The sequence below is a fragment of the Tinamus guttatus genome, unplaced genomic scaffold (genome assembly GCF_059628265.1).
Source record: "Tinamus guttatus ecotype Peru unplaced genomic scaffold, ASM5962826v1 Tinamus_guttatus_pri_ptg000140l, whole genome shotgun sequence".
In the NCBI taxonomy this organism is placed as follows: domain Eukaryota; kingdom Metazoa; phylum Chordata; class Aves; order Tinamiformes; family Tinamidae; genus Tinamus; species Tinamus guttatus.
This window is the reverse complement of record NW_028288674.1, coordinates 365,762-425,430: the sequence shown is the minus strand read 5'-3', so window position 1 is coordinate 425,430 and position 59,669 is coordinate 365,762. Positions and strand designations below refer to the sequence as shown.

At 44.9% G+C, this 59,669-nt stretch overlaps 1 protein-coding gene across 1 annotated transcript; it reads right to left on the bottom strand.

Moving 5' to 3' along the window:
- Positions 1-14,640: 14,640 nt before the first annotated feature.
- On the bottom strand, positions 14,641-56,609 carry HERC3 (HECT and RLD domain containing E3 ubiquitin protein ligase 3). The gene is made up of 24 exons (XM_088521955.1): positions 56,328-56,609; positions 41,587-41,746; positions 40,222-40,298; positions 39,400-39,621; positions 37,622-37,713; positions 36,859-36,989; positions 36,101-36,261; positions 35,549-35,625; positions 34,699-34,823; positions 34,133-34,192; positions 31,650-31,761; positions 30,141-30,330; positions 28,276-28,439; positions 27,567-27,680; positions 26,189-26,212; positions 26,013-26,102; positions 24,271-24,441; positions 23,505-23,648; positions 21,978-22,144; positions 20,731-20,797; positions 20,175-20,257; positions 16,846-17,029; positions 16,038-16,140; positions 14,641-15,030 (listed from the first exon to the last, which is right to left on the bottom strand). Exons 1-24 carry the CDS (start codon positions 56,551-56,553, stop codon positions 14,822-14,824), a joined length of 3,153 nt encoding a protein of 1,050 aa, XP_088378081.1. The 5' UTR covers positions 56,554-56,609; the 3' UTR covers positions 14,641-14,821.
- Positions 56,610-59,669: the final 3,060 nt, after the last annotated feature.

Below are 59,669 nucleotides of genomic sequence, written 5' to 3'. Positions count from 1 at the left end.
CGGCCGAGAGCTGGTGCTGGGTGACGCTGCGGGGGTTGCACCGGTGCCTGTCGCGGCTGGGGCTCCTTCCTCACCTCCCTGCCTGGGGAGAGGAAAGGAGGCAAAGTCAAACAGCAGCAGCAAATCAAAACACAGCATCAAACAAAGAACTAAAGAAAGGGAAAAAAAAGAGAATTCAGAAAACAGCATAAAAGTTAACAAAATTGAGGTAAAAAATAAACAAAAATAAATCACAAAAAGTACAATCAAAAAATAACATCAAAAATAAATCACAAAAACAGAAGTCAAATAAGACCAAAGAAGTCAAATAAGGAAGATACCACAATATAGTGAAGTCAAAAACATCAAATCACAGAAGTGATGTAGAAAAGCATCAGAGATTCACAAGAATGAAGTCAGAAACCAGTATCGAAAATGATCAAAAACAAAGGCAAAAAAGCATCAGAAATTTACAAAAAGGCAAAATAAAAAACTAGCATCAAGAAAAGAAACACGGAATAAATAAAGGAATAAAAAAAATCAAAACAGTGAAGACAAATACAGCATTAAAAAAAGAAGTCAAAAAAATTGCATCACAAAAGTAAGGTCAAAAACAGCATAGAAAAAAAAACAGAAAATGAAGACAAAGTGCAGCAGCAAATCACAAAAGAAATGAGGTTAAAAAGGCATCAAATGATCACAAGAAAGTGAAGGCAACAAAAAGCCATCAAAAACATTACAGAAACGATTAGTCAAAAATAGTGTTCAGCAATCACAAAAAGTGAGGTTCAAAACAGCATAAACCAAAGTAAAAAAAAAAAAAAAAAAAAAGTTAAACACCACCACACACCAAAAAAGTCATAAAAAAAAGAGAAATAAAATCACCAAAAAGTGAGGTTAAAAAATAGCATCAACCCCGCCCCCAAATGGTGGAATAAAAAAGAGCATCAACAAAAAATATATAAAAAGTAAAAAACACATCAGCAAAAGCATCACACAAAAGTGAAGTCAAAAACCAACACTAAAAAACAAAAAAAGTCAAAAAATCATTAATGACAAAAAAGTGAATTCAAAAGAACAGAAAAGAGCAATGTAAAATTCCCCCAAAAGTTTTAAAAGTACATAAACACAAGAAGAAAGAAGCCAGAAGCTGGCATCAAAAAAGTGAAGTTAAAGAACACCAGAATAAATAAATAAAAAAAAAAAGCCAAGAACAGCATAAAAAAAACACTAAAAAGTGAAATCAAAAAGTAAAAAAGAACAAAGAATCAGAAAAGAACATCAATAAAAATTTATTAATAAAAAGGCAAGAAAAGAGTATCAATTAAGACTTCATTTTCTTGCCGATGACTCAGACTATCAATAAATAAACAAATAAAAATAAATAAAAAGTCAAGTTAAATAGCAGCATCAAACTAAAACCATCCCCCCAAAAATGAGGTCAAAAAAGGTGCTTATAAAAAACAAGGTGATGTCTGAAGCCACCCTCAAAACTCACCCCATTCACAGAGAGGCGAATCCAGAGGACGGCATCACAGAAGGGTCCCAGGGAAGGGCTCGCGGCGCCAGCCCCGCACGGAGCGGCAGAGCCGGCGCTGCCGGCAGCCCCTGCTGCGCTCGCCCTCAAGGGCAGCTCCCACCAGCCGCCTCCCGCGCCGCCGTCCCCGGCACTCGCTCCTCCACGGCTCCAGAGCCGGGCGCTTCCCGCTGTCCGTGGCGCCCACGCGGCATCACCTGCATGTGGGGACACAGAGCTCGGTGAGCACTTGGGGGCAGGAGGCTGCAGGGAGATCCCACCGCACGCGCCACGCACCAGGAGCCGGCTCTGCCCGACGCTGCCCGGCACCCGCAGCGCTCCAAGCGAGCGGCTCCAGCTCCCCCTCGGCGGTAGCGTGTGAGGGACTCGTGCGCAGAGCAGGGGCTTTGTCCCCATGTCCCCTCACCTGGCTGCAGGCCCCACACAGCCCTGGTTCAGTCGCTTTCCTGGTGCCTCTGCGCAGCAGCTTGGCCGCCAGCCCCTGCTCAGACAGCTCTGGGGAGAGCAGAGCCCTGGTCGGTTCTTCCTGGCTGCAGAGACGCACTTGAGGGACAAACACCCACGGGGCTCAGCGTCCCGGCCACGGCCAGCGCCCCGTCAGGCCGGCCTGTCCAAGCCTGACTCTGAGCAGGGGCCGGTTTGGCCTCTCCAACCCAGGGGTCTTGCACTCCTCTCCAGCGGCTGATGGAGATGCCGTTATGTAGCCAAAAGTCCAGTGGGAGCCAGCCACAGAGCTGGCCCTCGTGTCATCCCGAGGCACAAAGTCTGTGTCTCAGCTGAGCAGGACTCTGGGGGACGGCAAGTAAAACCCACCTGGGCGCTCGCTGGCCTTTCTCCCCCCAGGAGCCGTCCCCGTCCTGTCCAGCTTCGCTCCTCCTCGGTCAGTCACAAACACACTCCAGGCCAGAGGCAGTTGTCATCCACACATCCCTGCCTGGAAGATGCGAGGAAGAGAGCGAGATGAGCGCGCGCCGGGGGAATCAAACATCCCGGGTTACAAACCCCTGCGGTTCACGTCCGTGTTGGGATAGAGGTTACGAACCTGACCCAGGAGCAGCCCGGTGTGGCCTGGGACAGCAGCTGTTTCCTCTGACACGCTGGCGCGCAGGGAGCCTCTGCACTCACCACCGGCCCCGGTGGCCAAGGGGCTTCCTCTGCCGGACCTGGCTCGACGGTCGCTCTCGGCAAAGCCCCCAGGGCGCAGAGCAGAGGCCGCCGCAGCGCCTGGCGCAGCCCGGCACCAGGGGACCCCACCGCACACCCGAGCGGCAGCCGGAGCCGCGACCCAAGCGAGGAGCCCGACTCGCACGCTGGGAGCCCAGCACAAGCGGGAGCCCCGTCCTGGCCGCGCAGGCCGCTCCGGGCAGCGCCGCCGCCTCCCGCTCCTAGGCGGGAATTCCTCCCTGCAGCGGCTCTTCCTGCTGGGCGTGCGGCAGCTGAGCAGCAGGAGGGGAGGGAAGGAGGGCACCAACGCGACTGCTGCTGACCACAGCCGTGCCATAAAGCTCCCCACGCCCTCACTAGCAGATGTCCAGGGCAAGCAGAGGGCCGGCAAACAGCTGCCTGGAAATATCAGCTAACGCACAGGAGAAACCCTGAGGAAGCAGCACCCTGCTCCATCAGACCCCCAGCGACGCCAGGAGCTCCCGCAGAAGGCGACGTCGGAGCCCAAGCGGCGCCAGGAGCCGCCGCGCTCGTTCCCTCTTCCCTGGGCAGCACCGAGGGAGGCGCCGCCAGCTCTGGGGACCCCCCACTGCAGGTCCCGGGCTTGGCCTCAGCCCCTCCAGGTATCTCGTGGCAAGCAAAGGAGACCCATTCCTCAGGGAACTGCCAACAGCTGAAGGAAACACCCAGCACCAGCACCAACACCTCAACAAACCAAGGCAATAGCCACAGGTGGATCCCGTTTCCAGATGCCCCCTTCTCCCACTGGGTCTCCAGGTGTCTCCCATCACTGAGCACAAGCTTGGGAATTGGCAGCACCTCTGCTTCTCTCAGGTGGAGGCCTCTAGGAAATCACCACAGCAAATCTGTATTTCTGTCCATGCTTTAGAAGGCCAAGGGAAAAAAAAATACAGGGTTTCCAGTAGCATTTCCCATCTCGAGGCACCCTGGACACAACAGGAACAGGCCAACCGCGATGTGCGGGACCGTCCACAGGAGAGGACGAATGAGCCCAGAGCCCCCCGCCACCCCACAGAGCAGCACCCGCTTCCCAAGCAGCTGCCCGGGCTGCAGGCCAGGCTGGGGGATCCCCCCAAAGTGCTCTGAGCCCCAGAAAAGTCCCTGCAAACCAGCTCCCTGGGAACCCCCCAAACCGACCCCCAGGGACTCCTAAAGTGCCCCCAAGCCCCAGGGAGTCCCCCCCAAAGCACCTTCCTCCCCCATGTGGCCCCCAAACTGAGCACTAGCCCCAGGGCAGCTCCCCCCAAAGCCTCCTCAGCCCTGGAAGGGGCCCCTCCAAACCACTCTCCGGGGGTTACTCCCCCCAAAGTGCCCCCTATTGCCAGGGAGGGCCCCCCAAATGGCCACCAGGAGCCCCCACCAACTGCCTCCCCAGGGAGTCATCCCCCCTCAAGGACCACCCAAGCCACAAGGAGTGCCCCAAGGCGGCCTCCAGCCCACCCCAGAGAGCCCCCAAAGCACCTTCCCTGCACCAGGGAGCCCCCAAACCACCCCTCCATGTCACCCCACACCCCGACTCACCTTCCAGCACCAAAAAGACACCCCCCAATCACCTCACCCAGAGATCAACCCCCAAAACTGCCTCCTAGCCCCAGAGAGACCCCTCAGAGCGTCCTCCTCTCCCCCAAGGACCCCCCCAAACCGCTCCCACAGGGGGACCATCCCCACCCAAAGCACCCCCCAAGCAGCTCCCCGGGAAGCGCCCAAACCGCCCCAGCCCCTAGGATGACCCCCCGCCGAAGCCTCCTCTCCCTCTAGGAGAGAGACTGTCCCAGTCACGGGGTGGCTCTCCCAAAGCGCCCCTTAACCCCAGGAGCCCTCAAGGAGCCCCCCAGAGCCCCCAAAGCGCCCCCAGCCCCAGGAGCCCCCCAAGAGCCCCCGCCAGAGCCCCCCAAGCGCCCCCAGCCCCGGGGCGCCCCCGGCACCTGCGCCCGCCGCTCCGCGCGCTGGCGCCGCCTGGCGGCCGCGGCCGACACTGCCCGGCCCCGCCCCCCGCGCCCCTTGAAGCCTCGGCCCGCCGCGCACCTGCCGCCCCTCAGCGCCGGGCGGGGCCGCAGGGGCGGGGCCAAGGCCGCAGACGCCAGTCAGCGCAGGACACGTCACTCAGATACCGCCAATCAGAAGACGAGGCAAGAAGCCGTTATGGTAATTAGAGGCCTCGTGCGGTCGCGGTGCTCGTTATGGGGGTTCAGGGTCTGTGGGTGTTGACAGTTATAACGGTCCTAACGGTTTCTCTGGGCCTGTGTCATTCTGGCTTATGTGGGCAATGTTTTTCTCATCCCTAGTAGGTTTTTTTCTGCTTAATAACATATGCTGTTAAAGTATTCTATTTCAAGTAATTTTTTTGGTAGATGTTTGGGGTTGTTTAGAATTCTGTGTAGTGTTGTTTGGGGGTTTTATTTGTTTGTTTTTGAGGTGTGGGTTCAGAACTGTAGTAAGCTTTTGTATTGTTATAAAGTAGTTTTCTTAAGTGCAAGTTCCAGGTTGTTCTTTAGGGCATTCCCTTTTTTTTTTTTTTTTTTTTTTTTTTTTTTTTTTTTTTTTTTTTTTTTTTTAATTCAGGTGCTGAGGAATCTCCCTGGGATGGTCCTGTACTGATCTTCTGGGATTGTGCTGGACTCAGTGAGGTTACTGTTCCCGCCTTGGCTGCAGTCAGAGTTAGGCTCCTTGTGCCTTTAGTTCCGTGCAGCAGCCCAGCTCTGTTTGCTCCCTGGTCTAGTGTGCATAGCAGTAGTTACAAGAGTCACTCTCAGAACTACTTGGCTTTCGGGGGAGGCCACACAAAAACCCATAAGGTGTTTCCAGGCCAGTACACATGGAAAACGCTGGGAGGCCGCACATAACCCTGTAGGGCCCCCCGGCCCGCTGCACACAGAGGCCCTGGGAGGTGGCACAAAAACCCGTAGCGCCCTGACAGCCCCATGTGCACAAAGGACCCAGGAGGCTGAAAGGAGAGCACATGGGGCCCCACCAGCCCAGTGCACACATGGAGGCCCCACAAGGCTGCACCAAAGCCTGTAGGTTCCCTCCCTACCAACCCAGTGTGCATGGAGGCCCAAGGCAGCCGCATGAAAGCCCGAAGGGGAGTTCCCGACCAGTGCGCAAGGAGGCCCGGGAGGCTGCATGAATGTTTGTAGTGTCCCCCCGGCCCAGTGCGCACGGAGGTCCTTGGATGAAATTCTATAGGGACCTCCCAGCTCAGTGAGCTGGGAGGCCACAAGAAAGCCCATAGGGCCCTACTGTCCCAGTGCGCACAAAGGCCATGGGAGGCTGCATGAAAACGCGTAGGACGCCCCCAGCTCAGTGCACACTGGAAAGCCCTGGGAGGCTGCACTTAAGTCCATAGGTTCCGCCCCTGGCCCAGTGCACACAGACGCCCTGGTAGGACGAATGAAAGCCTGTAGGGGCCCCTGGACTCTGTGTGCACGGAGGCCCCGAGAGGCCGCACGAAAGCCTGTACAGCCGCCTGGCTCAGTGCACACAGAAGCCCTTGGAGGCTGCATCAAAGTCCACAGGGACCCTCCAGCCCCATACGCACGGAGGTCCCGGGAGGCCGCACAAAAGCCTGTAGGGCCCCGTGGGCCCAGTGTGCACAGGGGCCCTGGAAGGCCGAACGAAAACCCTTAGGACGCCTCCAGCCCAGTGGGCATGGAAAACCCAGGGGAGTGCATGAAAGCCCATAGGGCCCCCCCAGCCCAGTGAGCACAGACGGGGAGGCGGCACAAAAGCCCCTAGCACCCCCCTGGCCTCGTGCACACGGAGGCCCCTGGTGGTCAGATGAAAGCACATAAGGCCCCCCAGGCCCTGTGTGCATGGAGGCCCTGGGGGGCCGCACAAAACCCTGCAGAGCTCTCCTGGCCCAATGCACATGGAGGCCACATGAAAGCCCGTAGGGCTCCCCAGGGCCAGTGTGTGCACAGAGCCTTTTGGAGGCCGCATGAAAGGCCATAGTCAGGGGTTCCTGAATCCTGGGGCTTGGGGACAGGCTCAGGAGAAGGGCCAGGTCTGGGCTTTAGAATGGGCAGCAAAATCCAGGCTTTGGGGGCTCAGGCTCCTTTCTGGGCTCCCACCAGCCTCTGAGCTGCTTTGGAGCTGCCTTTTGGGGCTCCAAAAGAGCCTGGGAGGTAGTGTCAGAGCTAAGAAAGGGAGGCTGGGCCCTGTGTTTTGGGTCTCAGAAACAAGAGGCGCAGTCCTGTGTTTTGGGGCTCTGAGATGGAGGGGGCAACTTCTGCCCTGGTGGACCTGAAAAAAGCTTCAAGGGTTGCTCAGCAAGGGTGCTCCATCCTGCCTTGGGGAGCTCCAGGAGGGCTCCAGGGGCTGCTTGGGGCTCTCTCTCCTTCCCTGAGCTCCTAAACAGCACCTGGAACTTTTCCTGAGGCCCCGAGCTGCAGGATGGAGCCTGTTCCCTAGTGCTGCCTTCCTGGGCCTGCCTCACCAGGCTTAGGGGGTGGCTTTGGGCTCCCCAGTGGAGACTATGGGCTGTTATTTGTGGGCGCCGCAATGGCAGGGAAGCCCCATGCACCAGGCCGAACCTTCGCACGTGACACAGGCTATGCAGCGAAAGGCACCTTGAGGACCCTCCCTTCCAGTATGTGTGCAACTACCGGACTCTTTACTGTACCAAGGAGGGACTGTTAATGAACCAATTATTCAATTAACTGTTCAGGGGCTAATCATTCAATGTGGATGAACTATTAAAGATGATGTCAAGAGGCAAGTTGTGACAGTGATTTACAATCTTGGCAAGTGGGAACATTGTGGGTGCAACAGTGGAAGGGGAGAGAGACAAGTCCAGCAGACACCATCAGGTCAGTCCAACATTTTATTCAAGGTTCAGCCAATGCTTCCAGCTCAGAGCTGTTGCAGGATTAGTCATCAGGGAGGCAACACACATTCAATATTCATAAGGTAACTGCTCAATCAGGACAAGCAGGTAGCAGGGAGGTGACACAGGGAAACCCAGGAGTCACCATCACCCAATACTTACGACTCTCATAATGTTTATAATATAAACAAATTTAACTAGGGAAGTTTTTGTTATCTTACAGTTACACACAAAAGTTATGCTACAGTCACACGAATGCTTGAAGTGACACAAAGTGGCTGTGGATCCCCCACGCGCCAGGCTCAACGCACACGAGCCCCGCGGCGCCCCCCACACACCCGGTTCCCCCTGCCCCGAGCCCCCTCGCTCGTTACTCACCGGCTCCAGCGCTCAGGAGGCTCCAGCGCTGCGCGGGGCTCCGCGACGGCCGCGGGGCGCGAGCGGGGACAGGGCTGAGCCCCGGCCCGGCCGGGACCGCGCTCGGTGCCGCTGCCCGGAGCCGCGAGCGCTGCCCGGCCGGGGCCGCCGCCGCCCGGCCCCAGCCCCGGCCCCGCTGCACTCGCCGTCCCCGCGCGGGGCTCGGGCCGCCCCGGCGGGACCCGGGGGCACCGGCTGCTCCCGGCTGCCGCTGCCGGGAAGGAGCCCCGCACGGGGACGGCTACGGCCCGGGGCCTCGCTCCGAGCGGCAGCTCCGGCGCTACCCCTGGCTCGGAGCTTCTGCCCGTCCGTGCCGGCCTCGCTGCTCCCGACTCGCTCCCGGCAGACCCGCAGCTCCGTTGCCTCCTGCTACTCTCGTACTCGTCCCGGCTCCATTTGCCGCTGCGGTTCCGGGCCCGGCGCCGCCCGCACCTGCCGCCCCTGAGCGCCACTCGCCCGCGCACGACGGCGCCGCCTGGCGGTCGCTTGGGGAACCGACGCTGCAGCGCCCACGGGGCCCCGACGGCGCCGCCTGGCGGCCGCTCCCAGCCCCGCGGCCTCGTCAGCCCCTGCGGGCCCCGCTGGCGCGGCCAGTGCCCCCGGGCAGGGCGCGCCTCGCGCCTCCCAACAAAGCCCCGCGGCCCAGGGCGAGTGTCACCCGCGAGAGACACGGGCAGGGCCTGCGCCGCTGCCGCCTGCCCTTTGACATCACCCAGCTCCAAGGAGCGGCAGTGCCCGAGATGCCAGGAAAAGGCACCCAAGAAGACGAGAACGTTGTGTTCTGCATCAGAAAGACACCGGGGGGGATGCACAGGGACAGGTCACCTCAGTCACGCGTGGTCCCAACACTCCCTGTGCGCCTTAGTGGGGGACAGGGACCCAGGGCCCCAGCACTCATGTGCCTGTGCGACCTGCCCCCAAGGCACCGCAGCACAACAGCCGCTGGGGCCCCTGCAGGGGGGTCTAGGGTGCAGGATGGGACGCAGCAGGGAGCCTGGACGTCCCTTTGGGCAAGCCTGAAGTCTGAGTGCAGGGTAGAGCAGTCACCCAACTGCATCATTTTCCTCCTCAGGGCAAAGGAAACCGGCCCAGCTCGCCCCACTCCCTCAGCAACAATGTCCTGGTTTTCCTTCTCGCTTGCTGCTCTCAGACATGGGACAGCATCAGCCCGCACCCCGGGCTGTGCTGGGAACCCTGGATCATGTTTGCTCTCCCAGAGGACATGGAGCCAGCCCAGTGCACGGAGAGACAGGGCGGAACAGCCCAGGAAGCAACAGGCTGAGCTGCATGGAGCTCGGAGTGACAGTGCCCAGCCAGATCCGAGGCCGCAGCCTCTCTGCCCCAGCGCTAGTGCAGGGAGCGGCACGGGGCGCTCTGCCCAGCTGCCTTGCTCCCCGCGACAGCATCAGGGGAGTGACAAAGCCTGCAGGGAAGGAGCAGGGCAGACGCCCGGTGCCTGCCCTGTCTGGCTCCAGCAGTGCAGTTTGGGGCTCAGTCTGAGGGAGCTCAGTCGTGAACAGAAAGGTGAGGCCGTGCACTCACAAACATCACTCACAGCGGGAGACAACTGTTTTCCTCAGACGTGTATAAAAGCACCAGCAGAGTTTTCCTCATCTTTTCCTTTTTTTTCTTATTTTTTTTGGAGTCTTACAGAAGCTTTTACAAAGCAGAAGAACATTTTAATACCACATTAAACTTCTGTTCCATCAGGCACATTGCTGTGCACTAAGTTCTCCTGCTTCACTCTCCCACCTCTCACCTGGGAGGCACCCCCACTCTCCCGCAGGATATTAATATTCCCCACAGGGCAGTCCTAGCTGCTCCCAGCCCCGGTTCCCCCAGGCAGCTCCGCCTGGCTGTTCAGGAGATGCTCCCCAAAGATGCTGCTGGCACCTCCTTCCTCTTCTGCAGCCTCCCACACTTCCTGGCTGGGAAGCAAACTCCCAAAAGCAGCGACAGCAGGACAGCAGCAAAGGCTCTCCTAAGGGGAGCGCCGCTCTGCGACAAGGAGGTCGCAACAACTGCTTCTTCCATCTCCAAGAGCAGCAACTTCATGTTGCTGCCCTTCCTGAGCTGCACAGACCAAGGAGTCATCCAGCATGCACCCTCCATCGCTGCCGACCGAGACCCTGCGGCCGCATCCCCAGCGGGGAGCGAGAGGTCACTGAGCGCTGCGCTCTCGGGGCTGATTACGTAGATGACTTGAAGGTACCACAGATGTCCCATTCCACCTGGAAGAAAGAGAACACATGGACATGGGAAATTTTACCAACAGCTGTTGGATAAAGTTTTTGTTTGTTTGTTTTAAGGTAAAGTTAGATAGATGTGGTTGTATTTTTTGGACCAGCTTTTTGACTTGTGCACTTACAGAAGCATTGAGATCACTTGTGTCAACAACGCCGTCAGTATTTATCACCCAGCCTGGTATTCGCCCTTCCTGGCTATCTTTGGTCGCTGTAATAAATCCTTCAGAAACAGTAAGGAGCTGCGTTTAAAGAACTGCTTGTCTAAATGCTTTGAGGAAGTACTTTTTCAAAAAAGCTTAAAACCAGGGCAATTCTTCATCTCCATGTTCTATACCGGAGTGTTTGCTGCTTGTTGTAATTAAATCAAATTTGTCTTTTCTAGGCAATGTCCGAGCCCAGAGCCTATATAATTCATGGAGCACCTAGGGCAACCTGGGCAGTGAGGTTAATTTTCGGCTACCCACATCCCTTGCCACATACCTTATGCAGAGCATCCGCCTTGAGGGCAGATCCATCAGCTCCAGGCATGCTGCTCACCAACCAAAAGGCCGATAATTTCAAAACAAAGGGGCATCAAAAGGGATCTCGTGGAAGTGCTGATCAGTTACTTGTGGTTGGTTTTGGCCCTGGAAGGCAGAGAGGCTTCAGGAGCAGCAACGCGCTACCAGTAACACGTCTACAGCATGCAGACCAAGGGCAGCGTTAGTGCCAGGACAAAGCAGAATGCCCCTCTGGCTGAAGACACCCCTAAAAGATGTCCCCTCCCTCCCAGAACCCCCTTGCTGATGCTAATCCGAATAGGGACTAAACCTCCCTAGTCTTAAAACTGCTTCCTCCATTTTCCAGACAAACTTTAACCCTTTTGTAGGCTAAACCTGGCACATCTTTCCAGAAGGAAGCCAGAAGGCACCTCTCCAGACCCTACCTATTACTGCAAAGCCCCACTGCAAATGGTGGCACCAGGTGTCCTAGAACAGCCTCAGTCCCACGTGTATGCGCATTCCTCCTTACCCCCACGTGGACATGAACATTTGTGGCCTACAGCACAGAGAATATTTATAACCTGCACGATTTTTAATCCCCTCATCCTTGTTTAGCACTCACCATTTCAGTAGGAGGCTTCCCAAACACGGGAGAATATCTGCACATGGACATGTATGGATGTAGATAGACAGGTACATGTGTGCATATATACATTGTGTATATACACCTGCACAATATATATCTATATGCACACAACATATATTTGCATACATATATCTATGCATTTTCCTTGCATATTTATATTACATATGCACATGTAAGTGCATAATTGTGTACATATTATACACACCATTAACCATTTAACCATTGAATGGTTAAAATATACATTATATTTATATATACACCTACTTATATATAAAATATACACATATATAGTTTGCATATATACTTATGCACATATGCCATAGACATGCATATATGTGTGTATATATGTATATAAATATACATACACATTACACACTATATTGTGCACTATGTTTAAGTATGCACCTAGACATGCATATGTACACATACGTATGCAGATATACGTGTATGTGTAAAGCTGTACTCTGTATAAGTGTATATGCACAATATATACCAACATATTTGCATACACCTGCTCTCTACCATATCCATTTATACTGTACATTCGATACATGTCTATGCATACACATATGCATATGAACATTTATACAGAACATACATGGCTGCATGTGTACAAAAATGCTGTATTTGCATACAAATGTGTATCTGCATACATTTGTATTTTTAGACAATACAAAGGTGTGTTTAAAACCATACATACCCTCCATACAAACACACGAAATGTACACACATATATATACCTTTATATACCTCTGCTATCTATACAATGCATACCTATGTGTAGCTACATCTAAGCGCGCGCACACATGCACTTACGCACAATATGCACTGGGTATGGGTGTGCACGCACACACACACACACACATATATATATATACTGCATCGTGTGTATGTACATATGCACGTTCACACAGGTGCCAATGTATTTGTAAGTGTGTGCATATGATATATATTCTGGGATATATTCTATAAAAGTATGCATAATTACATTTGGGTTTGTGCATGTATTGTCTCACACCTTCGTGGTGTATATTGCACATGTGTATGTGTACCTATGTATATACAGTAACACAGTATATATAATCTAAAGACATCACACACCCTGAAAGGCCCAAAGTGACAAACTCCCCACTTTGTCCCCAACAATCAAGTTTTCATTTATTTATTTTCTGCACTTCCAAGCTTGCTCATATAACACAAAAAAGCTTAATTGCATATTTTAATATAATATACATAGACTCTATTTGCATATTACAAACATAATATCTGTTACATTATAAATAACTTTAATTACAAATTACAAACTGAAAACTCACGTAACCCAGAAGAGCAGATGTACACGTTCCCTCCTTACCAGCCACCCCTGACCGCCGGGTATCCACAAGTGCTGCTAAAGATACAGAAAGGCCCGTCTCGCAGATGCTCTGGCACGTTGAGGCCTTAACACTGCATTATGGCCATAATTAGCTCAGCGTGCTAATATTAACGTGGATATTCAGAATAAATGAATGACGTCCCACTGTGATGCTGACCTGGGCAGGCACCACCACGCCAACCTACTGCTTTTTTCGTGGCCGGAGGATCCATAGGCCCACGTAGCTCACGGTGCTGACAGCCCCAGTGCCTCCACTTCCTGAAGCAACTGGCGTGACGTGTCCTAGCCCAAAGTCCGGTTTGGGCCCAGCGGCTCCACGCACCCCAAACCAGACACTTTGCAAGTGCCCGGTGTGGTGGCCCCCAGGCGCATGTGGGGACAGCTCCAGCGAGGGTGCCGGGGGGTGGTGAGGGCCCTGGTGCGGGAGAGCCCTTCCTGCGCCCGGCGGGACCCGGCACCAGCCCCTCCTCGGCCTCCAGCACACAGGTAACCGTTCTATCTGGATTAGACATCAGATTTATTGCATAATACCGAGCTCTGTACACACACATAGAAAATAAACATTTGATATAACTGTATTTTTGTCTTTAATGCTGCATTATAAAGAGGCTGAAAGGCTATCAGTGTAGCCACCAGCTTATCTTAAAAAAAAAAAAAAAAAAAGAGATAAAACACAAAGCCAAAAACCTTTTGTAATGAGGTGCAAAGTTCAATATTATATATAGAACATGGTGCATAAATACTGTATGTCCTAATAACAAGTCCATTCTAAAACCACCATAGGCTTAAAATGAGATTTACACCAAGACTTGAAAATGGGGGATCATTCAAATTTAATTTAATGGGGGACTGGGGTTAAGAGGATAAAGGTTCTCTGATCTTATGGGATATATTTAGTTCATGCTTTTGCCTATTGAACTCTTAATGTACATTTCCAATCTACTTCATACAGATTGTCCTTTAGAGGCCCCCAGCACTCATTGGGCAAAATAGCTGACAAGTGAAAGGGCTCCTCTGAAACAGCTTAGACCCCAGAAAATAATCCCAACTGCAAAAATAAAAACAGTCTCCAAAGAGAGGGTTAATACGTGATGGTAAGTTTTGTGCTCTTCCCTTCTTCTCTGGCCTCAGGAGCCTGGAGAGCTTGCCAGCATGCAGGCATGCGCACGCGCACGCACGACTTGGGGACAAGGCAGCAGCGGCACAAGCAGCCACCTCTCCTTGCATTGCAACAACACGTCTGCTCAGATGGAAAACAGCACCCAGCTAAGCCCACCCTGTCTGTCTTGCAGACCTACCAACATAGACTCACAATACAATAGAGGGGCAATTTGAGCAACCCGTTACTATAGGTACAGTTTGTTCTTCCGAAAGCCTGAACACAACACCCATGCCAGAGGAACTTTTTTTACAGGGCTTTTTTTAAGAAGACATTGTTTGGGAACAACATTTGAGACAAAAGAGGACAAACAGGCCAACCCACAGGCCACGTACTCACGGCGAGGCAGCCTGCGGCAAGAAGGCAGAGCTGCACCAGAACCAACACTCTGTCCTGGGAGGTCACAAACGACGGGCCAAGGCCAGGACCCACCTGCCCCACCAAGGGGCAGAGGAGCTGCATGCGTTCAAAGCAAGCAAGAACCAGCTTGCATTAAAAAGTATGGGGAGAAAAGGGATAGGGAAAAATCACAGCTTTTCAAGGAGGAGCTCACTATTTCACCCCAAATTCCCACCATAGCCTAAAATGCAAAGAATAAAAATGCAAAGAATTAAAATATTTAAACTGGACCGAAAGGAGGGGTAAGTCTGTGTGTGCAGGGGCAGTAAAATCAAACTACAAGGAGTTGCTGGGAGGGCAGTGGTGCAAAGTGAAAAGGGAAACAACAAAAAATGCCTCTGGACTGATTTTCCTTCAGTGGATTAGATAAAATTCAAAGCAATAGACTCTCCCTGATGAAATCCCAGAAAATGCTGACAGCATCTAACTGAGACCCTGCCTCATCTGTATCTATTATTACTATTAATTATATTTTTCCCCAAAATGTTCCAATGCATTCCCTTACAAAAATAAAGCCAATCTCACTGTTTCTTCCCTCCGTATTCAAGTGTCCATGTCTCTTCCCCACCAGTCAGGCTAAGCTAAAGCCCTCGTAGTGATCGATGGCCTGGATGAGGCGGGCGCTGAGGACCTCCTTGCTGCTGTACTTGGGCAGGTCCAGCAGGTTGTAGCAGGTGTGGGCCACGGGCAGGTACTGCTCGCCACTGGCAGTGGACTGGATGACGATGCGCAGGCTTGACATGCCATAGATGGGGATGCGGTCGCTGCCCGTCAGGAACACTGGGAAAAACAGAGGGGAGGCAGGTGGGTTAGGGCGGGCCCGACGGGGCCTGGGACAGACCCCATCGCTGCAGAATCGCTGGCCCTGACGTGCAGGTCTTGGCCAGTCTGCCCAGCTAGAGCATGCAGGACCAAAAGGCCGATAATTTCGAAGCAAAGGGACATCGAAAGGGATCTCGTGGAAGTGCTGATCAGTTACTTGTGATTGGTTTTAGTCCTGGAAGGCAGGGAGGCTTCAGCAGCAGCTGGATTTCTGCTCAGCTCCCTGGGGGAAGGTCGGGTGCTGGACCCCGCGCTCACAGCTGCCATGCACCAACATGCTCAGCAGCTCCCTGTCCACCTCGTGTCAGAAGGAAGGGCCACAAGCCACTGCCAGGCTTGTGGTTCAGCTCACTCTGCTCTGAAGCCATTTGTTATTTTTTGCTAGGGCAATAAAAATGGGATTTTACCCTACAGCCTTTTCCAAAGCAACATCTTGCCTGAAGCGTGCGATGCTCTGAAAAGCAGCTGGAGACAGGGGAACTACACCAGCAGAAAAATGGCTGAAGGCTCAGCATGTTTCAGGGATGCTATTTCAGGGGGTTTCTTCTCCTTCTCTGTACAGGGACCACCACACAGGGACGCCATGGGGAGGGCACCCATCTCTCACCCGTTTCCCTGCTACCTGGTGCACAAGCTTCCCCACACCCCACCCCACAACTGTTCTGAATCCACCACCTGGCAACACGTGCAGAGGCCACACTCCCTACAAGAGACTGCATGGGATCGCGCGCTGCAGACATCAGCTCAGGGCTGCCACATGCAGCTAGAGACAGAATGTGGGGATTTTGAGGGTGAAAATGAACACAAAAGAGAAAAACAATGGAGGAGAAAGCAGCAGATGATCTAATAGATAACTCAAGGGCTAGTCATTTGGTTTCTAACAGTGCAGCGACCCTGGAGCTGGGTAGACACACACCCGATTTTCCAATTGCAGGAGACAGCCTGCATCACTGCAAGATACTTACAGAGAAATTTCTTCTTCTTTTCCAAGGGAAATGCATGGAAGGTTTCCCAAAACATCCTCACTGTTGGGTGTGTTGCAGTGTAGTCTCCTTTGTAGACAGCACTCTGTTAAAGCCAGAAAGTCACATCATTTCACCTGGCACTAGGAATCAGAGACTAAGTTGAAACCTGAGCTGGTCTCTCCTCGTCTCTGATGTCAGATCCACATCAGACAGTCGTGACACAGAGCACAAGCCGCGTCATGGGCAATACTGCAGCTCAAGGAAGCAGAAAGCGCTCCCAGCTGCGTGAGTCACTAACAGGCACAGAGAGGAGACCCGAGGTGCCTGCTCACAGGTGGGACTCAGGGACAGGATCGTGCGCTCTGCGCCGCAGAGCCAGTTCCACTGCAGAGCCTGGGCCGCAGCAAGTACCTCGCTGAGCTCTGTGCTGGGAGAAGAGACAACTCTTGCTCTGCGTCCGGAGCCTGTGGCTCACTGCTTTTTCCCCTGTGCACTGAAGTAAGTGTTACTCTGGATAAAGACCCAATATTGCCATTTCCCTTCAGCTTCAGGCTTCATCCCTAAACATGGGATGCCTCCTCTCCTGTGCCTTCTCATCCCCAATTCCCTCCCTGGGTTTTACTAGGAGTAGGAGAGCCCAGCAAGATAGGACTTTACATGCGAGTGCTGGCAGGGCGTATCACAAGTACAGAAAGAGACATCTGTGATTTATCACATGTCATGTGCCAGACAAGTGCCCATCTCACCCAACTGCCCCATCCTGGTACTTGTAAAAAAGAAGAGACATAACGCAAGACGGAAGGTTTACCTCCTCCAGTTCCTCCCAGTTGTAGTTACTGTTGCCAACTATCATGGCCCTGAGCTCTGTGGGCTGGAAGAGTTCCAGAACTTTCCCACCACACACTTTCAGGAAGCCACTGGAAAAGGCCATGTACCACTCATGGATAGAGAGGTTGAAGATGTAATTCACATAGGCTTCAACAAATTCTTCCCTAGCACATTGAGAGAGAGAAGGCAAAGGAAAGCACTTTTATTCATATGGCAGTGGCACAGCTAGTCTTCCTACAGAGCAATTGTGGCATGCTTGACAGGGATTAAAGAGGAAATCTCCTAAGTATTCAAAATAAAATAGCCAAACTGTTCAGCAGGCCAGAATTAAATGCTTCTGCCTGTAATGCACCCTACATACATCAGTCTCCTGCAGGTTCACCTCACTGCCTTCCTCCCGCTGAGCTAAGCCGCTCTAACTTCAGTCACCAGGCAAATGTGTCCACCCTCTGGCTCTGCTCTCGCAACCCCACCTTTAGAACGTGCAGGAAATAGCCTGTGGCTCTTGCCAGGCCGCAGGCGCTGGCGGTTGCTCAGCACAGGGCCGCCTGCCCATCTGCAGTGACCTCCAATGCCTGGGTCCGGGAGCCAGCAACCCCCGAGGCAGCAGGAGCCCAGCCAAGCAGACAGTGCCCTGAAGGCTGCTGGGTCCAAACCTGAGCGCCTCATAAAGCCCCCGTTGGTACCCTGTAATTTTGAGAGGCAGCTGCAGCTGACTCAGTCCTCGCTGAGATTCCTGCCAAGGGTTCAGCGCCTTTGAAACCAAAGCAGTAGCTCAGGCAAGACTAAGAAAATCCTGCAATGAAGTCTTGGCCTGAAACAGTGGGTCTGATTCCCTCCCCCCTGCCCCCAAAGGGAAATACCCCAAGAAACCAGGTTAACTCTGAGGAAATTCCCTCACTACAGAGCAGGAAAAGTACTGTTACGGGGACAGCTATGGGAGCAGATACCGCCTCTTCACCTTCAAACTCTGGGTAAACAAATCTAGGACTTGCTCTGATCAACATTTGGAGTATGTGGCAAAGACGATGACTTTTCTCAGAATGACAACGCTGTTTTGCCTCAAGGTGTTCCAAGAATAGCATTAAAATAAAATAAAAAATGTTCTGTAATCATTGGCCAGAAACTTCTGGAAGGCCTTGGCCAAACTCTTGTCTCTGGACTTTATCAGGTTAAGCATCTTTATTATACTGTCTCTTTCCTTTTCTTAGGGCATCATAATTTGAGTGCAGCACTAGAATTTTACTTGTGCAATGACTTAAAATATTTCCCCTGTTTATATCTGACGATAAAGCATCAGCCTGCATAATGTGGCAAACTGAGACATGAAACTAGCCTGTGTGGGTGGAACAGCTGCTTTTTCCTGACGTTTGAGAGAAGCTCATGCCTTCTATCAGCAACTAGACAGGTCAGGAAGAAATGTCCACTATCTGAGTCTACTAGCTGAGGAGGCCACAACGGAAAGAAACATTTTGACCTTTTGGTGGAGGAATTCTCATGGTATATGCTGTGTCAAAAGAGCAAAGGATGGGAGGGAAGCCTTAAAACAAAAACTAAGCAGCAGATTAATAAACATGAAAGCTTGGAATAAAAAACCACATGGCAAAGGGGCATTTACTGCCCACGCATTTGTTTAACTGCTATTTTCCTGGTAGTCACCTGAGCATACCATAAATCCAAGCTGATCAAGTGCTTAACTGTTGCTTAATACCTCTGTAACTGTTATGGTCATGAACCTTCTATCAAGAACATTCTCTGTTGCATCACCCAATACGAACCCCAAAGGACAAGGGGAAAATGCTGGCATTTCCTGCTTGGCATTTTTCAGTGAAAGCAACGCTGTGAATCTTTCAGTTCCGGGCGCACCTTCTACCAGCAGGAAGGGCAGTGCCCAAGGACATGCACGTAGCGACTCAGGCCAGGAGGGCAGCAAATTGCTCCTCTGACCTCTGAACACAGCAGGGAGGAAGTCATTAAGCGGTGCAACTTGGATGAAATGGCAGCTTTGTCTAGACTTGGATTTAGAGGTTAGCTGGAGTTCAACCATGCTGGCCAAGGCAAAGCAATTACATTCTGGAATGTGTTAAAAGCTGGTGCAGCTGCAAACTACCATTTCTCCTCATTGATTTGCTTTTCTTGTTGCATATCCTGACTCAAAAGTTGCAGGATCTAATGTGGATGCTCTTCCCAAACATTTGCTCTGAGCCATAATTCTTCCTGCCCCTAGGTCAGTGTGTCACACAGTAGGAAAACAGCCTCTTCCTTTGCAGTGAACATGGCCAACATAAAAGGGGACTACCACTAACGTTTTCATTTTGACCTCAAATACTCCTTCGTTTACCTGGAGTCCACCTTCTCTATACAGCCAGACACATTTACACTGCTTCAGATCCACTTGGATTTTGCATGGAGGCAGCTATCTATCTGTAATAATGCACCCATGTGTGCAGTAGCTAGGAGAGTAACAGACAATGCTTTTGTTACTGCAATGGCTTTAGACACAATCTGAAGCTTTTAAAATAATCAGATTAATACAAAATGACTTCATCTCCAGACTTGCCAGCAAGGTCTTCAGCAGCCCCAGTATAAGCCCCTAGCCATGCAGCCGACTAATCACTGGATCATCCTGTTTTGACAGCGCAGAAAGAATCTGAATGCTGCTTAAAGTAAGAAAGGCATTTGCAGAAATCCAATTACTGGATTACAAGAAGAAAACAGTTCAGTAGTTGAAAAAAAAAATAAAAAGGAGGGGAAATGGTAGCAGTGCTGGTAATAACTCTCAGGGGGTCAGTCAAATGGAGAGGAGTCTATGCACAGTAGTGCCTTGTAGCTGTGCTCAGTGATGGTGGTCCTCCTGTCTACCAGGCATGCACAAGGGAATGTGCTTCCTGCTCCAGAACTAAGAGCCTAAATAAGTTTGCTCATTTCAGTTTTGTTTTTTGGTCATGTACAGTTTCCGTAAACACAATCAGGGAGATCAACTCTCAAGGGCCTCACATTACATGGCAATCTCTGTTTACTGGGTGCAAGCTGTGTTAAGCTGTGCTAAGGTCGCATGGGAAGGTCTTTTATAGGGGAGATGTGCACGCAAAATGGTGTGGAACATTCCCTAAACACGGGCGAAAAGATGCTGAAAACTTTCCTGTTTATTTAAGGGCCACAGATGCCTAATGACTTTGAGCTAGTCCTAGAATATGCTCACAGTAATTTCTAATGCTCTTCCCAAACTTCATCTCAGCCAAATTTGCTGTGGCATTGTGTCTGACTTTACCACAAATCTGAGTCCACCCCCATATATGCCCCACTTACTTATTATCCTTCTGCACCAGAATTTTGTCTCCATCTTCAATCAGGTTCTTGTACTCTGTCACACCATAGCTTTCCCTGCAGATCTATACACAAACAGAAAACTAGTTTTATCAAAAATACTTCCCAGACCATGAGTCTGCGACAAGATACAAGGTTCTCTTTCATAGTGGATTATTGGTATGAGAAGGATGCAGTAGAGAGACCAGAAAAAAGGGCAAATGCAAAGTAAGTTTTCTCTGCTGCAAATGCCGTTTATGTTTCACTTTTTATTTATTTATTTATTTATTTTTTACATTTTTGCTTGCTGTACAACTACAATGCAAACCTGGAAGGGAATAAAGTCACCCTTTTAGGAATTTTTCTAAAGTATCCTGTATATTGGTGTACATGGCAAAAGTTATTTTAGGTATTTAGGTATCAATTTCTTGCAGGGAAAAAATGGTATTGGTCACTATAAAAGCTATTTTTAACTATAAATTATAATATAAATTAATAAGCAGATGGGCTTCAACTGTACCATAACAATCAGAGCACTGACAAGTTAAATATGTCTTACTGTAAAATTCAAGCAGAATGTCTCTTCTACATCTTCCCCTGGGTAATCTAAAAGCTGCTGAAGACTCCTAGAAGAGAGGTAGGGAAAGAAGAGGAAAAATCAAGACCTTCAGAAAAACATATATTTAAAGGGAATAATAAAATCAGCAAAAGCAAACAGTATCATACAGCTAGGTAACAGGATTACAAGAGAGAGAAACTCTGAGTGACTTAAAGAGACAAGAAAAAATATGCTCCAAACATGCAGACATTTTGTTGGAATCAGGATAAATGCCACTCTACATAAACTATCAATATAATCCATACCTACCTGGTATAAGTAACCCCATTAATGATTCTAGCCTCAGAACAGAGTTACATTTCTAGTTCTTAAGGCCTGCTGGATAGTATAAACACCACACAAAGGTATGAGGAGATGGAGGAAGTAAAGGTGGTGGGAAGTTATATCTATATCCCATTATATACAAATTATTCTTGTCCTATTCCTTTAAATCTTGCTCCTGTCCTCTTGGTATTTTACTTCGTTATTGTTAAATGCAGCTGAAAACTTTGCACTGATAAATCAGACAGCAGCTCAGCAGAAAAAAAGGAAACAGCAGTCAAGACGGAGCGATCTTAACCTCTCAGTGTGAGAGGGGACAAAAGGCCCCTGCAACTTTGCAGAAGACATTCCATCCCTCACTCAGAAAAAGCCATCCCTTCACCCCATTCAGCCTCCTTCCTAGCATCAGACCATGTCAGAGTTACGGTGGTCCAAGGAGCAGATAACAGAGGAGTTGCCCACAGGAACCCGTCCATCCCACGCACAGCTCCCATCCTGGGATGCATCGTGAGCCGCACGTCAGAGCGGCTCGCTAATCCAAGCCTAACTAGAGGGAAGAGGCTGAGGCCACGATCTGGGATCCTGCACGTGATCACATTGTGGAGTGAGAGGCCCCCACTCCCTGCTTTCTAAGCTATGTGGGAAGTCTCCTTTGGACATTTTGATACCCATTTGTTTGGTGTCAGAAAGGTGGGTGCAGGGGTTACAGTCTGAGTACTCTGACCTGAGCCTGTGGGAGAGGAGATGGCTCCTCTGAAACTCCTCACATGCCTAAGTATCTTCCTAGGATCATGACCCCCAGATTCATCTGCCACTAAAATGGATCGGGAGGTGGCTTACTGAACAGTTATTATCCAGTTTGGCATTTCTTGTTCCCAAGAGGATGGTTTCCACTCCCAGAAAGGCTGCCATGTTTTTTTTCATACCTTCCTTCTGTAGGGGACAGCTCCTTCAAATCCTCTAGGCACGGCTTCACATTCAAGAGCTTTTTGTACAGAGCCAAGGGAAAGTGCAGGTCTACCACGGTGAAGTTGTATATTGCAAGACCGCATATGATGCCAATCAAGTGAAACCAGTTGTGTTCTACAAAACACTTCAAAACCACGCACAGAAATCCTGATGAGACACACTGTGACTAGTGCAGTGCACAGTACCCGTTATCCCCATGAGGCGATGACATTAACAAGCTGCTCACTACTTTCTCAGCTGGGGCAAAAGCAAAGTGCTTCCGACAGGTCCCAGGCTGATCCTCAAGTCCTTGATCCTGGCCCTGCTGGACTGTGGCACAGAATGGAGGCTTTGAAAAACAAGACCTATTACCTTTGCAAGCAATCATCAGCTGCAGAAGCAGCTTCAAATAGCTACCGCTCCTTTCCATCTTTTCTGTGCTTTCTTTTTTTTCTCTTGGATTTAGACATCAATGAGGTTTTAATGTTTGTCATCTATTACTGCAAGAAAATATGCAACACCTCTACCTCCTCCCCCCATCCTGTTTTCTCTTACAAACTTACACACAGCCATAGCAGTACCTAAACAAATACAGGTAGGTGTTGGTATATTGGTCTTCATTCCTCCCCACATTTACTTGCACACTGAGATGTCAGTCACAATCAGTCTGCTTCTATTTGTTTAATGTTGCAGGTAAGTGATTCTGGTATTTGCAGTGCTTACACTGCCATTATTCTTAGTGTCAAAAGACATGCTCTTTTTACATCATGAACAAAAAGAGTAATTGCTCTGTAATACTGCTTACAAGTTACCAGGTACCATGTTATTTCTTTCTTTGTAAAATATAATTAATGAATTAAAAGAACCCCCACCAGAGGAGCTATACCTTAAGGGGAGACTGACAACTTAGTTTTCCATTCTATTAGCAAGAAAGGGCAAGGAAAAAGGACATAACCATCACCTCCAGCATACTGATATCTTACAGCAGGGAACTTGCACTTCACACTCTTCCAAAACCAACCAACTTTGCTACAAACCATGTTTCTTGACTTTTAAGAGCATCCTGACATAAAGCATTAACAAGTTTAGATCCTGAGTGTGATAGTGATGCATGAGTAAGTGGATTGATTACAATTATGTGAAGAGCAGGGGAAGCACAGAAGCTCAGGTCAGCCTCTGGTCCTGTAAAGCAGAACATGATTGTCACATTCATGTTAATAAGAGTTCTATTAACCTTTCCATCATAAACTGGCATCTGATACTTAATACATGTTTTATTGTGGGATAAGAATGAAGAAAAAGAGCCAGTTCTTTAACAGGTGTAATGATCATGGGTCCATTAAAGTTAATGGCCTATAGTAATTGATACTGGCTGGAAATAGAGCTTGCATTGTGTCGTGGGAGGAAAATGTGAGGAAGATCATTACCACAGCTGCTGCTAACTCCCTTGTCACTCAAAGGGAGCTTATTCATTCAAGCAACATGGATACAGGGCAAGGGCTCACCGTGTCTGAAAACCACAGCAGGTTTGACTCTGGATAGTAAGTGAACATGCCATAGATGGGGTTGAGCAGCTCTTTTAACAATAGCAGGAAAAATTCTTTGGTCACCCCTCCAGCATCCACAGCTTCCTCACCATCAAAGATGACCTGCAGGAAAAGTCAGTCAGTAACAAGGACGCAGAAGTGAGACTACAAGTGCATCAGATGTATTTCTACCAGGAAGCTATGCAAAGCCCTTACATACCCAAATCCATCTCGACCCATAAGCCCGTTTCAGTGCTTTGTTTGCCAAGAGGGAAAGGGAACAGGAACTAGGAAATTTGGCATTTTGAAAAACGTTTTAGTCCTCATTTTTCTCATGTTGAATGGTAACTAAATCATAAATAGCCATCTGTCCTCCCTACCAAAGAAGCAGCAACAAGAGTGCAAGCAATTGTTACCACAGCTGCTTCTAGCAGCTTCAAACTTTGTTGCAACCTCCAAGGGGTAAAACACATCCTATTGGGAGTGACCTATTCCTGTAGAGTGGCAGAAGGGATGCTACATCATGACCAAGAAATGTTTTCCTCCCTCTCCCTTATATTGTAGGCACACGAGGAAAATGGCCCCGAAATAGAAAGCAACCTTTACATGCTTTGTAAAATGACCATTGCCAATACATCCCAGGGGTGACAGAAGAGAAACACTGATGAAGAGGTAGTGTGAAGGAGGGAAGGGCTGTAGAAATGTCAGGCGGATGAGAAGTGCTGAAGGAATGGAGAAAACTTACTTTAAGAGGCTTTTTTAAATCAATGTCCGAATGTATGCTCAACTCCCTCAAAGCATCACCAACCAAGTTACTCCTGCGGACATGAAGTACCAGGAAGGGGCTTCTGACCAGTAGAGGCTCGAGGGTGAGAAGCATGAAGACATTCTGCAAATTTGCACCATTTATTGCTACCTGAAAATGAGAAAAGTGTGAAAAAACAGCTGCTGATTTGCTCCTTTCTTCTTCTGAAAGAAAAACAGTTAGTAGCCATATGCCTGGTGTTCCTTTCTTCCTTACTTTTAGTCTGCTTTTGCAGGTGTACAAAGATTCGATGCATATGTCTGCTTCTGTGCATACGTGTGCCTAATTTCCCCCCATTTCCCACATCCACACCTTCTGAGTCCACTGACTTCTTTCAATCAAATTTGAGCCAGCTCCCAAACACTGTGTGACATAAGGCAGATAGGTGGAGGAAAGAGCAGAGAAACTCAGTGTGAAAATATCCCTTAAAAGATGTCAGAGAGTCTGTGAGGGGTGGCAACATTACTAAAGCTGGTGACTACTGCAACTTGCAAGGCACCAGGGAACCCACCCACACAGTCCAAAGTTTGCACCTACATGGATTTTCTGGTGTTGGGTGAGACACAAATACTAGCCAAAGCTTTGACTACACATTTTGACTACACATGTTTATTCTCACTCACAGAGTCTAGAGTCTAGTAAGTGACAAATGCACACTGTATGCAAGGTATATGCTGTGCATATACCTTCCTCGCAGCAATACACTGCTCACAATCACCTTCTGGGAAGCTGGAAATATATGGGAGAGGTTTGCAAAAATGACAGCAATCAGAGGCCAACCCAAAACTCTTGAGTGAGTGTAGGCCCAACCTTCTCTTCCTTGACAGGGACCGTGTGTTTTAAGTGACCCCAGAAAAGCTCAGAGATGGATCTTACATGAGACTGGCACCGCAGCCATGTGTAACTGAGGACAGTTTTCTACTTTGAAGGAACCTGGCAACCAAAGACGTTGCCAAACTCTTTTTTCCAGAGGACGGGACTGTTCTCTGAGCCCACCTGCACTGGGTGCAGAACCAATGACCACTGCTCTCCCCTCTCAGGAGCCACCTCCATGAGCAGTGCAGCTAGCACTGAGCAGTGACACTGGCACATGTGACAGGCCAACTGTCCCTGTCACACACTGTCTGGGACATAGTTTGGCCCCCACCTACAGGGTAAGGGCATCAGAGCAGATGAGCTGCTGTGGCCTCACTCTTGGAGCACCCAGGCTCCATGCCCTTCACTGCAGACACTGCAGTGACAACAGTAACTGCTTGCAACCATGAATGAGGTCATGAGCTGGACCTCAAGCCTCCATTTCTGACCATTAGATCATCTGTCAGGCAGAAACTTCAAAAAGGAACCCACTTACCTAAAAGCCCGTCTGTTTTGCCAGCGTTACAGCTCTTCTAGTAGAGACATCACCTTGCTTCTACCCTTAGATGACCACAAACACACAGTTTTCTGTTTAAATTTCTATCGCATCTCGCAGTTCTGATTTTTCCAAGCTTATTGAAGTGTAAGAAACCAGGAACTGCCTCTGCAGTATCCGAAGTGGAGATTTCCCAACTAATGTATCCCCTCTTGTCACAGAAACAATGAAATGCTGCACACTAACTCCCAGTGAATCCTTTGCAGAAGCTGATAGGAAAGGCAGCAAAAAAAGAAATGGAACAGGAAAATGAGAAAATAAAAAATGGTACCTGCATCTGTAGTTCAGCATCTGTCTGTAACATCTTGGTCTTAGCCTGAGCATCAAAGATGAAAGGGTAAGAACAGAGTGTCACAGCATCCTGCAAGAAAGGTAGGCAAGTTGGTTCCCATTTTGCAGTTTTGATAAGCTTCTTCAAATAAGAAATATGAAGAAAAATTCTCTTACCTGCATGATAGAAGGTCTTACTTTCTGTGAAAGCAAAAAAAAAAAAAAGGAAAAAAAGGAAAAAAGGAGAAAAAAAATTAAAAATCCTTCATTCTGTTAATATCTGTTAATATTGTCTCTTGTTTTTTTTTAGGATGGACTAGTTCAAAGGTGACCCAATGAACCCTTGTCTCTTCTGACACCAACAACCTTTTTTCTTCTTAAAGAGAAGTACAGAAAATTCCTTCTCAAGGAAATGCACGAGCTCTAATTCAAAACTGGTGCATCAGATATTGCTAGGACTAACTAAGCAGAGGACTAAGAGGACTAACTGGCACAGAAGTCTGTGCTAGCTTGCTGTAAGTGAAAAATTCACTCTTCTGAAGGAAACAAGGAAAATATCTCCACAGCAGAAACCATGTGAAACAACATGAGAGAATGTAAGGTCACAACATGACAATGTAAAACCACTCCAGGAACAAAACTTACTCCTCTTATCAGGCATATTGATGCCTTTTTTTTTTTTTTTTCCAACTACTGTTACACAAAATTGAGTCAATATTATATTGCTCCAGTCACTGAAAGCAAGCACAGAACAGCACTGCTTATACAATAGAAGGTAGGGATAGGGGCCATAGCACACATGACATTTACAAAGTCCATAAAAACACGTAAACTTCTTGCTACAGTCAGGTTTTATTCCTGCATCAGCCCTTGATGGATGGCCATGGCATTTTCTCATATTTGGGATTTCTTTCCTCCCTACAGTTAAATATTTTTATTGGGTTTCTACGCAGCATTTTCCAGCCCTCAGTTTAGTCATCTCCATTCTTACAGATGGGAAAGTGAGGCATAAAAGAGGTGAAGGGTCTTACCCAAGATCACCCAGCAGGTTACTGGAAGAGCCAGGAATAGAACCCACATCTCTTGAGTCTTGGTTCAGTCCCCTAGCCAGTACGCCACACTGTCTCCTCTTATAGAGCAACATTTTAAGATCACTGGCTACATTATTCACAATACCTGCCTAAACAGCAGAAGTAAAGGGTAAAAATTATAATTTTAGAATACAGGATTTGACTCCTGAGGTTGTTGAGTACATTAAAAGGATCCAGCGACTCAATTAATCCCCTGGTGCAAGGATCATATGGGACTCGCACGAATCATCACAAAGATCGTTACAAGCATAAGTTAAATATTGTTAGCTTTAGCTTTTCAGATGGTCTTATTTTAAGGCAACTTTGTCAAGATACTGAGTACCCAAATCTGAGAGATCTTACATAAAGATGCTCCTATGCTGTACATATTATAATCTTATTAAGGATATTAAAAATGCAGATCTCTTAGGAGCAGAGACACAAACATGAACAGCTATTTCATGACTACACATAAAAGCTCTTACCATTCCAGCCTGATGCAAGAACCACATGAGATAATCCTCCTGAATGTCCACCAAACTGGAAATCTCAGGGATATAAAACTTATCATATTCTATGTGCTTAACTTTCTGATTTACCTAGTGAAGAAAGCAGAAGGTTTTGAAAATATGGATGCATTCAGCATTTTTCTATGAACAGGCAGGCTTGCTTTAATCAAAGAGGCTTCCCCTCATAGTTCAGGTGAAATCAAACACAGCAGCTTACAACATTACGCCTCAGAAAGCCTTGCAAATTACTGAAGTGTCTTATATTTTACTATGAACTAATTGAGATAACTAATAATGCAAAACATGGTAGAGAAAAACTTTTCTTACTGCTTCTTTTAGTTCTTCCTCCTCCTCAACAAGCACTGAAGCAGTGGGAGCAGAAAGGATGATGAAACAGGTATTTGCGATGGAAAAACAGGTATTTAGATGACACACAGTCTCAGCAGTGCTCAGCAGTGGCACTCTCTAAGGTAAATTTTTCCTAGTGTTTGAGACAGGACTGGACAGTCTTCAAGAACCCTGAATTCAGGACAAGCGCTAACATCTTCCTTCTTGTGCTGTCTCAATGGCCAATGACAGAGATGTCAAGCCAGGCCTGTAACTGTTCTTGAGCTGCCAAATGGCAAAGGGCAGAGACTAGACTGTGAATCATTGGGGCCAGCTTGCACGCAGGCTTCCCTCTCACCTTGTGGAGCTTCTCCAGAAGTCTGAGAGCAGCTGTAATGTAGCTGCTGAACAAGACCGGGATGAGCAGTGTCTTTCTTCCGCTAAGCAGGTACACCACTGCCCCTTTGTAGAGGTCCACTAGCCTCAGGAAATACCTTGGGCACACCTGAGACCACCAGTTATCTGGAAAGGAGAGGAACATCAATATAAATATTAAATGGAAGGCCACAGTGTGTTATTCTAAATATGCGGGTACAGCTGAAAACAGGGAAATACACCTAATAATAATTTTGGGAAACCTCCCAATTTCTCTCCTAACTGCAGAAGTAGGAAGGTATGACAAGTCAGCTGCAGATGCTAGAAGTCTCAGAAGTCCTTCTCTCCTCTTTCATATAACCACCCCGTTTGCTACCCACCCCCCACACCAATTAGTGCTGGAGCCTAATTCAAGATTTTTGCAAGATATTGAGTTCTTGCAGAGAACCTATGACCAAACTCTCTGTCACTTTAATTGCTCTCCCATTCCCTATTTCTTTATTAGTGACAGGAAAATAGTTGCATGGTCCCTTCTCCATCAGTACCACAGTTTTCTAGCAAGTGTCAGGAAAGCCTCCCTGGCACATCCGTGCTAAAGGTCTGAACTCCTCCTTGTTAAGAAAGTTGATTACTTTCTTGGCCAAGACAATAAGCCCTGCTTATCTTCTGAAGGTACCCAGGTTTATTAACATCTTCACCAGACCTAATCTGCCTGCAAAGTAGAAGCAGGAGCTTGAGAAACCATCACATCTATTGATAGAAACAAACACCAGTTTAGTTTCTTGGATGCAAGTACTATAATAAACTGTGACAGGCAGAAGTATGAGGATCCTTTACATTTCTATACGCAGTCAATCACAGTGGACTAGGAACTCCAAGCACAGGAGACGAGCTGGTCCCAAACTCTCTCTTAATAAGGACAAAAACTCAATTTAATTGCAGCAATGCTCCTGGAGGCCTGAACGCATTACATAGCATTAGGCATAGCTTATATGAGAATTAGTATAAGATAACCTAAAGCCACACAAAACATAACAAAAAGTAACAGCTTAGCAAACATTAGTATGGACTGCAAGCAGCATATATTCTACTTAGCTTAAGCTAAGCTAATAGGAAATAATATGAGCAGAAATGTGAAGATTCAGATGCAGGAGAAGAGCTGGGATGTTCAGCATGATGAGAAAACAGTAGGTTTTTCTGTACCTTATATAGGACAAGATCATTGTGTATAAGAAGTACATTCAGAACAGGATATTTAGAATAGGATATTTTAATGTGGGTAATAGCTGGATAAATTTAAAAGAGTAAGGTATTTAATCCTCACTATATACAAAACCAATGCTCATGCGACAGCCTTAAAATTTTCTTTGGAACCAAAACTTTGAAGGTAGGTAAATTAGATAGGGCTCTCAACTTCTCTCTTCTTAACCTGAATTTTATTTCTCATTTATTATCCACACTATCAGGCATTTTATGTTTTGTATTACTGCAGCTGATGTGCTTCCCATATTTTACCTGTATGGCAAATTCTTTATTTCCTCATATTTTAAACCTAAAATTCAAAGCACTCTCGAAAAAAACTTTTACATGGCAACTTAGTTTTGGGGATGGGGTTAGATTCCTTGACTGCTTTTGGCTCCCTGCTCCTTTCTGGAGGTGAATCCTTCCTAACAACACTATACCGAAAATAACCATCAATCATCAGTGCAGCTGCGGTAGCAAAATAAAAGGTTAAGCCAACACAAAATAAGAGAGAAAAATCTAAAGCCAACACTTTCTTTCCCAGCAGGGTGCTGGAGCAGGATGTGTCTGAAATGGCTCAAATGGAAAAAACGAATTATCCCTTACCAAGAACTTTACTGGGGTTGGTATCCAGGCGCAGGATAGCCATTGCTAGAGGAAGTGTTAATGTTATATAATACTTGGAGTCTTGGAAGAGTGGGAATTCAGGCAGAATCAAATAGATCCTCATTGCCTCAACATCCGGTGGTGAGCTGGACAGCTGAGGAATCAAAAAGCTTTCAAAGCTCTTTAATATCTAGAAGGAAACAAAAGAAAAGAAGGCAACTTATCTTGGGTGATGGAGCATCTACTATTTCGGTCCCACTATGCCTAAAATAAGGATTTGATATGCTGTGTAACCTACAGAAATATGCAATATGCTAAGTCATCTCTGCTTTAGGGGAGCCAGGAAGGTTGAAGATGATGATTAGCTATGGTCAATGAATACACAACAGAAAGGACACGGGTTGATTCTGAAGAGCTGTGGGGAGAACCACACTTTGAATGAATCAGATATCTGTATGACTTAAGTCCTCAGTTCTATAAAGTAATTTTTAGTCTTCAGCCTTTCACTATAATTAATATTTGGCTTGAAATAAATTTTTCTTTTTCTCCTCCCTCAATAATTCACTCAGGCACCTGAAAACAGGCCAGAAATTTTTTTTTTCACTGAGGCTCTCCTTCTGCCATCATAGTAGCTGGAAGACCCTGGGAAACATGTAAGGATTTACAAGGATTGTAAAAAGAATCATATCATAGAACATCACTTTAAAAGACCAAATGATCCATCATTAATTTATGCCACACTATAGAAATTAACTGCCACTATATTTACCTTCAAGTACTGCAGGTGTTATTGTGCATCTTGCTTAGAACCAAACAATGAGGAATTATCATCAAAAAGTCAAAAGAACGGCAGAGATTTTTAGCACCAAAGCCATATAGTTAACAGTTAGAGCGACTTACCTGCACAGCAAACAACCCTAACTTCATTACTTATTTCACGAGATCACACTCCACTAGCTATGAACTGGAAAAGACAGAAGTCACACTGACTTTTGAAAGTCCCATAAAGTTCACCAAAGTTAGTGCTTCTACCCAGCATACATTCAGAAGCCATTTAAAATATTGTGTTAAAATTAAAATTAAGTTAAAAAAAAGTCATGGAAAACACAAAGAATCACATCTCACAGGTCTTGCACTCTTGACAGACAGATCCTGAATTAGAATAAACTGTTAGTATCAACAGTGCTTGAGTTGGTATAAAACAATCAAATACTCAACATGCAAGAAACGAGCATATACTCATTGTTTACAAGTGTACCAGAGGCAAACTTAATTTCAGGAGCTATTTCAAGTAGTCACTGCCATGGGACAAAACTTTTTTTGAAAAAACAAGATTTTGGGCCAGATTCTCAGAAGATGGAATTAGCTCAGGCCAATGAAGACACAAGATCTAGCCTGCAAATACGAAATGCAATCTGCCCCTCAAAAAAGCTCCTGTTACTTCAATGTTAAAGAGGGACAAAGTCTTTACTCTCCCTCTGAATACCCCAAAATCCAGAAGTGCAATACCTGGTCTAGAAGAATGGAGTGCTGAGAGTTCATCAGTTTCTCAAACAGCACTCTGGTGGAGTTCAAATCAATCCCCGGGATCTTCGGACTGGTCTTAAAATGTTCATCAATTCTTTAAAAAAATCACAGACAGGCTGGCATAAATTTAAAAAAAGAGACAGGACTACCCTGTGGCCTGAGAGCATGGCCTGAGAGCAAGCAACAGAGAAATGGTCTCCAAGGAATGAATCAGTCTAGAAATAAAGCAGAACTTTTTGCTAAACACAAGATGGACAAATCACCCTTCTGTACTCCTTAGGGCCTTGGTTAGGGTTGGGATTCCTGCAGATAAATACCTAATTCTTTGATTTCCCCAACACACCTTCCTGACTTAGGAGCCTGCCTGGACAGGTCTGACTTCTTAAAACTCTGTTGAAAAAAAAAAAAAAACCCTAACGTAACACATTGCTGGGTTGCCTGATATACACACCATGCATTTTTAATAGAAAAATTTGTTTATGCACATACCATAAGAAAGGAAAGGGTGATGTGCAAGAAGACGCTGCCTGTTACACAAGGGAACATCAGATGAGGGATTTCAAAAGGAAACAGGGTGAGACTTTCAAAGCAGCTCTTTCAGCAACTCCATCTCCATATTTTCTGTCTCTAAAACTAAACCGGGATCACCACAATCAAACCACAGCACAGTTGAAAGGGGTCTTCATGTGGTATTTAGTTGTAACAAACATGTTCCATTCTTTCTGCTATACTTGAAAGGCTTCAATTTACCCCAGATGCCTGTATAAGTGCAATAATGAGGGCAAGCCTTTGAGGACAATAATATGACAGCTTGATCTAGCATTACTAAAATGTCTTGCAATGCAGCAGGTAAGTTACCCATCTCAGCATCTAGAGCATATTCAGCATCTGTAACATTAGCTCTCAGCACCACCATCTGCAGATAAAACAGCTCCACAGATGACAGTAAAAAAAAAAAAAAAAAAAAATTAAAAAACAGCCACTACTTCAATTCCACTCAAGGATTTCTCCCAAGAGCTGTATGTCACGAGTCACCTTGAGCTTGTGCCATATCCAAACCCCCGAAGGAAAAGGTACCTATTAAACATAAGATGCCTTTGTCAGTTTGCTGATGCGACTCTACTGATTGAAGAAGCTAAATTTAGCCTGCTGTAGTAGAAGAGTTATTTCCATAACAACGCAAGGCTGGAAATAGCTCCTCAGAGTCACCCTGTGGCACAGAAAACTCCAGGCTGTGATGTGCAGAAGCAGCACTGGAGCTGACATGGACAGAAAAGCTGCTCTGCCATTTAACCCTGTGTAGACAATGCAATCCTGCAAGCAGGCCTACATAGCATTAGGATGCTGAAAGGATGTACTAGGGTGTTTCTACAAGGTGCACTGTAACATTCATTTCACATATAAAGATGCATGTTTAAAGACAGCCTCATCTCAGGTTACGGTAGCTTCAGATTTTATGCTGCATTAGGTCACAGATCTTCTGTAAAAGTTAAATCTTGCAGTAGCCAAGATATCACTAAGGTGGAAAGGCAGCCGCACGGGGTGATCAAGTCACGCATTCCACTCCTTTCCAAAATCAAAGGAGATGTGGGACTATTTACTGCGACACAACCACTCGGAAATCTCACAGTGTGAGAAGAAACCATTGCGCCAGTGGGAAACAAGCAGGAATAACGAGTATATTGTTTTCTCTTCAAGTTGTTCTTGGAAAATATTAGTCAAAGGGTATTCAAAGTAACTAGATTCTTCTTCATCTAGCTACAGGTCATTACTCATCACATCACCATAAAAAGTCCTCGTCCTCTTCACCTTATGCTGTTACGTCCCCACCATTTATAGACACAGCCATCACAATCCCTTCCAGCCTACAGCTTGTCACCAAGCTACACATATTACTTCCTTGTCACCACCCATGGTTAGTTACACCCATTAATCCTTTACCAGCAGTCATGCTCTCCTTGAAATTCCTGCTTTCGCAAGCATGAGTGCAAAACTTTCCACAACTGACATCATCTAAAAGGAAAGTGCTGCCATACTGCTTATACGAATGTATTTTTTAAAAGCAGTCCATTTGTAAGTATACCTCCACCCAAGCCAATGCTCACCAGCTAGCTCACTGCGCATGAGATTGTTCAGATATCCAGGATCAGTCTTTCCCTTACTGCCTAACTCCTCTCTTTTTCAAAGCAAAAAGAGTTCATATGCATTTTGTAAGAAAACAAAAAAATCAAAAAAAAAAAAAGTGACAACTCTAAGAATTCTGTATCACTTACAGTACACTCACCATTCACTTTCTTAGACTACTTGCCTTCCTTATCCAGCTCTGACTACCCTTAGTGGGGGCTCTCTGCCCCAGTCTCCTGCCTGATCACAAAAATCAAAGCCCACTGCAACAGTGAACGAAGTAAAGAGATTCCAGTTTATCTCAAGGGAAAGCCACACTTCTGGACTCCATTTGCACTTACTTCTTCTCCAGGAAGCTTCCATTCCAGCAGGCAGCCGAGGACAGTATCTGAACTACATTACTGTTTGCGAGAAGACAAAAGAAAATGAGAGACACAGAGTAAGAACAGATGTTCCAGCAAATCCCCTCAGCTCTCCTCCTTTCCATGCTTTGAGAGCAATCTCAGAATCACCCCTTCATTCAGAGGCACCATGCTGAGGCAGCCCACTCAAGATAATGTAAAATCTCTCTTTTAAAGGATGTCGGCAGTGCCTCCTTTCCATCTACTCTGCTTTTCTCAGGGCAAGCACACAGGGGAAGGCGAGAGGAATTGCAATCAACCTGTACAAAGTTTCTTGCACTTCTTCATGAACTCTTAAGCACACAACAAGACAACTTTAAATTCAGATCCCACCCACCACAATTTCAGACATGTTCCAAGGTAGCCTCAAATTCCTCTGGTCTTGCTAGACCTTGCTTCTAACCTGCCATCCTCAAAAGTTCCAAATAAAAACATGGCATGGCAGCCAACAAAATTCTTTCAGTAAAACCTTCAAGAAAAGGCTTGTCCAGTGTCCCAATACCTACTTGACAGAATTAGAACTGCTCTTTTCTAAAAGCTTTTGCCTCCAGACATCTATAGTTTCATCATTTATTGAACAGGTGTAACGTGTTTCATTTATGGTCCGGAAATCATCAGCAGGCAAGGAATTCTGTGAGAAGATATGGATCTCAGCAAAGGCAAGGCTTGTAAAACAATTCCTTCTTATTTATCATCTCTATTTTATAATTAAAAAATGATTGCTTTCTCAGTGAGTTCTATGCACAGGCTTGATAAGGAGGCTGTGGCTCAACTAATGAACCCAAAAGGGTATAGAAAAAAAAACAGGACCACTAACAAATATAAAAATAAATATTTTAAAATATAAAATATACAAATATAAAAAAAATCTTAAATTTACCAGAGCCCTTTTAAATATGCCACAAAAAGGTATGTCAAATGTCTCTTCAAATAAATAAGGAGACAGACACCAAAAAAACACCAATTGCACATTCAGCCCTTTACAGCCTATGTCATCAGATAACCTCAGTGTGTGTGTTGCACAACCCTACTCTCTAGAGGGAAAGCGGCCTCTTCCTTACAATCTGCAAAGGAAATTAATTCTTCTCCCTGTCGATCAAAGTGAAACCAGGGCTTTCCCAATTGCTCTTTGACATGGCCCTGAAGGAATGCATCTATGCTCTTTCAGCCACTATTCATCAGTTGGAAATCCCTGTAACAGTTGTAAGCCATTAGAAAGGTTCGCAAGGTGAAAGGGACTCCAAAAACACAATATTCTCTTGGGGAGACATGACCAAAAAAAAAAAAAAGGGATGCATTCATTGTGAAGGCTGGGGACAGAAGCATAGAGTTAAAATGATGTTTGATTCGTTTTACCTCATATTTGGAGCAAAGCACAAATGTTTGGTCTCCTCCAGAGAAGATATGTTTAACAATATGATATTTACAAGCATCTGTTAAAGAAAGAGATGCAGTTGTGTTAGAGGCTGATGGATTTCAGTTCCTGCTTGCCTTTCCCCCTCATATGCTCCAGTGGCTCAAGCCTTAGGCTACAAGGAGCAGCTGGACTACCTGAGGATAAGGCTGAACTTCAGCACTTCCTTTAGAGACACTCTTGGCCTGGCAAGAGGGAAAGGCAATTTTTTAACTACGGTGGGTCAGCCCTCCAAAATCAGTACTAGACCAATTTTACAAAAGCTCCAGATAACCAGATGCTGAGCTCTGCCATGAAAAGGGAAAAGGAGAGAGTACACAGTAACTGAGAGTAAGAGGTCACCCAGCACTTTCCATGGTGTTTCTGGACTAGGGGGTTGAGTTCATTCTCTTTCCAGCAGTGTGATTCCAACTCACAGACCAGTTCAAGATGTTTATGGACGAAATGAAATGACCTGTGTCCATAAGCCACTCCAAATCGTGCACAGCACGTACCAGGTTTCCCTGAGAGTTGCCCGTTGTGAGCTGCCCAGTGACCCTTCACAGGAGAGGGACACTTAACATTGCACGTGTGCCCAGTTCCTAGCTGGCCTCTTGTTCCACAGCCAAATGCATAGATCATTCCTGAAGAAGGCACAAAGGCTAAAGTGTGATGTCTGTAACAGAGATGGGTACAAAGTTTGGGCCATGTTTAACAACTGAAGAAAAAACAAACAAACACAGTCTGAAATTTATTTTCTGTTCCACTAGGCCAGAAGCTGGTGCAAAGCAGTATCTTTCCACTAACACCAATGATCAGCTTTTGCCACCTGATGGCACCAGTCTACGGAGCACATACGGCTTGTTAGGTGGAAGGAACAAAAACCAGTCTGTGCCAGCATGCAGTCGGTATCAGGCTCACAGATGAAATCACCTTAGTCATTTGCCAAGTCAGTACATATCAAAAAATAGCATCATGGCACAGTGTTACTCTCTTTTCTGAAAGAGGCAGTAAACTTGTGACCAAAGGGGCTGCAGCTCTAGAGTCCATCTGGTCTAATAAGACGGAAAGAGATTTTTCACTAGGTCATAGCATAGACAACAGTCCCAATTAAAATCAGCCTCATTTAGAGGGCCTTAAAATTCTAATGCAAAGTAAAATTTAAATTAACCTATTTTTTTCACATCGGATGCAGAAGCAACTACCCCGTATAGAGCCAACATCAGCACTAACCTTCACTGAAGGAAGCTCCTGACTGCACACAGGCACTCACCTGCCACAAGCGATCTGGGATACTTCACTGCCCATGAGCTCGAGAACTCTTCGGGGGTTCACTTCGTCATTCATGGAGTCGTGCCCCAGCTGCCCACAGGAACCTGCACCGAACGTGAACACCCCTCCACTCTGTTAGCAAATCAGACAGCACATTCTTTGTTTAGGGACCCATATCCTAGCAGCATCTCCCTGACTCGTTTCACTTCCAGCCCAGGCTTAAGCAGAGGCAGGAACTGAATGGTGATCTCCCAAGACCCAGCCCTGTCCTGTAAGCACTGAACTACACCTTACCTGGAAATGGCAGGAGGTATAGAATTGAAAACCTCTTTTGTAAAGGTTGTGATCAAATTACAACACCCCTTCCTTTTGCCCTGTTTTTTTTTTTTTTTTTTTTTTCCTTCTGATGCACAACAGATCTTTTTATCTTCCAGTAAAAAGCTCTTTTCAGCCCTTTGGAGGCATGTTTGTCAAATTCCCTGATCAAAGTCTTTTTCTTTGAGGAGCCAACTGATTTTTGCTATTCATTGTCATGAATTATTAACATCTTCCATTTCAAAAATGACAGTGGATCACACTCACAAGGAATCTCAAAACAAATTAAAACAACATTTCACTTTCCAATTACTTCATTTAGTTCATTTTACTGGGATCAGATGGAATAAGGTAAATAAACCTGTTTTTAAGTGCCATTACCCAGGAAACTAAATGAACCCACCAGGCAGATGAGACAGCAGCCAACATTCCCAGATTGGCACTTTTACCTTTGTCAGAACTGCTGTGTGTTCTTCTCCACAGCTGATGTAAACAACCTTCTGAGACCGCAACAACTTCACATGGCAAGGAGATTCTCGGTCTGCATAGTAAACCATGAAAATAAAGGTTTTTTTCACAATCAGAATCCTAAATGTCTGAAAAAACACTAGCAGTTTGATTTTTGGACGTGACCTGCAACTCTGATGGGGTTCCATGCAAGTTTCAGTAAATGTGGAAAAAAACATGTCACTTGCCCTTCAACATGTCACTGTCCCTTTCTCCTCCAACTGTTAAAAGACTTGTGCCACAAAGGAAGGTGTCCAGAGCAAGAACATAAATAATGAGAATGTTGCATAAACACAGTTTATACTTGCAGGCTGGGACACATTACTAGTGCAGCCTAGTTACACACCTTTAGTCTCCTGCTCCATTCCAGACATCTCATATGCTGCTGCACACGTTGTTTACAAAACCTCATTCAGAGCCTCTTCAAGCCTGGGGGACATCAGCACAAGGCACATGGGAAACTGAATCCAAGATGTATTTAAATGCCTGGCATTCCTTCTTCTGTTATCTTTTAAGAAAATCCTCCTATTTGCAAGGACTTATCTCAGTTTAATGATACTTTTCGTCTTCATGCTGATATCTTATATCAATAAAAGTGGGTCTTCCCACTTGCAAGTTGAATACACCAAACAAGATTTCATGGTATACTGATGGGACAGCTAGACATTTCAACTGCTTATTTTGCATCAAGGAAAAATGAGGTTCCTATCTAGAGTTCTGTCCATTTTAAAGACTCTCACCAAAGGATTTTATAGATGCTTTTTCTGGGTAGTGGAAAGAAAATGATCATATTCTCATAGATCTAGAAATGAGAGTAGCTTCTATATATACTCTGTTCTGTATTTGCACCTGCTAATCTTTAGTTTGACTGGAATGATGCTTCCTAACTCTACAGCATAATCGCTTAAATAACTATGCTATAAAAGGCTCATGTTGGTAGACTTTGCTCTTCATGTTCACTACGTATAATCCATACTGTTTCACTATGATTCACTCACCATGAATACCAAATATTTATTACAGATACCCGTCATTTGTGCTATATACTGAGGGAAAACAGACTTTGATCCCTGGCCAACACAGGCCCATAAGCAGAGACCCCTTATATATTTAATATAGCTCATTAAAAGAGCAAGTCTCTCATATAAACTGCAGCTTTTCTGCTAGTGCTGTATTGAAATTAAGAGCATCTATCTGCTAATGTATGTGGGAAGAGCACAGCCACTACTCTACTAGATCAGTGCTCTAGCTTACATACAGTATAAGAAAGCAGCCCTAAAATATTTCTGAGAGAATGCAAGTTGTATTATAAGTTTTCCAAGTATTTGCTCCACACCAACTTCAAGCAAGAGCTCGGACAAAGCATTCTGAGAGAAGAAAGAAAGAATTCTAGCCCTTCCTTGGTTGCAGACATGGTGATGTCTGCATTTGAGAGATCTTATTTTTAGACTTCTTTGCAGCCACTAACATCTACAACAGAAAGAAAAAGCTGTTTCTGTTTGTACCAAATACAAAAAGCCTGCAGGGACTTTCAGATATTGTTTCTACCAAATACAAAAAGCCTGCAGGGACTTTCAGATATTGTTTCTCTGTCCTCTCTTCACAAGAATAGCTAAGGTCACTTATTTGCTCAATAAAATACACTGTAAATGTGAAAAGAAAAGCTGCACTCAGCCAAAAAAGCCCATTTCTTCTTTGCCTAGAAGTGAGATTTTAATACCTCGTTCATCACTCAGTCCCAGCTGCCCTGAGCTGTTCTTCCCCCAGCCAAACACAGCTCCTGAGAGAGATAGGGCAAAGCTGTGGGCTCCGCCTGCAGCAACCTGAGCCAAAGGGATCCCGTCAAGAGATTTGACACGTTGTGGGCTGGCTTGGGAGGGACATTCTTTACCCAAGCCCAGCTGACCATAACTGTTCTGCCCCCACGTGAAGAACTGGCCATCTGAAACAAGGAAAGAAAAACAGTCATTGAGTAAAAGCTGGACAAAAGGAGAATTAAGTTTGTCAAAATGAACATCAACCAATGCTAGAGGCTTCCTTTCCACCCATCTTTACAATGGAAAAATCAAGAAGACACACTTTGTTAAAACAAAAGCAGAGTCTGAAGACACCAGGTAAGCACACAGATGTATGACTAAGTGCAAAATATAACACAGAACTACTGTAACTTAAACGCCACAATGAAGAATGGTCCACATGCTGCATACCACAGAGAAATACCCAAGGATAACTTCTATACAAAGACATTAATTATATACATTTTTCTATAGCAGAATGGAAAGGTTTTAAGAGTTCCTGCCATCACACAATAGTGAGGCAGTGGGTGGCCTGTGCATGTTGTTTCCTTTCTTGAAGTACTAGCAAAGGTTTTCTGGGGCTCCTTCAATACTCACAGTATCTGATCAACTGCATACTCTCCCATTTGGACCGAAAGCAGCTGAGACAAGGATACCCTTGGCTTGTAATGTGAAAATATTCGATCTTAGGCACTGTGCAAAACAGCAGTACAAATCTTGGTAATAAATAATGAATGTTACGGTACCTGCTGCCAAAGCCAGGCAATGCCAGTTTCCACAGGACACCTGCAGTATCGTCTGTTGGTTCAATTTCTTTATCAACCTATAGGAGATGCTATTTTAGAATAATCACCTAAAGTTAACACTATTGTTTTCATTCAAGTATTTTTGCTACACAGATACATAACCGGCAGTTTTGAAACTGAGGTATAGAGTCTTGAAGAAAATAGAGATCCACCCCCCAAGACCCGCAAAACTGTGAAGAGCTTAAGACACTTGGCTACCAACTCCAACTAAGTTATTGCTATAAAGCTGAATCCTAACATTCAGAAAATGGTGGAGATCGCTTAGTTTTAGCATCTTGTTTACTCTGTTCTTTCAGGTATCAACATTTTTCGTGCTCACAAGGGGCAGAGTAGTTCCTGTGAGCTAAAACACCAAAACCTCCCCAGTGTTTTGTACACAGATCAGCAAGTATTAAAGGGTCATGTTATTTCTTAAAATGCTATACTTAAAATAGCACTATCATGTTAGCATGTGAGCCTTTCTCTCTTTGATGCAGCAGATCTACCTGCAAGTGAAGGGTTGTCTTCCCATAAAGCCAGCATTCCAGCTCCAATGTAATGCTTTGTAACTCAAATTCTTTTATTTTAAACGCTACTTCCACAATGATGACCACCCCAGACAGGTGTCCAATACACCTATGATTGTGTACACAGATCAAGTGATACAATATACTTGAAGTACAGAGAGACCAAACGTATTTATTATGGTGATAAGCTGAGACCTATTGTCTATGACCTGCTGTGAATGAAGGAGTCTTCATATCTGCCACTGGCCCCTGCACCATCTACGTGTGCTTCCATTTAACCCTTACCAGTGCTCTTACACAGGTAAGTTAGATTAAATAAGCATGTAAACGAAAAAAAAAAAAAAAAAAACTATCTGAAAGTTTTTGATAACATTGACTTTCAAAACTGCAATAGGCTGGTTTAGTGGCTTTGGCACTATGTAAATCTTGCCAATGAACAACACAGCACAACGGTTTCGGAGCTGAGATGCTGGCTGACTCAGCCACACTTTTTTTTCCCCCCTATTCTTAAAAGGTAGCTCCTATTTCAGAAGATTTCCCAGGGAGCCAAATAAACACAGATATCACAAAGCATTTTCATTTTTAGCTTTTTCCTCATGTACTGGCATTCTTTCCAAGGAGAAAAGTCTCCGATTTTCTTCTCCTCCGGAGCCCTGAGCACCCAAGCGCAGGTCTGCCCTACCTGACTTTACTGAGAACTCACCAAACCCCAGGAGGCTCAGAGAATGCCAGTGCAGAGGAGGAGGAAGAGGTCTCATGCTTATGTGCATGTGTGACCTGAACCTGTTAAAAAAATTACCTCGGTACTGTCACCACATCTTCTATAGTAGTGAGGCCCAGCTGTCCATCGCTGCCTGCGCCCCAGGAGAAGAGCTGGCCCTGGTCGCTGAGCGCCACGCTGTGAGACTCTCCGCAGGCCACGTGCACTATGTGCTGTCCTGCCAGTGCTCCGATTTGTTCTGAAGGAAACAGAAAACCTCTCCTGTTATAGGATTCGACTCATATTTACACATAGACGCTAGAGGGGTACAATGATGCCCAATTCTGCTTTGAAACTCCCTAAGAGGAAAGCATCAGACTCTATGGAACACAGAGGAGTCCTGAAAGCCTCATCTGTAAACCAGAAAATAAAGACAGGCACCTGCTCCCACATAGATATAGGTACACATCTATAGCTGCTTGGCTCCAGATACGAGGAAGAAACCCATAAGGTTGTTTAGGAAGAGCCAGAGTTCACAGATTAGATGCTTTCTCATTCGGTTTTGATGTGGGGATCATCAAAGACTCGGAACTCAGCAGACCCTGTGAAACTCTCCTACCTTTCCACACCTCATACCCAAGGAAGATGGGTTATCCAGACAGCTGACTGACTCAGTGGTCTCTCAATTCATCGCTCAATGTACAAAAGTAGATGTATTATAATATTCCCAGTGCTAGTCTTGGAACAGGATTCCATCAATGAACCAATTATTAGTCATTTTGTTGTTGCTGTCAGACATACATCAAACAAATCCAATAAAACGGGACCAGAGCAATGGGGTCTCACAGTGGAATAAAAGCAGAAAAAAATCACTCTCACCTTTGAAAGATTACCCACAATTAATTTCTCATTGTTATGTCACTGCATACAGATAAAATAGCTTTGACAACTACTGTTAAGGAATAAGGCTTGGAGTTGTTGATGTCTTATGTAAGACTTAAAAATGGACATGAAAAATCCTTGATTTGCAACAAAATTAGAAAAAAATGGCACACACCTGGTAGAAAAACTCAAACAGAAGGAAGGTTATTTATTTATTTATTTCTCCCTCAAATTAGATGTAAATGTTTGAGGGTAGGCAAAGAAAGGCTTGCTCCAAACTACAGGCCACTCGTTAGTTTTAATAAAAGAAAAAACACCCGACTAGGACACAAGAGGGAAGAGCATTACATGTCATTCTACAAAAAGGACACTCCGCATCAAAGATACTTAGAAATCATTAACGTATAAGCACCAAAAACTGCATACCTATCAATCTAGACGTTTTAAATGACTTAAAAGTAAACCACCTCTACAAAGGCTTATGTTTGAAGTCAAGAAATCAGGACTTTGGAAGTAAAATAATCCCCAATGCATATTATTAAAATCACATTATGAGTTCTTTAAATATACTTTCTCATGGGGAAAATTGCATCTGTCCATGTGTTTCCTTTCACTCAAAATAATTAATGGCAGTGGAGGCAAAGCATATACACAACAAGCACACAGAAATCTGGAAGGTGGTCCTCCAGCCACCCTTTAGCCCTGCCCTCTTTGCCTATTGCCCTGCACCTTTTCTTAACACACCTATTTTCACATGCCCCTTATGCAAGAGCATAACCAATTTTCAAGGGCAATCACCCAACTCACACATGCAGTTTCTATGCTTAGGTCCATAAGTGTACTATTACTTAGTAGCCTATTTTATGCTCATTTGTATATATAATTACATATTTTTATATGTGGGTTCTAAATAACCACCAGCTGCACAACTTGGTCAATGTCAGTGACAAACAACAGACTACACATCTCAAGAGCAAACATGGCTCTGGTCTTTTCTCAATGGTCAAAGAGACAAAAAAAAAAAAAAAAAGTGCATAGCAATGCACCTGACACATTGGCTAAGCTCAATTGAACACACTTTTGTAGTAGGACTCAAAAGGCCCCAGCTAAAGCTCCTGCCAAAGAAGATGAGGCATCTCTAGAAAAAATAGCTTTGACTCATGAGCAGCTCACTTTGCTACCTTCCTAGCTGGGATCTGCAGCACATCTTGTGTAGCTGTAAGTTTGCCTGCCAGGAGGGACTGAGCCCATCTGTTTTGCCAAGTGCCTCAGCTCTCAAACCAGTCACAAAACACCATCGTTCCCCTCTTCTAAAGATGCTCTCTGCACAGTCAGATATGTGTTGTCCCCTTGAGTGGGGCATCAGTAGGAGAAAATGCGTGTTGCTACCCAGAGGCATAAAGGAGTTAATTTCTTCCCTGAAAAAGTAGTATTTGCTGTAAGTGCACACCCAGTTTGCTGCAGGAGTATTGTGAGCTGCCTCTGAGAAAACAGAGCACCTTGGGGAAGGTGACAGAAGACTCCACTGACTGAACACCAGTATCAGGAGCTCACATAGGCAGGATGCTGAAGACAGCAGTATTGCAGCTGGAAAAAAAGCCTTGTGATGCATCAGGAGTCCAGGGTAAGAACCACACAGCAAGGGATTCACATGCAGGGAGGAGGAGGGGATGAACAGGAAGGTTTTGAAATAGAGCTACTGCTTCAGTCTCCATGGACTCTATTTTAAGTCTAATTTGGCAACATGAGCCTGACCTTGTTCTGTGTGCCATCCCTGGGGACTAATAAAAACTGACTTGTTTTGAAAGGCTGCCCTGTGTCACTGAAAGCCTTCACTGACCACATTGCTTGCTCAAGAGGCACAGCAGAGCCTCACGTGCACTCACTGCATAACCACAAATAGAAAGGGTAACTACGGCTTCCAGCTGAAGAGCTTTGCTTTAAAAATGAAGGCCTAAGGCCGCTCTCAGCACAGTACACTCCTCAGCCCTTGTCTTGTGTAGCTTGCCTGCAAAGCCATGAAAAAAATCATAACTAGTGTATGTTTTACACATCCACACACCTCCCCCTTAGGGCACATAGGTTGCCCAGGAATATGCACAAGGGTGTCAGTCCCCTGCCACATGGGGCCAGTAAGTGTATAGCCTTGCTGATAACATGGATGATGTATCAAAATGAACAACAAAAAAAAAACCTTGTTGACTGACTTCCCACCTCTTCCTGATCTCAAAATACAAAGTGTTTTAGCACTTGATTTATTGGGTATTTCCCCATGTATCATCATTACTTATTCCCTTGAAAAGAAGCACTACTAGACAAAAATGAAGGGTGCAAAAGAACAAACTTTAGTCTTGACACTGTGTTCAGTAAGGACTGAATAATGTGCTTAATAAACTCCATTTGAATGGACTTACACCAAGTTGACTAGAATAAAGCCCTGGAAACAGGTATGTTCAAGGAGCTATGTAATAGTATTTAAACATGTCATGAAACTTTGAAAAAAAAAAAGCCCACTTTCAAGAAGTACGCATTGAATCAGTCTTTTATTTCAGAAGTCATCAGCTGTCTCAAAAGTGTTCCGATTTTCACGTTTATCTCACAAATTTTAATTTGCCATTAACTTCGCCATTAACTTCCTTGGCTCTTCCTTCTTAAAACTTTTTACAAAATACATATTGGATAAAACAATGTTGTCGAGGCAAAACACAGTCAGGACAGCACTTCTCAGAAAACAGAAACTTGGTTCTGAGAGCTTCTCCAGTGCTTTCCTGCTTGTTTTTCATGTTTTCAAGGACATTTCATCAAAAGCTATAGACAGGTGCTGCATACTTTCCAGGCAGTAGCACGCTTTAGCTGTCTCTGTAACCCAGCTCTGACAGTCAAGGTGCATAACAATCCTGCATTCTAAGAACTTAGAAACTGCTGGGGGGCCAGCATGAAAAAAAAAATCCTGAAAACCTTGCCTTCAACACCTAGCCTCCCAGTTTATAAAACAGGGCTTATACACAGCTTCCCACAGCATTAAAAAAAGCTGTATTAGTCACAGGCACTGGAGTGACGTGTCAGAAGCACAAACCTCTCAGTTATAGGGCACTGAAAAGGATGTACAGGGTAATGAATGATTAATTGGATTACCTGCTGCCAGTAATTATACTAGAGAGTTGGTAGGCCCCTTCTGCACATAGCTTCTGTCTGCTTGCAAGATAGGTTTTTGCTGTGGGGCATGGCAGAATCTCTCAGCTGTATGTCTACCATGACATACAGGGACACCATCAGATGGAGAGAGAGAATACTGAGTTTGCAACTTAAGTGGCAAAATCAAGATTCCCTCTCTGGTAAAGAAAGTCTGTGGCTTAGAAAAGTGACAAGTGATTTCACTCTGCTTGGACACCTGGCCAAGATTCCTCATGACTCCCACAATTTGACAATAACTAAGTCAGAACATTTGCTTAATTGTCTTCTACTAGGAAAGGGCTCTCAGATTCACTAGGACAGGTGTTTTCTTAGCTTGCCTGGGTAAGAAACAAGTTGTAGAAAGAAAAACACAGAAGAGTGATACACCTGTAGACAATTCCTCAGGATTAAGTGCTAGCAGCTGGCAAGTCAGGACAAACATGCCAGCTTTTTTTTGTGTTTCCACACTTGTTAATATAGCCCAGGTCCACACTGAGGATGTTTAAGCACCATGCAACTAAGGTCTAAAAACAAGAATTGAGATATAACATGTTAATGCATAAGGCAACCAAATATTTCATCGGTCACCAATAGCAACCTAAACTTCACCCACCTGCTCTTTATGCCCTTTGGCTGGTGATCAAAGCGCCTTATTAATTCTCCCATGAAAGGAGCTGAGCTCTTCACTTTTAAAAGTTGAATTACAATAACACCTTAAACCATCCTGCAAGGTGACACTGACAGCATCAGCAATTGTGTATGTCTGATGCAACAGCTATTAACTCCATGAAAAGCCTACTACTGCATTCAATGGGTGGTACATGAAAATGAAAAAGGCTGCACAGTTGAAATGTATCAGTCATCAACTTTTCATTAAAGCATTTTACAGAAAGCATGTAATCAGTGAATCACATAACTCTCTAACAAGGGTTTGATGCATTAAATAAACACCTTGAGTTGACCGCCCATTCCCTTGGTCTCCACTGACACAGCTCAGAGACGCTTCTGCACATGGATATCCTGGCTGTATTTCTAGGCTGTGACAAGCTTCACGCTTTCAGTCTTAATTAAGGCAGCTGAGTATTGAAACATGTACAATGAAACTTCAATGAAACTGGAGAGAAAAAAAAAGCTTGTAGCAACTGTAATATTGCAAATGTACAAAATAAAAAGTACACCTAAGAAAGATGTCTCTCTCCCCTTAAGAGAGAGTTTCTTTGTTAGCGCTACCACAAAGCTTAGCTATTCAATGCTTTTGGTGGTATTATAATTACGAGGACATATACCAGCTTATCCAAGAAACATGATCACCAGTGAAGGTAATCTTCTACCACTTGGAAGCTGGTAACTGAGAAGGGGGAGGAAAAAAAAAAAAATCATGCTGTCTGACAGACATCTTTACTGATCCCTTTCCCCCTTAAAGCCCTAGTGAATCACTCTGATCTGCCTGTTTCAGGCATACCTTCAACTCCAAATACTCGGCTACCTCATGCTCACAGCTGCCATGGACAACATTTGGAAGCTAGGATGAGGGAAGAAAGAAACAGATTGCCCTAAACTATGAGGTGCTTTGACAATTAAAAAAACAAACAAACAAACAAAATCAATGCAACCAGTATGTAAGAAACCATGGGAAGTGAGTCTATGGCTCCATTCAGAACACATGTGCAGGCTGTGTTTCAGCAGCAGTAACAAAGGACAGCTCACAGAAAGGATCAGAGGACTCCAAGACATGTTCAGAAACACACCTTTGTGACTGCAGACAGAGTCTGATGAGATTAGGTGGCTACACAGGACACGCACAACAGGCAGCTGAAAACATAGTGCTTGGCAGCAGCCCCATTTTACTGCTTCCACAACCTTCCTCCTCCTTGCAAGGCTTCTCTACTTAAACACTTGCCATGTGTTGCTTTGTGATTACAAGAGCTTTGGGACACAGGAAGTGCCCTGTGACTTCACGGCTAGTAGAAGATGAACCCACAGGGAGGCTGCACCTCTCCAGTTATGCAGCTACAGGAAACAGGAAAAAGGCAGCTTCCCTTTATTCAGACACTAATAAAGCTTGACTAATAACTGCTATCCTGCACAGCATAAGTATTAATTCTCATTAATGTCACTACTTAGAGGCTTAAGTCAGAGCAAGACTGGTTTAGTTATAAGCAACTTTGTCACTTAATAAAGCTGTCTGATGACATCTAGGAGGGAACATAACTGCAATAAGAAAGAGCTTCTCATGCCCTCTCAACACCCAAGCAGCCCTGCACAACACCCTGGGGTGTCACCTTCTGTCTACTGCTAGCTACTCCCCCCAACAACTTAAAGACACCTGCCCTGAGAAAGGAAACCCCTTCCTCAGGCAGGATCATACATGGCCTTTCACTTCCCTACATTGTTGCTCTTTACAAGGGACATGGGCATTCAAAGAGCTTGGAACTTTTTTCAAGGCCATCTTGACAGGCCAGCCCAGGTACACCTGACAGGCAGCAAGTAAAAGGTCTTGAAGGGATTAAGCATGCAAGAAAGGCTCCAGTCCAACAAATACCACCTTGGTGAGGCAGCACATGGAATCTTTCCTTCAGACTCTGAAGGAAAGAAAATACAGGTACCTCTTCCAATTAGGGAAGATACCAGCACTTGCCCAAGAAAAACAGAATAAAGCACACACTTCAGAAAGATGTATCCTGCTTTCCTTCTCAGAAGGTCATTGAGGAGGGGAGCTATAAAACACAGCCATTTGGCCAGGGGTACCAGCCACCGGCAGCACAGTAGCTGTGTCTGGTTTGCAACTACTAAGAAATCCCAAGGCTCACTATCCATACTCAGCCATCACCACAGCACCAGGGCAGGGCACTACTTTGAGGTGCACAAGACACTATAGCTGAAGATGAAATTAGGCATGTATATATTGCATTTGAAAAGCTTGTATTACACTGTGTCAAGTGGGATTTCTCCCTGAGAAAACCCAAGCAGAGCCACAGCAACACTAATAGCAGGGACAGGGAACAACAAGCCCGTCACTACAGACCCCACTATCAACACCCAGGAGGTAACATGTGTTGCGGCAAGTACTGAGATAACCTTATAAAAGCAAAAGCCCAAGGAAATCAATGAGATGGGCAGCTCCGCTTAATCAAACAGTACCTTCAACCGCTAGCACTGCAAGCAGGAGAAATTGTTCATTTCTTCCCTGTAGTTCTTCCCCTGGCACAGTACTCAATTTCCAACTGCATTTTCAGAGTCCCTTGCAAGATAACTAAGTGTGTTTTGGCAGGCCAGCAGGTATCAGAGACCCGGGAATATCTATAGCCTGTCCTTGGGGTTTAGACAGTTGCTCTTGGCAGCAAATAGCAGGAGGCAAGTTGGAGATTATTACTGTCCATCTGCTGTGTTCAATCCAATAGACAGATCACTGCTGTAGAAGTGTCCTTCCCTGGTGCATGATCACATCTGAGTTGAGAAAACCAAGTAAAGCTTCTCCAAGTCCCTGAGGACTATCAGCATTACCATATATCATATATACACCGCAAGCCAACCACACAATGTTTGCCCCTCTTTTGGCCTCTGGACATGTGCTCTTAACCATTTTTCACAGGTAACTCATACTGGAACATCTTTGTGTAACAGGAAGCTTTAAACTTTCTTTCTTTTTTTTTAAAAAAAAAAAAAAAAAAAAAAAAAAAACTTCCAGGGATTTTCTAGATGCCTGTACTCGAGAGGCTCACTTATGACAGCCTGACTTTCATGAGACACATAGGACTTGCAGAAGTATTTGGTGCACTCCTCACACTGTTTAATTCAAGCCCAGAGCAATCTGCGTGGGAGCAGAACAAAGCCACACATCACTGAAAGACACAGCTACACAGCACCAAGTCAGCAGAGCACATTTGTCCTTGTTTCAGTGGCACCCCTACCTGTTTCACAAGCACAGCTTGAAAAGGTTACTGCAAAACCACCTTGTGATTTCCAGATGGAAAGAGTTCATGTAGTGCATCAAACATATATAACATTCAGAACCACTTCTTTTAAACAGTAAAGATTCAGTCATTTTTAGGACCACAGTCTGACAAGATTTCAGCACTTATCTGGTATAGTACGTTGTAGAGTGTGCTCTGAAATGACAAATAAATGGCCAGCTTTCGAAAAAGCTCTCTCTGAAACCATACTCTAGTAACAACACTCGAAAAATAAAATGAAAGATGATAGCTGAAGCTCTGATTTCATAGCTTTGGTGAATACAAAATAAAAGCAGCATGATCTTGGGCTATACCTCATGGTTTTCTGAAGGACTGTTCCTGTAATCATACAGATATTGCCAAAAGAAAACTCCAAAAGTGTTGTTGCATACTATTACCATAGAGCTGAAGTACAAGTAATTCCTGTAACAGCCAAGATAGATACAAGTATTAATGCAAAACTCGAAAACCTGAAAGATTGATATGTTTCTGTAGTAAAGGTATTGAAGGGTGCAATTTAGTCATTATTAATAGAGATTATAAGAGGGAAGTCAAAGTCCAAAGAGTTACACAGCTAACAGTGCAGGAATAAGTTATGCTACACTTAAGAGCTGCACAGAATGACTGCATTGGTTACTGTAACATTTGAAGGACATGAGAAAAGTACAGAAATGTTCATCTCTTTCCATCTCTTGAGTTTATACTGACAATTAACTGCTCAAATACAGGTCAGATGTTGAGAGAATGCACAGCTATCAACATACATTACTCCTAGCAGTTTTAAGTGTCTAAAAAATACAATCAATTAGGAAAGTCAGTTTACACAGATCTTGGAGATAAATTCTTTTGAGTACAACTTGAGGGGATGTGCTGACAAACTCTTCAATGTTGATTGAGTCAAACTTAAAGTCATCACAGGTATAATTACAGGTCTTCTGGAAGATTTAAGTCTATCCAGAGCAAAGATGCAATGAGCATGTGCCAGGAATCAAAATCAAACTCACTCTTTCCACTTAAGAGTTACATATGAAAACAAACCAACCAATCCATTTTCTGTTAAGAAAGCTGAAGGAAGTGCATCCTGAAGGGTCAATCACTTCTCAGTCTCAAAAAGAGATATCAAATCAAACAGAAAATGTTTTACAGTCATCTTTCCAACTTAAGACTTGTTGCAGAAAAGCATCTAGACACATGTTTCATGCTAAAGGAAACATGATATTAAGCAAAGAGTAAAAGTGTCCTTATTTAGAGAGAAAACCTGGACTACTTTTATTAGTGGCAATTATAGGGTTTTGAGTTGCCACGGAGAGAGATTTTCAATATACATTCATAGAGCCTCACGTATGACAGCTGCCTGATAACCGAATATTATTATCTATGGCTCTCTTCGAAAGAGAAGAAGGAACCTGGAACATGAACAGCCACCACAGTATCAGAGCTTCTCCTAGAAGCTAGTGTTTAGTTCTATTGACACATTCAGCTTCATTACATCACAGGTGCTCTCCAGTCTGGGCAGCTATTTTGGATACAGAAAGGTTGAGGTATTCAGAAAAAGAGTTATGCTGATAACTTTCAGGTTCTTTCTCTTTCTAGTCCTCTCCCACGACTCCACCACACATATACCTTCCATACATTTTATCCTCAGCCCATCTTGCTCAGCTTCAGCACAGCTGCAAGAGTGAGGGCAGTCATTACTGCCATACACTATGCAAGTGTTTCATGCTCCTTCCAAACCACGCATAGGGGCAACCCTTATTTCTCATGCATCCTCCTTGATATGTGACCAACATAGGAATAAAAAAAGATGACCAAGATTTAAGCAGCCTAAATGGATTTCATTCCTACAAATCCTCTGTTATATGACATCTGATCATTTCTACTGTAATTCTATCATTTAAACATAAGACATGAAAACAGTCTGTACGATCATAAGAGTACCGTGCTTCTAGTTTTTATCCTTCAGTTAAGCAGCCAAATGCTTGGTGAAATCAAGAGATAAGAGATTCTGACGGCTGAAGTAAAACATAATTAAAGACAGCACTTCAATCTAAAGGGACTGCAGTCATCTCAGACCCTAGAATGTACATTTCTTACTTGAAATTCACAGAACTCAGACTTTCCAGGGCAAAGTCTCATGCTCTCCTAATCCTGAAGTCCCAGGAACCTTGTATTGGCAAAGTCCATGACCATGAGCCAGACCACAGAAATTTAGTAACAGCCTACTCAATGTCTTTCATTTTCTGAATCCTGACCTGAGCATTTTACCACAATGCCTGCATTTAAAATGGCAAGGACGGCACTTGCAATGATATCTCCAATTTGATGATACACTTTCCAAATAAGTTCACTTGTCAATTTTAAAAGACTGTATTTAAACATAAAATGCCTTTTTCTCCAGAGCTTGACTTGCATTATCTGAGAAGCAACATCTACAACACAATTCCACATAGCTAAAAACTGCCTGAGTCACTAGTTAAGCAAGACACCTCCAAATAGCTTCATTTAGATGCATGAATTATCAGTGAAGAAAAATGGATGAGTACAAACATAACCAATTTTGCAACAGGCAGCCAGTTTAAAAACATATTTCAGCACCTACTGCAGGTGCCATCCTGGAAAAGTGACAAGTTATATCTTAATCCTTCACTTAACTATTTTCCAGGTTTAAAACCAGCTGCTGCAAGCTAGCATGGAAAGTTTGGCTTTGCCAAAGCCCATCTGTCTCTCTCACAGCTCCATCCCTCCCTCCCTCCCAATACTTTCCTCAGCCTGCTTCTTTCCAGGCACATCCTCACAGACTTGGGCAGGCCTGGCACTTAGATGTACAGCCCCCCTGTCTCTGTTGCACCTTTTATATGAGGGGAGGGATTCAGAGGAAGTGGGACAGAGGTGAAGCCAGACTCTCCTGAACAACAGCACTTGGCAAGTGCTGTTTCTTCTCTGGCGATCTTCAGCGCCAGCTTGGACACAGCCCTGTGCCACACACTTCAGGTGACCCTGCATGTGCAGTGTGGACTAGATGATCTCTAAAGGTCCCTTCCAACCTTAAGGATTCTATGACATAGCTGCATACTGAACCTCAACTCCACACCTAGACAAGGGGACAAAATTTCCTCAGATCTTTTGTGAGACTGAGACACTGTTTAGACAGGTTATGTTGACTAAGTGTCAGCTCCTGTGGTAATTGGTGTTTAAGATTTTCCTCGCTTTCTCCCCACCCCCTCATTGTGCTAACAAGAGCAAAGGAGAAAGACTGCAAGCTAAATATCCTCCTGTGCCACAGGCTCTAGGTGATCCTGCGTGTGCAGGGGGGGTTGGACTAGATGACCTCTAGAGGCCCCTTCCAACATTAAGCATTCTGTCATTCTACTACTGGAACCTTGCACCTAAGTGGCTTCCAGCCTCACCTACTCCATGCAGCAGCTATGTCTCCTCATCTGTAACTTCCTCACTTCTGCAACTGCTCCCAAACAAGCAGTAACAGCTCCCCTGCTAATCAAAAGCAACATGGCCTCCTAGCTAACTTTTTACCCACCAGGAAGAGGTTAAGAGAGGAATAGCCATGCAGGCTGTCCTTCCAAACAGGTTCTGCAGCTGAATTCCCAGCTGTTGCCAGGTTTATGATTAACAACCATGCCAAAGTGAGCATGAAGGTTTCTGGTCACTGTAACCTTGTGACAGAGTTCACAGCGAGTACACTTATATTTTACAAGAGAGACTGCTGTGTTCAGAAAACCAGCAAGTTTGATCATTTCATAGATTTTTTTGATATTGAACTTAGTTATTTCCACTCTGACTAGAAACTGATTTCATCATGCAAACTGAGGCATTGTTACCCTGAACATCTGCATCGTATCAGGACATTTGGAGATAAAAGAGAGAGCAAGAGAGAAGCAAGCATGGGTTCTGCCTGCTCTGTGCTAAGGAGGAAATATGCAAGGCAGATTGTGGCAGGTATTTATTTGCTAGTCTCCTGTGACACAAATTGCCAAAGCCTAAGATTCCTTAATACTACAATTGAAAGAAACCTCCACATAAGCTGCAAAGAGCAAGTCTCTACATCAGACAGGTCCAATATCTCAAAACACTTGGAGCATGTTTTTAAAGCTTTAAAAGCAGGCAAGAAGCAGCTAGTTGCTCCTACTCCTGTGCTGTTCAGCATAAACCCCTCCAGAGCCTTTACCTTGGATACCTGGTTCTGTCTTTTGCTCCCCAGCAGATGCACTTACATTCAGAGAAAAGCCACATGTTTCATCAGCTAAGAGGCATCACAAGGAGCTAAGATACCGTGTCAGACCTGATAAGTAACCCAAGCCTCATTTCAGAGCTGAAAAACTGGAAATACAGATAGAGAAACTATTTGTCTTGTTTCCTAGAACTACTTCATTACAAAATTACCACTTCCCTTTGGGGAAATAATGTATACTAACATCAGTTGCTGGAAATTAACGCAAACGCTAACTCTGAAAAACAGGGGACTTGTGGCTCTTCCTGTCACCACTCAGATTTCTGACCTATTTTTCAAAGAGGTAAATTACAAGGAAGGGCACTTTCATAAAGACACCCTGTGACCTGCATTCAGTGAAATGCCCTTCCCCAGCAAATTCTGTATCCCTCAGAGGCAGGGCACAACCACCTTTCCAGCTGTCATCTATCTCTGCATTACAACCACATGCCCAGCTAATGTGACAATAAACACAGTTTTTTAATTAAAAAGCTCTTTTATTCAGAAATTGGCTTTTGCTAACTCTAAAGGACTTGTCTAAGAGGAATTACCCAAACAGTTCTGTGCCACTGTTTGATGTTTTGGTGATCAGCATGAAAGAAAAGATTTTAAAAACATCCTCCCACTATAGATATTTAATAAAGACAAAAGAGCACAAAAAAATAAATTACTTTGAATTTATAGTAAGAGAAGAAAGGGAGGCAGAAAAAAAAAAAAAAAAAAAAAACTTAGTGCAAGCTTATCTGTCTTGCCACTGAAGATATTAATAAAACTCTTCAAGCTATCCAAAGACAAAAATATTTTTTTAATGCCAAGTGCACTGGAAAAAAAATCAGTCCAGAGTCTTACTCATAAGCAGACATTATGGGAACTAACTACCTCTGATTAAACACAATCACATATTCTGAAAACACTAATGGAAGCTCTTAAGATGCTGGCAGCGTAAGTTTCACTCAAGGGGAAAAACAAATACATGCACACAAAAACAAAAGAAACACCCCCTACACACTACCTTTTGTAAACACACACCTGGACAGCAGATATTAGAGCACTCCACTCCTTTGAAGTCCCCAAGCCTTTTGTGACTGCTTTAAAAAGGTTTAGAACCCCTGAATGTTTTTCTTGCCTTAAGAAAACTCCCCAAGAAAACTCAACCATGCTGCATGTCACAGCAAGCATTTCTATAATTCATATGGCAGGGGTCTTCAGGTATTTCTGAGAAGGGAACAACTTGTCTTACACTTCCAGGCTCCCAAAAAGAGAGATCCAGCCCACTCCCAGTGCTTAGCAAAGATAGTCCACTCCTGGCTGCCTTCATAAGGAAGGCATTTGTGCCAGGTAAGGTGGAATATCTAAGCATGGATTCCTTTTACCAAGCAGCTCATTAATTTCAGTGTCTGAATTTCCAAGCAGCTGTACACAGAGGACACTTATGCATGCCTAACCATCTCAACCTTTGTCAGTACTTTTTGGAAATAATTTGTAGGAAAAGCCAGAGAGGCCAGAATCCTAATCTACCATCATGGCTGCAAAATCAACCTGGTACTTGAAAAAAAGGGGCAAAAGACCTTTGTACAGAGGGACAGAGTTGTGGAGACAGCCAGTTCACACTTCACAAAATACACAGAGAACTGTGGATATTTTGTGTATGTGTCTAAATTCTAACTTGCCTTATTGTTGTGTAACAGAAGATCCTCCTCCTCCTCCATCTCTACAGAAGGATAGCCAGCAATTTGAGATGCCTATTGTTCTAATAACCCACTAAGGATTTTTTTTTTTAATTACCCATATTAAAAAAGTCACTGGACACAGTTTTCCAGCTATATGAGAACATCAAATTCAGAAATGGGAGCAAGAGCTGAATCTCCACCTTGGATTTGGCCTGGGGATGTATTTGGGAGAAGGGCTAAGAATTTAGCCCATAAAAAAAAAAAAAAAAAAAAAAAAGAGAGAGAGAGAGACAAGACATAAGTAGCAAGTGAACTAAGTGAACCTCAAGGCCTACATTCAAAAGCAAAGCTACAGTAAAGGCTTCAGGGATCCTAAGAAAATATACATTCAGACCACTCCCAGCAAAGCCTGGGAAGCAGACTGCTCTTCAGCACACACTGATTTTGCCTCTTACAACCTAATTATAAAAATGCTTAAGCAGAGGGGGAACAAAAACAAAACAAGAACAAAAAACACCACCACCAAGTTGTTGAGAATAAGCCCATTACAAGCCTATTAAACTCTGTCAGCAATAACTGAAAGAGAGCAGGCATAGAGGTACAACATAGCTGGAAAAGCAAAGGAGAAGACTGTGATTCACAGCCCTCTCTTCCCCTTTATATAAGGCTCACTAATGCCAGATAATACGATCTGCATTGATACCATCTGCACTCCCTTTCACTTTGGTGCATTTCCCAGAAAAACTGAGCAGACCTGTCTCCCCACCCATGCTCAGATCTTGCTTTCAAGTGCCAGCCAATATTATTCAGCACCATCACTGTGTTAATACACATGATCTTCAGCTGTTAGGTGCTGTGGAGCTGGAGCAGCTAGCACAGAGTAGCTATCATAATCTTCTTAGCTGACTGGAAGCCTTGTATAAAAAGCAAACATACCTGGCTTGCTTCCTTCATTCTCATGCCCCAGTTGGCCTTTAGTGTTCAAACCGCAGGCATATACTTCCCCACCTTCCAGCAGGAAGATGGAGTGGTTTCCTCCGCATGCCACCTCCTTGACATTTCTGTCATGAATGAATCCATACACTTGCGGTTCAGGAACGATGACCTGGAGGTTGCTACCTATCCCAGGCTGTCCAAAAGATGAGTATCCCCAGCATAGCATTTTCTCTCTTTTCAGCAAGTCATGTAGCTTTATCCTTCCTGGGAAAGGGAAACAAGAGGAAGAGAACAGATAAATATTCAATTCAAACAATATAATCAACTTTTACATGTGTGTATCCACAAACACACACTTGAGTTAATTGTTATACATAGTACACAAATAAGACACTAAGAATTCCTCCACTTCAGACAGAAGTTGGTTAAAGCTTTTCTGGAAGAGGAAGAAGAAATAAGAGAATGAATAAAATAAAACCAAAGCTGCTAGACATCAGATCTTACAATTCATCACACCAGTTTTCTAACTAAAACAATTTACAGCAGCAGCATTTACTATCTCTAAACAAGATCAAAACCAAAGGTAACCCCTGAAGTATCACAGATTTCTCAAGAAAACAAATTTCATTTTATGATTCCGAGCCAAAAGGAAATGACTGCATTCACTCCTTATCTAAAGCTTGGTCCTAACTCAAGCCCTAGTATTAGCAGTAAAGTCTTTCATAATCTAAGCCCTAAGCAATGGGCCTTCATCTCTCACCTCCTTATCCTTGTCAGCTGTAGTCTCTTCCACAGAGGCAGGACTGAGCAGAAGGAAGTAGAGGATTTTCTAGCTGCAATTCATCAACAGTACTACTGCAAGCACCCCAGGAAGAGCTAATGGTGAATTGCTTTTAAGCATGCTATGAATCCCATTTATTTCTACCAGCAAGGACTGGTAGAAAGAATCACCCCATTTATACACATCCACGTGTGTGTGCGCGCACACACGCAACCCTAAACTAACCATGGGAAAAAAAAAGCAGCAGGTTGCAGGGCTCTGTCCAAGCATTACATAGGTTGCTGTGTGTTTTGTATTCTGTTATTTTGTTGTCCTCAGCAGAAAAACTGAACGAAAGATATCCTGCTAGTTAGTCCATTTCTTATGCTGAGAATAAAAGTGCTGTGGACATAGTAAAATTCAAGTGAATATATTTGTTTATCCTTTAAAGGACCCATCTGATAAATTTGTACAAACTTCACATTCTGTCAGGGGGAAGAAAATAGTACAAGCAAATTCCTAAAAGTGGCAATGCCAAGAGACAAAAATCATTACAAAAATCACAAAATGAAGATCTGAAATGGTAGCAATCCGGGTCTGTCATTTCTCTCAGTCCGGGGAATTACCTTATTACCAAAAATCTAAGTAGTTGCACAATAAGAGCAAACCTAAGGATCCAAAGATCCCAATTCCTTAGGACATAAATGAAGGTTATCTCTGAGATGAAAACATTTCATGATTAAATGGGATGAACTCCAATGACCATGTACAGCATGAGCTAAATATTAATGTAATACATCTTTCTAAAAAGGCTAAAAGGCTCCTAGAAAGTCTCATCTCCATAGATAATTACTCTTTTTTCCCCCTCTTTTCCACTAAGAAAAAAAAAAAAAGCAAAAACAATCACTTGTCTTTTGTTCATGATTCTCGCAAGAATTTGCTACAATGTGCAGGGGTGTTAAGATAGTAATGCTAACAGGCAAGGAAAACATGATTTCAAATTGCAAGAGTCGAATTCTGAGTAATTTACAGGCACACTATGGTCATGTTTTAAGGGACCTCAGAAGCCATAACTGCTGGTGGCCTGATTTTCTGAAGCACCCAGAAGTTTGGTAGTCCCTGCAAAGGCTGACAGGAACTCCTGAGCACTAAATAGTTCAGAAATCTCTACAGTCCATTAAAAAATAAAAATAAATAAATAAAAAATAAAAGAGAGAGAGAGAGAGAGACAGAACAGCACTTCCCACTCAAGGGTAAAAACCATACAGCCATACTTCATGTGAGAGCATGGGCACAGGAACATACTGGTTCTCCAATGGCCTGGTGAGCTACATTTGAATTATTTTGAAGCCACTGCAATTTCAAAAAGACAACTATTTTTAAGAATTTATCTCCCAGATACAGCATGCCAGTAAGCTGCTGCAAGTGTCATTGCAAGCAGTTGCTGCGAATCTCAGTGCAAACAGGATCTTTGGCTTCCTGTGTCATGAAACACAACAAATATTCCAGTGAGAAATTCACATGCCATTTCCAGTTATGCTTAAGACAGTGACTCCTCTGACAATTGCGGAACAACTGAAAAAAAGCATGTAACACTGCAAACTACATCTATAGGCTGCATAACCCACCTTATGATAAACAATTACATTAAAAGCTTCTAAAAGCAGGAAGTAACACATGCATACACCCATACATATTTTTGATTCACACATCTGATTTTTAAGAAGTGACTAGTCAGTTCTGATATTCATCTGCACATATCTTCAACAAGTTGAAGTTTAATCTTTGAACATAACACTATGAAAAGGCTTAAATTGTGTTAAGACATTGAAGCTCCTGGCCCCATTTTGAAAAAGACTGCAGCAAGAGAAAAGTAGCACCCACATACAGTACGTGCCACTGTTCTTTACAGATCTCATTGCATCCAGGTTGGTACTCACATTTTAGACGGTAAGAGCAGATGCAATGCAGCAAAACTGCTCATCTGAAGGAATTCCCTTTTTTTTTTTTTTTTTTTGGCTAAAAAAGGAGGGGGGAGGGAGAACATGAGGCCATCCTCAAGCACAGATATGCCAGGAATAATTCACCACTGAAGGATGTGCACAGCACAACAGAGAAAAAACCTCACGCTGCAGGCAACATTTTGAAGGAGACAACAGGGGGTGGAAGATCCACCCCCTCTAAAATAAGCCTCAGCTGACATACGAATGTATGGTCTTTGGTGAGAAACAACCCTGGTACTTTGTAGGATTATTACGAAATAACACTGCTGCTTTTAAGATCATGACAGGGTGCATTTTATTTTACTCCCTCCATTACTTTTTTTTTTTTTTTTTAAATAACTGTTACAGTCTCTTCAGACCACCACAACACCCCCCAAAAATACCGATAACAACAAATTAACACTTCCTCATAAAGTGAGGTAAGCATTGTTCAAAGCTGCATGCTCTCAAAAAATCTGCCAACTCGCAGGGTATGAGCAAATAACCCTCCTTCTCTGCTGCTCGCGGGACTTGAGCTAGCAAACGCACCACCAAAAAACGAAGGAACCTGCCGCTCGTGGCTGTTACAAGCGGACTCCC

Bases quoted from the DNA above. Each gene is read 5' to 3' on its own strand.
- HERC3 (XM_088521955.1), bottom strand. From the start codon at position 56,553: ATGCTATGCTGGGGATACTCATCTTTTGGACAGCCTGGGATAGGTAGC. The intron at 27,681-28,275 runs GTGAGAGGGAAG...TTTCTTCACTAG, and splicing joins TTCTGGAGAAGCTCCACAAG to GTAAATCAGAAAGTTAAGCA. The intron at 16,141-16,845 runs GTAAACCTTCCG...TGGCTTTAACAG, and splicing joins ACTGGGAGGAACTGGAGGAG to AGTGCTGTCTACAAAGGAGA.